Source organism: Schistocerca cancellata, chromosome 1 (assembly GCF_023864275.1).
Source record: "Schistocerca cancellata isolate TAMUIC-IGC-003103 chromosome 1, iqSchCanc2.1, whole genome shotgun sequence".
In the NCBI taxonomy this organism is placed as follows: Eukaryota; Metazoa; Arthropoda; class Insecta; order Orthoptera; family Acrididae; genus Schistocerca; species Schistocerca cancellata.
The window spans coordinates 102,541,166-102,613,254 of NC_064626.1; positions in this window are offsets into that span (position 1 = coordinate 102,541,166).

Below are 72,089 nucleotides of genomic sequence, written 5' to 3' on the forward strand. Positions count from 1 at the left end.
TTATTGTCATGGTTGCAATGCCAAAGATACGATGGTGGCAGCTAAAACTTCCAGCAATATCCACTGAATCATTTACACTCAAATCATTTAACCCACCTCTTTGCTATTTGAGATAATGGGAAGAATTGTTGTTGGTAAACCCATGTTTCAACTCTGTTTTCTCATTGTGGTCATTTTGCGAGACATATGTGGGACGAAGTCATATAAAAGTTGTTTCATAAACAAGCTGATTACTTACGTTTCGTTCTGAAGACACTGTCTTTGTGAACAGAGAGCGATCTGTTTCCAGTGTGTAAACCTCATGCTAGAAATAGGACTTTTATACTTTGCTTCCAAAGTAGAACGTTCTGATGTCCATAATAGACTAAATGACGAATTTTTTTACAGGAATGTGCATCTGAAGCAAATATGGTTACTGTACAGGTCTTGCTGTGAAGAAAAATGGTGATGGAATGTTTTTAAAGTCTGATTTCTGGGAAGACTCGCAACGACTAAGAAAAGCGTTATAAAAAATTATACGACTGATGGCAGATTCCTGCAGCGGCATCAGCTAATGTCATGAATTAAGGGCGTTTTCCGGGAAATCAGGGCACACACCCTCACGCATTTCTAGTGACAAGGTCAGCAGCACAGCGATGGTCCAGTGGCCGGTGTCCACCCTCAACATTCCGCACTGTGGTGGCAGCAGCGGCCCTGCTAGAGGCGCTTGTGACCATGGGACTCCTCCTCACGTTTTCGCTTGTTTTAAGTAAAGCCTGTGGCTGCCCTATTCACATCCCAGTGGTAATGGAAATTGTTTGAACGAGGGATATTAACAATATATTTTGTGTGATCTGAGTGGATGCATTTTACAGATTAACTATGTTAGAAATCAGTGTAATTTTTTCAATAATGCATTGTGATGATTGTTAAACATTTAATATCTCGTATTTATGTATCTCGTTCGATAGAAAAGTTGTAATACAAATATTGGGAGAAAATAAAAGAATTGTAACAATCACCCCCAAAACTGTAAATATGGAAATGGAAAGTGATCACACATTGTAAACAATGCCATTGGTCACCCATGATATCATTAAATTACAATAATTCAGCCGACAAGATAATACCCTACAGTACTGACGTCTTGTTCTTTTTTTATTCCTAGTAACTGATGTATGAGTGGTATAAATATGGAGGCAGCTATATTTTAATAGTGGGAATAAGTTACATTAAGTGATGTACATAGAACAATATGGTCTGCAGTAATTAAGGTAGTGGTGATTCGGCAATACTTTATAAGTGATTTGCGTTACTACGCCTCAGCCTGTAAGATGACAAACACCTGAATTTCTCGCCATGTTTTTCAATCAGTAGGGAAAGAGGGGTTAGATAGAGAGGACCGGGGAGTAAGGGAATCAGCAACTTAAAAGGGGATAAACAGCTGGGACTTAAATAAATAACAGGTAGGAGCATATGGTTGGTGGTCATTTGTTTACATAAGGAGTCCTGCCAAGTGACGAGTTTCGTTACATAAAGATCAAAGGATCTGAAGCGTATTCTTTACAAACATTCATTATTCATCTTTATTGTGGACTGTGATGCAAATCTCGCTTCCGCTGGAAAAAAGACTAATTAGGTGTCCTGATAGAACGGATGCATGGATTCTAGGGCAGCACACGAACAATGAAAGTAATACCAAATAGTGAATAGTAAAATATATTACTCAACTTTGGTACCACTGGTTACAGCAATTGTAGAACGCACAGTTAGCCCATCTGTCCTGCGTTGACTACAGTTCCATGAACACAAACTAAATAATGTTATCTAAACTAAAGTCAGAAGAAAACTAATCTTCTGTCTTGATTCACTTTTCGAAGAATAGTTCCAGACTAATAGTACTCAGTTGAATCTCTAGGCAGGCGGTCTCTGTCCATACACGATAATTTTATTGGCTGTTCTGTTTCTAGTGAAAACTAAACACTTTCTATCTATTGGCCACTGTTTCTATGTCATTTGACGACGTGAAGACATGAAGACACGACTGCAGGAACTCCCTAGCAAGACTCGGACTACTTAAAACTTGCAAATGACAACTTCCGCTCGTGCACGGTTGCTTAAGCGCGCCGCTGTCGTTCTGGTTGCTTGATTGGTCTCCGGACAGCGAAGTTTCTGCTGCGAACGGACCTCCACTGTACTTCTAGTACTAACTGTCGCAAACTCAAAGGAGGCTGGTGTTGACAGGTGTGAACAGACGTGGTTGCAAAATATTCAGGTATTTACAGAAGAATGGAAAAACTGATAGAAACCCATCTCGCGAGAGATCACTGTGGGTTTCACAGTAATGCAATAACATGAGTGGCGATACTGACTTGTCTTACAACATAGACTAAAAACGGCAAACGTTTTTACATTTGTAGATTTAGATCCCATCAATCGACAATGTTGACTGTAATGTACTGCGAGAAATTCTGAGAGTCTCAGAGATAAAATGCGGGGAGCAAAAATTACTTACAACTTTTACAGATATCAGATAGTAGTTATAAGGAACAAATGGCATGAAATGGAAGTAGTGGTTGAGGAGGTAGTGAGACATGATTGTAGTCTAACCCCAATGCTACTCATTCTATATTCTGAGCAAGCAATAAAGAAAGAGGTTATCAGATGAATCTCAATAAAATTAAAACAGGTTTAATGCAATGTATTCCAATTAAATCAAGCAATGCATATCAAGGGGAAGTAATTTAGGAGATGAGACACCAAAGGTAGTAGTTAAGTTTTCTTATCTTGGTAGCAAAATGACTGAAGGTGTTAGAGGTACGGCGGATATAAAAGTCAGATTGGCAACAGTAAGAGAAGTTTGCTTTCTGAAAAAAGAAGTATGATAACATCTAATTCAAATTTAGGTGTTAGAAATTCTTTCCTGTAGTGTATGCAGCCTCAAATGGAACTTAGAAGTTGAGAATAAGCAGTTCATATAAGAAGAGAAACTTTTGAAATGTGGTCCAATAGAAGAATGCTGAAGATTATTTGGGTACTTCACATAACTAAAGAGGACATACAGTCAGTTCCACAGGAAAGTTTACACCGTTATGTGTACGAAATAAACGACACTATTATAAATATGTGTTTATATGAAAATACTTGTTATTACTAATTGCACAATTACCTAATAGTTAATCCAATCGCCGCCATTATCGATTATAGCTCGGTAGCTTTTTGGCGTGCTTTCTGCATATTCTCTCGGTAACTATCTCGATATTGTCCTGATTTTATATGACAGCTGCTTCAAAGTATATATTGGCTTTCCTTTAAGCTTAATCTTAACATACGACCAAACATTGCGATAGGATTTGCATCCAGAGACATTGCAGGCCAATTCATAGTGGACACCACATTGTCTTGTTTCCGTGCTGTATAGAGACAACTACGATGTTTCACCTAAACCACAAGCAGGCAAACCATGCAACCAGAATCGCTTTCAGAAACCAAATGTTGAGATACAACCCCCAACCAAAATACCTGGGAGTAACGCTTGACCGCACTCTGACCTTCAGAGCCCACCTGGAGAAGACAGCCTGCAAAATAAAAACTAGAAATAACATAATCCAAAAACTGAAAGGAAATGGCTAGGGAACGAATGCGATAACCCTTAGGACAACGGCCCTTGCTCTTGTCTAATCAGTAGCAGAATACTGCAGCTCTACGTGGTTAAATGGCATCCATACAAGAACAGTAGATACTCAACTCAGTAATACTATAAGGCTGATTTCGGGAACCATCGAATCAACACCAGTCCAGTGGCTCCCTGTTCTGTCCAGCATCCACACTTACGAAGACATCTAGCACTGAAAAAAGAGTGGCAAAAATGCCTAGACAACCGTCATCTTCCTATCCACCACGACCTCATCTCCCAGTCTCGACTAAGGTCTCGTAAACAAGCATGGAATGTGGGAGAGGGTTTAGTAAGAGACAATTTTACCATTGATTATGTTTGGCGCCGAGAATAGTTTTCCTCCAACCCAGACTCAAATAATCTAATCAAAAATCCGAGCCAATGCCCTGTCGGATTTGAGCTACCAACGATATCCTGGATATCACTCAACCGGTTCCGAACAGGGCATGGAAATTGTCACTACTGGGGGCATAAATGGGATGTGGTTCATAGACCCGACTGCGACTGGGGACACAACAAACAGACACTACAGCACGTCGCCACTGAATGAAAATTACAAGGCACCTTTCAGGACCTTCATTTCCTTAAGGGAAAAGCTACCGCCAGGCTGATAGGACTGGACATCCATCCTTGAACAGTACAGTAATGCTAACTACATGGTCACCTTATGGAATTATACATCACTTATTACTTTATTCTATGTGTCTTGATATTATATACATTTGTCGTTATCAGTATTTTATCTTATAATCCGTATGTACTGTACATATATCTTTTATCTCAAAATATACCAGATGTAATCTGATGCTGCATTACTGATGTAAACTGATGCTGTATTTAAAGTCATACGAAATAAATAAATAAAATATGATGTTTCGTATCATTATCCTCTTCAAACCTTCAGTTTGCCTCTTTCGAACCAAATAGCTTCTTAACGGATCTCAGAAGGCATTTTTGATAAATATTGCACAATTTTCAGCACTCAATTTTTTGCACTCAGTTTAAAGTGCAACCGACAAAAAAAAACATTCAACTCTCACACTGTTTATCGACACTGAGCAAAAGCGCATAGAATACAGATTTGAGCTCACTACCAGAGATTCGATGGAGACGTTACATTTAAAATTTTAGCGTACACTTTCTTATGGAACAGACTGTACCTAATCTAACTGGGGAGAAAAAGAATTATGTGTCAATTATAAGGATAAAAGAAGGGATCAGTTAATAGTACACATCCTCAGGCACCAAGGAATCGTTGATTATGGAATGCAGGGAAGTGTGGAGAGGGGAGGGGGGTAAAATTGTGTGGGAGGACCAACGTTTGACTATAGTAAGCAGGTTCAAGTGGGTATAGGTTGGAGGTATGTATTGAGATATGAAAAGCCATGCACAGGATAGAGCAGTGTGTGTGTGTGTGTGTGTGTGTGTGTGTGTGGTTTGAGGTTTTCGGGCGCTAAACAGCGTGGTCATCAGCGCCCAAACGCATAGAAACAGGAACACATGCAGTGAAGGGACGAAGACGGACACCGAACAAGGAGAACGGCTAAAAGACACAGACCTGACGCAGTTCCAAATCCTCACATACAGAGGCAAAACAAGAGGAGAAGAAACGCACTAAAATAAGAAAGGAAACACAAGGAAAAGAGAACAGAAATCGAAGTGAAACAAGTAGGTAATCGTGGCTGGCCGACCTCTTACCTAAAGCCTGGGTGAGCCAGTCATCCAGCAGCACATTAAAATCCTCTCCCTAAAATCCGAGGCAACAAATTGGAGAGGACACAAAACCGTAAGACCTGAACCACAGTCGTTGCGTCGTCTTGCAAAATAGAGGGCAAATCCGGTGGCAAGGAAACCACCGCCCTCTGGTCAGAGAATAAAGGACAGTCAAGTAAAATGTGGCGGACCGTAATCTGGACGCCACAAGCACTGCAGATTGGAGGGTCCTCCCGGCGGAGTAAAAAAACCGTGCGTTAAGGGACTGTGCCCGATGCGGAGGCGAGTGAGGAGAACCTCATCCCGCCTGCATGACTGGTAGGACGTACGCCATGGCCGCGTGGTGGCCTTGACCAGACGCAGCTTATTTTCGCCGACTGCCAGCCACTCCTCTTCCCATTGACGCATAACACGAATACGCAAAAGGGAGGTAACAGCATGAAGGGGGACGGCACATTCAACAACGTGAGGGAGGGAACATGCATCTTTGGCACCCACATCCGCCAGTTCGTTTCCCCTAATACCCACGTGCCCCGGCACCCAGCAGAAAGAAACCTCCTTCCCTGCCGTTGGATGCTCTGGGCGACCGTATCCGCTGGGTACAAGTGTTGCATGGTCTGAAGGGCACTCAGGGAGTCAGAACAGATGAGAAACTTAAGACTGGGAACACATCTCATCTGCTCCAATGCCCGCAAGATCGCAAACAATTCGGCATCAAAGATGGTAAACGCTGCAGGAAGCCGTAACTTGACGACTCGATCAGGGAAAACAACAGCACAACCAACAGAGTCCCCCTGTTTAGAGCCATCCGTAAATACTGGTACATGGTCGGGATGCTCGTTTAAAATATTGTAAAATAAGGAGGTAAAAACAAACGCAGGAGTGCAGCTCCTCCGGTACTCTGACAAGTCTAAAAGGACGCTGGGCCTCTGGAGCAACCAGGATGGCAGACGGGTAAAACCCTGGAGTTGGGGTGCCACACGCTCAACACCAAGTGACTCAAGCAAATGCTTGGCACGAATCCCAAATGGTCTCGTTGCCCTTGGGCGACTGGAAAAGAAACGTTCCGTAGGCGGTCGGGCAACAGTAGGGTATGCAGGGGAGGTAGGACAGGCAAGGAGGCAGTGTGGAGAGCTGCTTCAAACGAGTCTTGCGAATGAAAAGCACTACCACTGCTCCACAAAAATCCAACCCGCGTGGAATGGAAATCTGTTTTTCTGAACTTTTTATAGTTTTGAAATACTTATCTAAAATATTACCTTCGGATATGGATTAAAATTGCTTACTCCATATAAAAATGTTTCGGATGATAATTGCCTCGTGTGAATGACGCAGTCAAATTTTACTTGATTCGTAATCAAGGACACAAGTTTCGCGAAAACTTTATTTCTCTCTCGATACATGTTGTCAGATAGTTCTCCCATGTAAGCCATTCTACATACTTCAGTCTTCGTTCCGTCTCCCTCACGCAAGAAGCTCCTGTCATTCGTTGTGAGAGACTCACTGTGATACCGTTTGTTGGGTTTGACAATGCAGCAGTTGTGCAGTTGTGAAAAGACCAAAAAGTACAGCGCGTGTACGCATTCAGAGACAAGAAACGCTCAGAAAGTGAGCATACAGTCAGCTAACAGAACTGCTCAATGCTTCCGTATTAGCGGAAGTATGGTAAGAGTAATTTCGAGAGAATATCATGAAACACAAAGTGCTGAGGCATCAAAACAGGGTTTTACAATAATTAATCCACAATTTCTATATAGAAAAGCGATTTCCAAAAATAGCGGGTTTACACTGATTGACTGTTCCGTCGGTTCTTGGTAGCATATTTCATACATTATGAATGACAACACACACAACACTGGTGTAACATTCTACAATATTTACTACTTGTTACCACCACAGATATAATAATACCTGCAAATTCCCAGCACCCAATGACCCATAAACACGCTGCTTTCATTCTATACACCGTCTAGTAACAATCCCCATGAGTGAAGACAACTTCCCAGTAGAATTAAATACAATCAAATGAATATCGCAAACAAAGGCTGTCTCCATACCTTAGCAGACTCTATAATGCACAAAAAGCAGAAACAACAGCTGAACTCCCTTCTTCACGCTGTCCGTGATGTATCACTTCAAGAACGCAATAAATGGTGCACAATTCCGTACTTAGGAAAAGTCTCATTGGATGCAGCCAGAAAACTCAAATCCAGACACGTAAAAACATCACTTTATGTGCTCAACTCTGTTGAACACATTTTGTCCAATAGTACAGACAGCACTCCAGCTTAGGAAAAGAGTGGAATACATAGAATCACTTGTAATTGCGGAAAATTCTATACAGGTCAGTCTGGGTGAGAAATATGTACCCGCTTGAAGGAACACCACAGAAGCTGAAAACTTCGAAAAGCGATTCTACTTTTGCAGACGATCTGCTTCAAGAATGCCACAGTACAAGAAACATGAAATTTACGTCACATCCATAAAGGAAGGAAGATGAACTATCTTGAAATAAGGAAATTAATAAACACATGTCCATCAACCCAAGCTTAGCACTGAATTACAGACACAGTTCCTCTACTCGCCACTTATAACTCACTACCCCACCCAGGCCACGTTGTAAATTTCTCCTCTTTGGATTGTAATACAAAATGCGTCTTAGTCACCAAACAGAAATGCATAGAACTACCAGAAAGCACCTGTGTAATAATAGAGTGGTGAAATCCACAAACCATCTATATGTGGAAAGATGGTTGTATTGTCCCACAACATGGGTTGTGCAACAACAGTTCTGTGGTAAATGGGGCAAAACTCTGTAAAGGGTACCATGCGGACATGGACGCAGCATACAGCAAATGGTTCACGTACTTGAAAAATTAGACAATAGTCCTAGCTTACACTCACTGATAACTCCATTGTTACCAAACCCATCTATAATTTGGATTATTGGATGGCTGCAGAACAATAAGAGTTTTTATCTAAGACAAAATTTTATGACGGACCCACGAAAGAAGATCTAGTGGAGCATCCGCAGCCTCATTTCCTTTGGTCTCAGCGACAAAGAAAAGGAAAATCTGTGGTTGCCGGGGGGGCACTTTGAATTAAACGAGATCGAAGTAATTTGAGCGTTTATGTAAAACAAGATGTCAAAAACGAGTGGGACTTTCGTTGTGACACTTTGCCGCTCTGTTAGTCCAGTCTATGAAAACTGAGAATTGAGATTACAGTGCTGACTTACTCGTAGATGAGGCCAGGAGGAACGAACGAAGTATGTGAATATTCCACAAACTCAAAAATCTTAATGTATTAAGAATCAGAGTCTTCACGTGACAACTTAATCATTGCCGATTCAAGCTGAAGACTTCGACAGTGATGAACGACACAGTAACAATAGCGTTACAGGTAGCTTTTTATCTTCGCATTCGTCACTCGGCCTCGCAAAATTTGTTTTGTCTCTGCATGCTACAGATTGTTTTCATTCACTGTTATAAATGCACAGCACACTTCATCATTCATTTTCTAAGCGCTGTTTGTATATATAGTATTCACGTGCTACAACCATTTAGCTGCTGCTCGATAGGTAGGTTTCTTGCTGTCTACACACGAAAGTTTCCGAATGCGGTAACGCTGCATTGAAGCTCGTGCACCGAGTTGCCACACTTTGCACGCGGAATAGGCGCTTATCGCGTCACTACAGCAACTGGGCGTTGCTATCACGACTACGCCCGACCGCAGCCCTGCATACATTGCCGCCTATTAGCAGTTCCCTTTACACCTCCTAACTCACAATTATGGCGATAATTCATATCTGCTGTTATCAACAAAGCAATACATCCGTATATTTTTTGCGCCATAGCAGAGACAACTACACCCTATCCGTATAGCTTAACGGACAGCACATTAACATACGAAACTGGGAGGTGAGCTACACCCAGGACCGAAGGATAGGTTATGACCATTTTATTATCATTATATTCCTTATGGGTGACAGCAGCGAAAAATGAGCAGTTTCATGTGTAGCTTCCTCTCCTACGTTTTTCAAGAGAAAGCCATCTGCAAAAACTGCAATGCCAATGACATAATTCAGAAACAAGAATTGGTTGGGCGGAAGATAATGATGATCAGACAGGTACTATGGAAACAGAGCTGGATTCTGAGGAAGATTTTTCATTGAAAAGCTGTAAAACGAAGTCTAAAAAATTACAAGAATAAAAAATAGAGGGGCGGAATTCGAAACTAGCAAATTTCCTCTAAGCTATCCTCTGTTTTGTATCGAGTAGCGTTGCACAGTGAAATACACATATAATGTAACTTCTGTGAATATAAATCAAATTCAGAGTGCACCAAAGATAACTGTGCTAAATAACTTCCTTCTCGTATGTCAGTCTAACCTAGTCACAGCTTTTTACAGGAAACTAACATCAAAAACTTTTATGTTTAGGAATAGAAGGAGATTTTAAATATAGCTCCTGCAAAACCATGTGGGATTACAAACTTCGCCAATGATGGGACTAAGGTGTAAAAGTACGTCTTTTAGAATCAGGGAGGGGAATTACCTGCAAAATTCTCAATGCCATATGTATAAATATTTATATTATCCTCGCCATGAGCCATGACCTTGCGGTTGGTGGAGAGGCTGGCGCCCTTCAGCGATGCAGATAGCTGTACCGTAGGTGCAACCACAACGGAGGGCTATCTGTTGAGAGGCCAGACAAATGTGTGGTTCCTGAAGAAGGGCAGCGGCCTTTTCAGTAGTTGCAGGGGCAACAGTCTGGGTAATTGACTGATATGGCCTTGTAACACTAACCAAAATGGCCTTGCTGTGATGGTACTGCGAATGGCTGAAAGCAATGGGAAACTACAGTGGTAATTTTTCTCGAGGGCATGCAGCTTTCTTTACTGTATGGTTAAATGATGATGACATCCTCTTAGGTACAATATTCCGGAGGTAAAATAGTCCCCCATTCGGATCTCTGGGTGGGAATACTCAAGAGGATGTCGTTATCAGGAGAAACAAAACTGGCGTTCTAAGGATCGGAGCGTAGAACGTCAGATCTCATAATCGGGAACGTAGCTTACAAAATTTAAAAAGCGTAACGGCTAGGTTGAAGTCAGATACAGTGGGAAAAGTTCGATGGCAGAGGGAACAGGGCATCTGGTCAGGTGAAAACAGGCTTATAAATACAAAATCAAATTCGAGGTAATGCAGTACTAGGTTTAATAATGAATACAACAACAGGAACGCGGGTAAGCTACTACGAACAGCATAGTGAATGCATTATTGTGGCCAAGAGAGACAAGAAGCCCACGCTATCGCAGTAGTACAAGTTTACATCTCAGCTAGCTCCACAGATGATGAAGAGATTGAAGAAAAGGTTGATGAGACAAAAGAAATTATTGAAGTAGTTAATGGAGACGAAATTTAATAATCATAGGGAGCTGCAATTCGACAGTAGGAAAAGGACGAGATGGAAAAGTAGTAGGTGAATATTGACTGCCGGCCGCTGTGGACGAGCGGTTCTAGGCGCTTCAGTCTGGAACCGCGCGACCGCTACGGTCGCAGGTTCGATTCCTGCCTCAGGCATGGATCTGTGTGATGTCCTTAGGTTACTTAGGTTTAAGTATTTCTAAGTTCTAGGGGACTGATGACCTCAGATGTAAAGTCCAATAGTGCTCAGAGCCATTTGAATATTGACTGTAAGAAATGAAAGAGGAATCCGCCTGGTAGAATTTTTCACGGAGTATAACTTAATCATCGCTAACACTTGGTTTAAGAATCGTGAAAGAAGGTTTATACGTGGAAGAGACCTGGAGACACAAGAAGCTTTCAGAGTGATTATACAATGGTAAGACAGAGATTTAGGAAACAGGTTTTAAATTGTAAGACATTTCCAGGGCAAATGTGGACTCTGACCACAATTTATTGGTTATGAACTGTAGAGTATGAGGGAACAGGAGAAAGGTAGGAATTTAAGGAGATGGGGCCTGGATAAACTGAAAGAGCTAGAGGTTGTAGAGAGTTTTAGAGTGAGCGTTATGGAACGATTGATAAGAACAGGGGAAAGGAATACAGTAGGACAAGAATGGATAGCTTTGAGAGATGAAATAGTGAAGGCAGCAGAGGATCAAGTGGGTAAAAAGACGAGGGCTAGTAGAAATCCTGGGCAGCACAAGAGATATTGAATTTAACTGATGAAAGCACAAAATATAAATATGCAGTAAATGAAGGAGGCGAAATGAACACAAACGTCTCAAAAATGAGATCGACAGGAAGTGCAACATGGCTAAGCGGTAATGGCTAAAGAACAAATGTAAGGATGTAGACGCATATGTGACTAGGGGTAAGATAGATTCTGCCTACAGAAAATTAAAGAGACGAAAATTCCTGGCAGAATAAAACTGTGTGTTGGACCGAGACTCGAACTCGGGACCTTTGCATTTTGTGGACAATTGCTCTACCGTCTAAGCTACCCAAGCACTACTCATGGCAAGCTCCTCACAGCTTCAGTTCTGCCAGTACCTCGTCTCCTACCTTCCAAGCTTCACAGAAGCTCTTCTGCGAACCTTGCCTGCGAAAGGCAAATGTCTCGAGTTCGAGTCTCGGTCCGCACACAGTTTTAATCTGCCAGGAAGTTTCCTCGACGCACACTCTGCTGCAGAATAAAAATTGCAATTCTACGAATTAAAGAGACCTTTGGAGAAAAGAGAACCACCTGTACGCATATCAAGAGCTGAGACAGTAAATCAGTTCTATGCAAAGAAGGGAAAGCCGAAAGGCGGAACGAGTATATAGAGGGTCTATACAAGGGCGGTGCACTTGAGGGCAATATTTTCTAAAGAGGACGTAGATGAAGATGAGATGGGGGATATGACACTTCGTGAAGAATTTGAGAGAGCACTGGAAGACCCAAGTAGTAACAAGGACCTAGGAGTAGACAACATCCGTTAGAATTACTGACAGCCTTGGCAGAGACAGCTACGGTAAAACTCTTCCATCTAGTGGGCAAGGTGTATGAGACAGGAGACATACACTCAGACGTCAAGAAGAATATAATAATTCCTGTGGTGTCACCGCCAGACACCACACTTGCTAGGTGGTAGCCTTTAAATCGGCCGCGGTCCGTTAGTATACGTCGGATCCGCGTGTCGCCACTCCCAGTGATTGCAGACCGAGCGCCGCCACACGGCAGGTCTAGAGAGACTTCCTAGCACTCGCCCCAGTTGTACAGCCGACTTTGCTAGCGATGGTTCACTGACAAATTACGCTCTCATTTGCCGAGACGATAGTTAGCATAGCCTTCAGCTACGTCATTTCCTACGACCTAGCAAGGTGCCATTATCATTTGCTATTTATCTTGTGATGCATGTACCGACAGACCGATGTTCCCCAATAATGGATTAAAGTCAAGTATTCCAACAGCTACGACCTTTTTTGCTAAAGTCTAACTTCCTTAAATCTTCCAGACCTCACGCCAGCCTGCGTGAGCTTAACGCGTGCCTTTCGGCTACCAATCATAGTGGCTTGGCTGTCTTGCCAACAGTTTGGCGACGAGAATTTTGCGTTCGTATTGATTTACATGTGTCATGGCTTCGACGCAATCTCCAGATGTACTGTCCGAATTTTATCGCTTACAGAACCAGCAGACGCAGGCCTTACTTGATGCCCTTGGACAGCTCGTCCAGGGTCAATGTGCACTGCAAAACGATGCGGCAGCCGCCGCTCCACCGCTCACGCAGCCACAACACGCAGTTGCACCACCTTTTCGTCCTTTTGATGCTGCACTGGAAAGCTGGACAGAGTGGTCACGCCAATTTGGATTCCATCTCGCCGCCTACAGAACTCAAGGTAACGAGTGGCAGCCTTTCTTATTATCGTGCGTCAGCGTGTCCACGTACCGTGTGATAGTAAAATTATTTCCTCGACGCAACGTAGCAACTCTGTCCTACGAAGAAATTTTGTCTGCATTAGATGCATATTTCAAAGAATCAGTCAATGTAGTTGCCAAACGGTATACCTTCTTTCGTACGAAACGTACGGCAGGTCAGACTTATAGGGAGTGGGTTGCAACCTTGCAAGGCCTTACTAGGGATTGTGCTTTGAGTGTCAATGTGGACTCCCTTATTCCGATACTATGGTGCGTGATGCAATTGCACAGAACGTTTCTGATGTTCGTATAAGGGAACAGATTTTGAAACTAGTCAATCCCTCCCTTCAACAAGTGATGGACATATTGGATCGGCAGGACACACTTGACTTTGCTCAGGAATCATTTGAAACTTCGCCACTCGTGTGTCAGGTTAACCGGCCCGCCGGGCGAGCTGCACGGAACAGTAAACAGTCCTCACGCCCGGCCACGCCGAAGCCGCCTGGCTCTCAGCCACGTAGGCCGTGCCAGCAAGCAAATGCAGTGAAATCATGCCCGCGGTGTGCTACTAGACATTCGCGTGAGAATTTCCCATCACGCCAAGCTATTTGTTTTTTCTGTAATAAAAAAGGACATGTTCTAAGTGTTTGCCAGAAAAAGCTCCCATCGGACACTCACAACCATTCCAGGCCCTTTGCTTCGCGCCGGAATCGGAATCGAACCAAGGCTGCTCAGGCTCGCGACACTTTGCCCATGGAAATTCATGTCGTACATGCCACTCCGTCCAGTGCTACTCTCTCTAACAGTGACTGTGTCCGTCCACAACTAGTGTGCATCGACATCGCCGGGAATCCCGTCAAGTCGCAAGTGATTCGGTACCAGTGTCAGTTCCGGTTGCACGAGACAGTTGCTCTTGTCGTCAGCAGGACAATAAACTTCTTGTTGATTTGGACTTTAACGGCAAAGTGATACCGTTCCAGCTCGATACCAGAGCTGCAGTTTCATTGATCAATCACGACACGTACAAACAGCTGGGCACACCTCCGTTGCGTGCCGTAAATGTTAAGCTAACTAGTTATTCCGGACAAGCGATCCTTGTGTTAGGACAGTGCAGCCTTCTTGCAACATATAAGGGACAAACAAAACTGGTGTCATTTTACTTCCTTCGTTCTTCTTCTGCAGTGAACTTGTTTGGTTTCGATTTATTTCAGTTGTTTAACTTGTCTATAGTAAATCAGGTCCTCCCAGTGAACCAGACTGTGCCTTCAGCCAGTGTTTCTCATCTATGTGAAGAATGTGCAGACATTTTTGCACCAGGCCTCGGTTGCGCTAAGAACTATAAAGCACATTTGGAACTGAAAGTAAACGCGCAACCGAAGTTTTTTAGAGCGCGCAATGTTCCCCATGCATTGCGTAATGAGGTCGCAAAAACATTACACGATTTGGAATCACAAGGTGTAATTGAACGTGTGCAGGCTTCTCTCTGGGCATCAACCTTAGTAATTTTGCCAAAACCTTCCGGAAAACTGAGACTTTGCGTGGATTTCAAGGCAACAGTGAATCCACAACTAGTGACTGCAACTTTTCCTTTACCCCGCCCGGAAGATCTTTTTGACAAACTGTGCCCGGGTAAATATTTTTCGAAGTTGGACCTAGCAGATGCGTACTTGCAAATACCGGTGGACGAAGAATCCCAGCGCGTTGTGGTGGTTAACACGCATCTTGGTTTGTATCGATTCAAACGACTGCCATTCGGGTGTGCATACGCCCCTGCATTGTTTCAGCAATATCTACAAACTGTTTGTGCGGCGGTCCCTACTGCAGCAAACTATCTGGACGATATTGTGTTCTCCGGAAAGACGGAAGAAGAACATTTAGCCAATCTCAGAAAATTATTTCAGGTCTTGCGACAAAATGGTCTTCGCTTGCGGATGGACAAATGTGTGTTTTTTGCTCGTGAATTGCCATATCTGGGACATGTACTCAATGCCCAAGGCATACATCCCAGTCCAGAGCACCTCCGTGCCATACAAGACTTGCCTTCGCCGCAGAATTTGAAGCAGCTACAGAGTGTGGTGGGAAAAATTAATTACTATCATCGCTATGTGAGCCACGCCTCTTCCATTTCAGCTCCGCTTCATCGCTTACGCCGTAAGGGTGTTCCGTTCGTCTGGACGACGGAATGCGAACGCGCCTTTCGCCAGTTGAAATCGGCGTTGCTTTCCAATACTTGCCTTACGCCCTTCGATCCCCGGAAGCCCCTTTTGTTGATGGTTGATGCATCGGATTTCGGGATCGGTGCTTTGCTTGCGCACAAAGATGGTTCGCACGATCGCCCTATTGCCTTTGCGTCCACATTGCTGTCGCCTGCGCAAAGAAATTATTCACAGATCGAGAAAGAAGCATTGGCTCTCGTATTTGGTGTTACAAAGTTTCTTGATTTCTTGTATGGTCGTCACTTTACCATCATCGCATACCACAAACCTTTGACGTCGCTTTTTCATCCGACCAAGCCTGTACCTCCACGTACAGCGCAGACATTCATTCGCTAGTCTATTTTCCTCTCGCAGTACCGCTACGATATCTTGTATTGGTCCACTGCTAAGCACGGAAACGCCAATGCGTTGTCCCGTTTGCCTGTTGCTGAGGATGGAGCATTCGATTCCTCCGAACTTGCTTGCATGTTCATTGATTCGGAAACCGATGACGTGGTAGAATCGTTTCCGATTGATTTTCGTCGTGTAGCTACAGCCACAGCTGCCGACCCTGTCCTTGCTACCGTTCTGCGTTTTGTTGCTACGCAATGGCCCTTGTCAAAGTCGCGGATCGGAGATCCGTTGGTTCGCCGCTTTTTTGCTCACAGGAAGAGACTTTTTGTACGACGTGGTGTTTTGCTGTTGCGTTCGGATAATGATCAGTCTAGGGTCGTGGTCCCACGTTCGTTACAGTCCTCTGTCTTACAGCTTCTCCACCAAAGACATTGGGGTATAGTGAGAACGAAACAACTTGCTCGCCAGCACTGTACTTGGTTCGAAATCGATGTGCTCTTCTTCCATGGTTTGTGCCGAACACCAATCACCACCACCGCGGAAATTCTTTCCAAGGCCAAAAGCCACTTCCCCTTGGCAACGCTTACACATCGATTTTGCTGGTCCCTTCTGGAATGCTCGATGGTTGGTTCTGGTCGATTCCTTCAGTAATTTTCCTTTTGTTATCCGGATGGCTTCCACGACATCATCTGCCACCATCCAAGCGTTATCCGCTATCTTTTGCATTGAAGGTCTTCCACAGACTATTGTTTCCGACTATGGCCCACAATTCGTGTCCGCAGAATTTCAGTCATTCTGCAAGGCCAATGGTATTCAACATCTGACGTCCGCGCCGTTTTCGCCACAGTCAAACGGTGCCGCTGAACGATTGCTTAGGACTTTCAAGTCACAGATGTTGAAGTTGAAAGAGCCGCATTCTCGGGAGGACGCGTTACTGCTCTTTTTGTCCTCGTATCGCTCTCAGCCCCGAGATGGTCGCTCGCCGGCTGAGTTGCTTCATGGTCGCCCTCATCGCACCTTGATGTCTTTGCTACATCCGCCGCATCCGGTTCCTGTGCAGCGGCAGACACCTGCTTTTGCCCCAGGCGACGTTGTCTCCTACCGCAACTATCGAGATTCACGGCGTTGGCTCGAAGGGCGCATTCTTCGCTGCCTCGGCCGCGCGATGTATTTGGTTTTGGGGGCCTCTGGTGAGGTGCGTCAGCATCTCCATCAGCTGCGCCTCTGTCGTCGCACGGGATCTGCCGCTCCCCGTCTGCTTTCAGCGACGGTGCCGTCCGGTCAGCGCCCTGGGGACCCATCTACTGGCTCGCCTCAGTCCCAGGTGTTACCGACGCTGCCTTCCATTTTGCCCCATGGCGACGCGCCGCCGCCGCCGCCGCCACCTGTTCTCCCGCCCGCCACGCCCGCGGTGGACGCGTCCCTGCAACCGCCGGGTGCCTCCCTGGGTCATGCGCCGCCGATCGCTTCCCGTGACCAGTTGTCCTCCGCCATGGAATTCTTGCCCGCTCCGGACCATCTGTCGTCTTCGCCCGTCGGGTGCCCCGGCTCGATGGAGGTCGACCCTTCGGCCCCTCCTAAGGGCGCATACATCGCATGTTGGCGTGCACCCTGGACTAGGTTTTCAGGCGTTTCCTAGCTCCCCTCGGACCGAATGGCAGGGTGCGGATGGCTCAGCCTCGCCTGCTGTTAGGCTCCCCACCTCGTCGCATACGTCAACATGGGGTCCTCCCCACGGCGGACGGAAGGCTTATAACACAACCGTACGCCGATTTGCGGGGGAGGAATGTGGTGTCACCGCTAGACACCACACTTGCTAGGTGGTAGCCTTTAAATCGGCCGCGGTCCGTTAGTATACGTCGGACCCGCGTGTCGCCACTGTCAGTGATTGCAGACCGAGCGCCGCCACACGGCAGGTCTAGAGAGACTTCCTAGCACTCGCCTCAGTTGTACAGCCGACTTTGCTAGCGATGGTTCACTGACAAATTACGCTCTCATTTTCCCAGACGATAGTTAGCATAGCCTTCAGCTACGTCATTTGCTACGACCTAACAAGGCGCCATTATCATTTGCTATTTATCTTGTGATGCATGTACCGACAGACCGATGTTCACCAATTATGGATTAAAGTCAAGTATTCCAACAGCTACGACCTTTTTTGCTAAAGTCTAACTTCCTTAACTGTTCCAGACCTCACGCCAGCCTGCGTGAGCTTAACGCGTGCCTTTCGGCTACCAATCATAGTGGCTTGGCTGTCTTGCCAAGTCACAACAATTCCAATTTCAAAAAAAATAAAAAATAAAATAAAATAAAAGCAGTGCTGACATGTGTGAAAAATACAGAACTATCAGCTTAATAAGTCATGGTTGCAAAATACTAACAAGAATTCTATACAGACGAATGGAAAAAGTGGTAGAAGCCGACCTCGGCGAAGATCAGTTTGGATTCCTTACAAATGTTGGAACACGAGGGGACAATACTGACCCTGCGACTTATCTTAGAAGCAAGGTTAATGAAAAGCAAATCTACGGTTATAGCATTTGTAGACTTAGCGAAAACTTTTGACAAAGTTGACTGGAATACTCTCTTTCAAATTCTGAAGGTGGTAGGAGTAAAATATAAGAAGCGAAAGTTTATTTACACTTTATAGAGAAACCAGTCAACCCGACGGGAGGCCCTAGTGATTTTTACAGAAACCAGATGGCAGTTATAAGAGTCGAGGGCACGAAAAGGAAACAACCGTCGAGAAGGGAGTGAGACAGGGTTGTGTGATGTTATTCAATCTGTATATTGAGTTAGCAGTAAAGGAAACCAAAGAAAAATTTGGATTAGGAATTAATCTCCAGAGAGAAGAAATAAAATCCTATAGATTTGCCGATGATATTGTAATTCTGTCAGAAACAGCAAAGGACTTGGAAAAGTAGCTGAACGGAATGGAAAGTGTCTTGAAAGGAGGATAGAAGATGAACATCAACAAAAGCAAAACGAGGTTAACGGAATGTAGTCGAATTAAATTAGATGATGCTGAGGGAATTAGATTAGGAAATCGGGCACTTAAAGTAGTAAATGAGTTTCGCTGTTTGGGAAGCAAAATAACTGATGATTGTCAAAGTGGGGAGGTTATAAAATGTAGACTGGTGATGGCAAGGAAAGCGTTGCTGAAGAAGAGAAATTTGTTTACATCGAGTATAGAATGAAGTGTCAGTAAGTCTTTTCTGAAAGTATTTGCATGCAGTGTAGCCATGTATGGATGTGAAACTTGGACGAGAAACAGTTTAGACAAGAAGAGAACAGAAGCTTTTGATATGTGGTGCTGCAGGATAATGCTGAAGATTAGATGGATGGATCACGTAATTCATGAGGAGAAGGTGCTGAATAGAATTGGGAAGAAGAGGAATTTTGCTACAACTTGACCAGAAGAAGGGATCGGTTGGTATGACACGTTCTGAGGTATCAAGGGATCAACGATTTAGTACTGGTTGGAAGGGTAGAGACTAAAAATCGTTGAGGGAGACCAAGGGACGAATACCCTAAGCAGATTCAGACGGACATAGGTTGCAGTAGCCAGTCGGAGATGAAGATCTTGCACAGCATAGAGCAGCATGGAGAGCTGTATCAAATCAGCCTTTGGACTGAAGACCACAACAACAACACTATCCACCTTCAGGGAATAATGCAAGAGAAGACAGAGCAAAGTTTTACAAAAGTGACACTTCATATCTTCCCAAAGAAAATCCTGCATAAATTTTTACAGTGATAAATTGGAATTATTTTTTAAATAGCAAGGATCAGCGACCAAATTTTAATGTCTCCCATGGAGTAGAGGCATTGGTTAAAAACATAAAATGGAAAGACACGTGGGAAGTAAAGGATACGACAGAAGTACAGATCCAATTTAGAATGTTGGACTTTGGCGTCAAAGAAAAAATTACGAGTAATATTTGTTCGTATATGGGAAAAAGAAAGCTAGATGGTCAAGAAACAGTATGGAATTCCATTACTCTCGCCTGAGAGACCTTTTTTAGCAACCAGTGTCTTAAGAAGTCTTTGGAAATCTAAATAAAAGTAATGTTAAAATGACAAGTATTAAGAGAAGCAGCTAGAAGGATTAGAAACAAAATTCCACCCCAGAACAACGGTGGAAGAAGAACATACTTCCATCCACCACTTAAGCAGGAGAAGGGCTTTTATTTATAACTTCAGAATCGAAGATAAACGAGTTCTGAAAGAACAAAAAGATGTTTTAAAAGAAATACATAAATTTTATCATCACCTATTTTCTGAAAATTATATTGATGAAAATTCAGCACCAGATTTCTTACAGACAGAAAAGGTATATAGAAATCTGACATCGGAGATTACAAATGAAGACGTTTTGGATATTATTGAATCTCCGCGTTACTAAAAGGCCCCAGACCCCGAAAACCTGCTACTGAATTTTGTAGTCTCTTTTGGCACATAGTACGCAAAGCATTCACAGAAATTGTTAATGAGATACTGAGAGGGGAGTTTGTACCCGCTGCTTTCAAAAGGGAAGGAACGTAGAAACAAAAGAGCTTAGCGAAATTAGGCCAATCAGTTTAATGAACACAGATTAAAAAATAATTGCACAGATAATTGAAGAAAGACTGAGATCCACTCAATAAAATATAATTGGGTGCCGCCAGACTTGTCTCCTTTGACGTAACATATTTAAGACAGTATGCGAATACAAGGACATCACAGCTATTTTGTCTGGAACCGCGTGACCGCTACGGTCGCAGGCTCGAATCCTGCCTCGGGCATGGATGTGTGTGATGTCCTTAGGTTAGTTAGGTTTAAGAAGTTCTAAGTTCTAGGGGACTGATGACCACAGATGTTAAGTCCCATAGTGCTCAGAGCCATTTGAACCATTTGAACAGCTATTTTGTCCACATCATCGACAAACAGAGGCCTTGGCTTAACAGAGTTTGTAAAGGCATTTGATAGGGTTAACCATGTATATATCTTCTAAACTTTGAGTCGTGGTTTTTATGAGAACAACTTGACCGTCATAGTGAACGTCTTAATATGAATAAACAAGGATTTCGTTAAATGGGCAGTATACAAACGACATAGTCCCACAGGACTACTTTTGCGAAAATTGAATCTACATCTACATCCATCTACATGTACGTGATTACTCTGCTATTCACAATCAAGTGCCAGGCAGAAGGTTCAATGGAACCACCTTCAACCTATCTCTCTACCGTTCCACTCTCGAACGGCGCGCGGGTAAAACGAGCACTTACATTTTTCGGTGCGAGCCCTGATTTATTCTATCGTGATGATCATTTCTCCCTATGTAGGTGGGTGCCAACAGAATGTTTTCGCAATAGGAGGACAAAACTGGTGATTGAAATTTCATGAGAAGATCCCGTCGCAACGAAAAACGCCTTTGTTTTAATGATTGCCACACCAATTCACGTATCATGTCTGTGACACTATCTTCCCTACTTCGCGATAGTATAAAACGAGGCACCCTCCTTTAAACTTTTTCAGTATCATCCGACAGTCACACCTGATACGGATCCCACACCGCACAGCAATTCTCCAGAATGCCACATCAGAGGACATAACAATATCTGGAAAGAAAAAAGTAAGAAACGCATACACTGTTGATGTTGACTTCATAGTAAGGAGCAATAAAAACACAATCCAGTTGGTGTAAAAATTACTGCAGTACTGTAACACAGCGGGAGGGAAAGTAAATGATACAAAAAGTTCATTTTTATATCTGAAGGGTCTCAGTAATGCGCAACTACTGTGGAAGAACCATGTGGAGCATCATACTGCCTTAGGTAAAAGCTCATACTGGCGCCTACTTAGAACAATAGCCTCCAATTGCAGACAGGTACTAGAGAAAATCAGATGCGTACTAATATTAAACCAAACAAGAGATCTGAATGTCAAACAAAGAATAAAACTGTATCATTCTTTCAAAAGCAACATATGTACGTCAGATATTACCTTTACCCAAAGAAAAGCGGACACTGTCATGAACACAACGTGTCAAGGTATTATTTTTAAAACGGCAGTGGGCACAACAACCTTGAAATGTGAGAAGGGAGACCTAGGACAGACAGACACTCTAAAAGAGAAAAAAAAAGAAATACTATAGCCCTCTTGACCAGAAGAGCCACCGGTGAATACCAGCAGAATAAATTACAAGCTGAAATACATACGGCATTTTTACTTAGAAACTACTTTATTCGTATTATACAGGACAAAACCAAGAGGAAATGTCAACATGTAGTGCAAAGTTTAAAATCAAACGAAAAGCGAAATAAGACGAAAGTAAAATACCCCAACAAAAATTGGAAAACAATATGGAAAGTTATAAATAAAAAAATACTGGGCGTCCAAAGCTAAAATTTCGATCTCTAAACGTTGTAGAAAGAGAACCACTGCTCACAATGACGTTGAATTTGAACAGCGTATTATTGAGACATGGGGAAGCGTGACACAAAGAACTAACATTATTAGACCAATAGATGTCGCTATTAGCGTCAGAATTCGCACACCAACAGACATGCAGCACATGGCTGTTCCTCACATTATGTCCGAGACGCTAAACGTGGCTGTCCCCATAAAGGATCGCAGGCTGCTGGTAAAACTCTTGTAAAAGAACCGTAACTGTGCGCCAGTATCCCTGCAGAAGTTCCGGACGCTCAGGGCTATGAAAAAAGGCATTGATCTGATGTCTGCTAAGGATCTGAAGCAAAAATTACAGAATTAGAAAAGACACTTTTTTTTGAACCGCAGTGTGGCAGAGGAAGGAAACCAGTTGATCAGGCGTCTGTCGAAGATGAGGCCGCAGCACTGGAGGAGGGGTCGAGTCATGGTGTGCAAACATACGGAGCAGGGGAACTGCTATAACACTGTACACGCCTGAGAACGCGCTGCATAAAATCCTATGAAACATCCTGCATTGCTATCCATACAACATCTCCTGTGTTCAGGAGTTGCTTCCTGCCGACCTGCCAGCAAGACAAACCTTCGCTCTGGAATTTCTTGCTCGCGAGGAAATGGACAATAAATGGACACGGAAAATTCTGTGGTCAGACGAAACCCATTTCCAAGGAATTGCAGAATACGGACATCGGAAAATCCACAAACCCAAAAACCGATACCACTCCATTCTGCAAAGGTGACGATATCGTTTACCGTAGGGCCGTATTTTTTCGGAGAGATGAGACTTGCGGGACATGTTACCTGTACTGTCACTGGCAAACGCTGTGAGAATGTTTTTAAACACCAACATCATTCCAACCCTCCAACAGCGTGGATGAGTGGGTAGGATCATTTTAATGCGTGACTGCTACAGTCGCAGGTTCGAATCCTGCCTTGGGCATGGATGTGCGTGATGTCCTTAGGTTAGTTAGGTTTAAGTAGTTCTAAGTTCTAGGGGACTGATGACCACAGATGTCCCATAGTGCTCAGAGCCATTTGAGCCATCATTTTTATGCAAGATGACGCTCCTCCGCACATTGCACAGCCAAGGAAGCGGCTGCAGCAGAGGCATTTCGGAAATTCGAGAATTATCAGCCGTCATTTATCTACAACCTGCCCGTCAAGAGCACCTGATCTTAATCCGTGTGGCTTCTGGCTGTGGGGTTATCTGAAAGATGTGTTCAGTGATCCAATTGCGGACATAGCTGAGTTGAATGGGCATTGCGCAGCGCATTCTAAACGTGACCAGCGAAGCACTCCGATCTGTTGCGGAACACACTGTTTTTCGAGTTCAGCTTGTGGCAGAAAATGGTGGACAGTATATCGAAAATATCTAGCGCCAGTCTCACAATTAGAAATCGACGCCATTTTGCTTTTTATGCTGTTTTTGGCCTCAGGACAATTACAAACCAATTTTTCCCTTACGTGTGGTACGATCTTAATGTGGTGCATAAGCTTAACTAACAGTGTCACAACTGTTGACTGTCGAACTTGTACAATCATGCACATTGAACAGTATGGATGGTGTAATGTGCATCTCAAACCATAGCTATAATACCGCCCTTCATCTGTCATTTGTAGCCGACCTCATTTAAGTTCAGACGTTTACAGCATCATCTAACGAAAAATTTTTTCATTTTTATTTTATTTATTTATTTTTTCATGGCGTTTCCCCTTCGTCAATAATCTACTATTCACATTTAACGTCATCGTAAGCAGTGGTTCTCTTTCTACAGCGTATTGAAACTGGAACTTTAATTATGGGCACCCTGTCATCTTGTACTAACAACACATGTGCAAGTGGCACGGTACAGAGTCATAAATAATATTGTTAGTTTCATTGAAAAAATTTTCTCAATATGACTCAATGCAATAATCTTTTCTCGTTAAATAATCCTTCCATTTCTGATGGATACAAAGATATATGGAAGGAATTTGCAATGCAGATCGGTTGCAGCAAACGGAGTGATGGAAGAAAAATAATACTGAATAATTTATTCTCTCCAGAAGAAGTTTCTTTCTCAACAAAAACAAATAATGTTATATTATGGATATTTGGAAATATATCAGTTATTTTATAAACAAAAAGAGAAATGATCATGTACAAGAATATAGAGAATATGTGAAATTAGAGTACTAAAAAATACACAAGGAAAAAGACCAAAAAAGAATTTCGACAATATGTTGAAAAGTCTATTTCAGGAACAAGGTGCAGTCTGGAGTTCAGGGACAGATTAGCTCCTAAGATATTTACTATACAATTTTTCAATAAGCAATGTTGTTGCATATTATCACTCCACTATACAGGGTGATTCACGAAAAAAAAATTATATTCAGGGAAGTAACAAAAAAGCTCATCACGTGTTAAAGTTTTATACGGATTATTTAAATTATTTTAATTTTTTATGAAATATTTTCAAAATTGATTTTGTTTCATGACCATTATTTTTTTCTCTACAGTCGAATGCTCTCTACCTTATCCATCTAGTGCGTTCTTTCCGGGTGTTCTGAATGATTTTGCTGCCATAAAACCTTATAGTTGAATTCTCAGTTCTCCATTTATTTTTAAATGTTCAAAAATGTTCAAATGTGTGTGAATTCCTAAGGGACCAAACTGCTGAGGTCATCGGTCCCTAGACTTACACACTACTTAAACTAACTTACCCTAGGGGCAACACACACACCCATACCCGAGGGAGGACTCGAACCCCCAGCGGGAGGAGCTGCGCACATTTGCTTTCCTCTCAACTACATATGTGGAAGTAACTGCATCAAGTAAGTTTTCCAAAACATATGTGGCGCTAAAATACCATGTGTTGTCAGTGAGGCAGAGTGTTCAAGTGTGGCGTGTGTTTGTGGCTTGTGAAATGACAGTGACCTTGCAGCTGTTGAAGTTCACAACCGACAGTTTCCAACACCAAATTCAGGACTGGTGCTCTTGTTTTTCAGATTTTTTGAACACATTTTGCGAAAATGGTAAGCAGCGCAGTGATGATCACGTTCCATCTGAGCGACGAGTTGAAAAGAAAGTGCGCGATCTGCAAAATAGCAAAAGAATGTGCACTGTTTGTGAGGTATTACTGATACCGTTCACTGTAAGAAGTCTACAACTAGCAGGTGACAACTTTCGATACGCCTCGATCTCTCACGAATATGTGAACAATGAACATTATGTGAGGGACGCTTTTAACATATCCATCCAAAATCTTCACTCCACCCATAGTATCTCTTCTTTGTTCTGCCACTGGTGAAATGCCTGCAAAATTAATTCTGTGCTTTCAGGTGTTCAATCGAGTGTTGTTTTCCTTTAATGCATTAAATGGAAACTTGGCTGACCACACCCCTAGTTAACCACGTCGAGTAAACTTGAGATATCACATCGATAGCAGTGTACCTTTATTAACACTATTTGCAGACGAAGTCTTTGCTTCGCCAGGGCTATGTAGCAGGTATGTCAGGCAGTCGCTTGTGGATGAAGTTCGCTTTCCTAGTTGCAGTTGTTTTCGCATTTCTGTTATGCAACACGATGCAGTGCACACCTTACCTCATTAATGAATCTTATTTCAAAATAATTCTTTCAGATTCATGATGTTTTTTGTGCTTTTCAGTTTAGACGGGTATCTATTTGCAGCATGTATAGTGTATTTTCTTATCCATTTAATATTTTTATTTTCTCATATGATATCTAGTATATTATGATTCGTGTTTTTGGCATTGTAACGTATTATTGTCATGTATTTTTACTTTGTCATGTATTATTGTCTTTGCCATGTCAAACAGATACATATACTGCTGAAGTCACATTCATATGCGAATAAAACATTTGCACTCGTATTATGTATTGATGATCTCGGGACAAGGGAAAGAGTACTGTGGAAACAAATTTCCAAGTTTTTTTAATCAGTTTACATTGCGGCAAAGTCGATTACATAACTTAGAGGAGGGTATTGTTTGACAAACATGCTTCAATGTGCACCACAGTAATAAATCCCTTCGGACCACCACCCCCCCCCCCACTCTCCTTTGCAATATTGTTGTTGTGGTCTTCAGTCCAGAGACTGGTTTGATGCAGCTCTCCGTGCTACTGTGTCCTGTGCAAGCTTCTTCATCTCCCAGTACCTACTGCAACCTACATCCTTCTGAATATGTTTAGTGTATTCATCTCTTGGTCTCCCTCTACGATTTTTACCCTCCACGCTGCCCAAAAAGGTGATCCCTTGATGCCTCAGAATATGCCCTACCAACCGATCCCTTCTTCTAGTCAAGTTGCGCCACAAATTTCTCTTCTCTCCAATTCTGTTCAATACCTCGTCATTAGTTATGTAATCTACCCATCTAATCTTCAGCTTTATTCTGTAGCACCATATTTCGAAAGCTTCTATTCACTTCTTGTCTAAACTGTTTATCGTCCACGTTTCACTCCCATACATGGCTACACTCCATACAAATACTTTCAGAAACGACTTCCTGACACTTAAATCTAAACACGGTGTTAACAAATTTATCTTATTCAAAACCACTTTCCTTGCCATTTCCAGTCTACATTTTATATCCTCTCTACTTCGACCATCATCAGTTATTTTGCTCCCCAAATAGCAAAACTCATTTACTACTTTAAGCGTCTCATTTCCTAATCTAATTCCTGCAGCATCACCCGACTTCATTCGACTACATTCCATTATCCTCGTTTTGCTTTTGTTGATGTTCATCTTATATCTTCCTTTCAAGACCCTGTCCATTCCGTTCAACTACTCTTCTATGTCCTTTGCTGTCTCTGACAGAATTGCAATATCATCGGTGAACCTCAAAGTTTTTATTTCTTCTCCATGGATTTTAATTCCTACTCCGAATTTTTCTTTTGTTTCCTTTACTGCTTGCTCAATATACAGATTGAATAACATCGGGGATAGGCTACAACCCTGTCTCACTGTCTTCCCAATGACTGCTTCCTTTTCATGTTCCTCGACTCTTATTGCCTTCTGGTTTCTGTACAAATTGTAAATAGCCTTTCGCTCCCTGTATTTTACCCCTGCCAAATTCAGAATTTGAAAAAGTATATTCCAGTCAACATTGTCAAAAGCTTTCTCTAAGTCTACAAATGCTAGTAACGTAGGTTAGCCTTTCCTTAATCAATTTTCTAAGATTAGTCGTAGGGTCAGTATTGCCTCCTTCGCAATACACACATATATTCTAACATTGGTATGAGACAAAATCTCACTTACATTTTCCCGGAATCAGTGGTTTGCTCGCGGTAATGTCATTATTTGGCCGACACATTCTCCGTTTAGAGGACTGTGGGAAGACAGAAGAGTGCATAAGAGAGGTAGACGCACCTGATGAGCTGCTAGGTCATATCCTACTACACTCATAAAGGATCGTAGCAAGACATGTTCACCTGAACGTACGATAGTCCATTGATGTTGATGGCAAGCATCACAGAAATTTATTGTGAACGCTTTACAGTTGACCGGGAGCTGATGGGAAACTTTCCTATTTGTCCTTATTATGCTTCAAACAGAATTTTCTCTACTTTTACGTGTCATGCAGGAAAAAGAAGTAAAAAAGTTATCAAATTCAGGTATCCTGTTTTTCCCCCCATACTTCTTTGAGAAACCTAAAACTACCATAATGCACAATTTTTAAATTCCCTCTCCAAAGCTTCATTTCTCCCTTGACGAAAACCAAAGGCAACAGCGTAGTCTTTCAGATGTACAGTACGCTACAGTTTCTAAATACGTTGTAGAGGATTCATTGCGATGAATTGCTGACCGAGTCTCTTTCTTTGGAGAAAGTATCTGACTTACCTACGTCTCTTTCTCCTCCAGTCAATTTCAGTTTCAGGCATCTCTTTACCTTTCCGAGGTACTTTATGTAAGACATCATCTATCACTTGTTTTACACATTTCTCTACATTTTCAGATAAACCGATTTCAAAGTCCACTGGTGAACGTTCTATCAAAACTCTTTGAAAAATTGCATCAATACCTAAAACTTTTCCAAAATTCCGATCAAAACCGAAACGTGATTGATTATTAGCATCATTTCCACCAGTTTCATTGTCTTCATCATCCCCTACATAACATCGTTATCATCTGTCAAATCTTTCAGAAGAGCTGAAAAAATTCCGTCATCTGTCAGCACTGGCAAAGCCCAAAATAAGACAGTTATCTGTAAAACAACGTTTACACTAACGAAAGCAGTGTTAACACTAAAAGAAACATGACGCTTATTCAGATCGACAAATATAGTGAAAATTTCAACGAAATCTACAAACCAAGCTTGTGTATCGATACACGGAAAATGAAAATAGGGCCAAACGATATTCTGAAGTACACACAGTTTTCGGTTTATTTCGTATATAAAAACTACAGGCTTAACAAAAGAGGTGCACAAGAAGAAAATAGGACCTGCTTTAATCGTATCTATGCTAGTATACATAAAAATTGCTAACGGTCGTACGACAGTAAACAAAACAAATACGGTCTCTCCAAAGCAAACTTTCAGCTGTCACCAAATATAATACACACATACTCATTGACTAGCAAGTGAGATTTAGAAGGCAGTGAAGAGTTTCCAAATCAACATAAATAAGTACTTAGACATATTATCAGCCCAGGACGTGGGAAATATGTGTGCAATCAGAATAAACAACGCTCGAAAGAGGCGGTACTTAAAATGTAGTAACAGGCAACAGAGGGTTAACTATCGATTGTCGCCTGTCAAAGATAAAAACTTACGTATCAGTTCTGCAGAATCGCTATATGATTATACGAAGACCCTGAAATGTGGCGGTGAACGGTCCTGTATAGACTTCGGCAACGGCGGCAGAGTAGAAAATTGGCTTCGGTGCAGTGGATATGACGCAGCAGTTTTGCTAACCACGCCCTTGTGAGGTAGAGAGACAGGGTTTAAGTGAGATAACCTTGACAGAATATCGGTCAAATCTGGAGGCATAATATGGTAATCTCACCATAAAACTACTCACAAGAGCCTGGATACTCGGAAACAAATTTAGTACTCTTACGGAAATAGCTGTACTAACACCATACGCCATGCTGTATACACCAAATGCACTTGGAGGAAAACATTTAAATGTGAAAGGAAGAGTTACTGTTACGAAGTGACATGCTTGCATTGAGCAACTATACAGATTCGTCACAGAGCCAAATAGAGTTAGACAGCAGCAGTGGCAAAAATAGATTGCAACAAACATTATCAACAATTTACAGTGATTTATCGATAGAAGATTTAAAGGGTGCAGATAATTTAAGCTCCAGTTTCAAAACGCTGTTGTAATGACGTCAAATTTGAACAGTATGTTATTGACGCAGGGGGGAAACGTCATGGAACAAAAAGAGATGTAACGAACATTTTAATAATACATGGCGCTGACAGCATCTTAAGTTAACTGGGGCTACAAATGACAGATGAATTGTAATACGACAGCTATAGTTTGAGTTGCACATTATACCATCCGCACCGTTCAATACGCATGACTGTACAAGTTCGACAGTCAACAGTTGTGACACTTTTAGTTATGTAACCCCATCCATCATGCCAGGATCGTACCATATCGGAAAGGAAAAATCGCTTTTTAATTCTCCTGGGGCCAAAGACCGCATAAAAAGTAAAGTTACATCGGTATCTAATTGTCATGAGACTGGTGCGGACATATTCAATATCCTGTCCACTGTTTTTTGCCACCGTTTACCACTACAGATCAGAGTGTTGTGGAAATACACACCATTATCCATCATACAATGTAAGCTTTCACGGCCGGTATTGTCTTCACTTAAAACTTCCGGGCTGATAGGCCGTGGTCGAAGTATAAAACACTCTCCTGACGTTTCGTCTCCAACTGCGGGAGACATCCTCGGAGGTAAAGCGGCGAACTGCGAAGAGAACTCGACGAAGCGCTGATTATATAGACTGCCTATATAATCAGCGCTTCGTCGAGTTCTCTTCGCAGTTCGCCGCTTTACCTCCGAGGATGTCTCCCGCAGTTGGAGACGAAACGTCAGGACAGTGTTTTATACTTCGACCACGGCCTATCAGCCCGGAAGTTTTAAGTGAAGACATTATCCATCATTTTTGCTTTAATTAGGCTACTACTTTCAACGCCTCAGTAGCGTCTTCTTCAGGCTCCAACACATCTAATGTCCGAAGTATTCCAGTCGCACGTGTGAATACCACAGGAACCACTATAGTAACCGTAGTCTGTAGAACTCTGACGAACACTGTGTGCTGTCTAAACAGGCAGCAGCTGATGTCGCAGGTGTGGAGACCACACACTGTTCGAAAGATTTCTACGGAGTCCAGTTACTACAATGGTTCTTGTATTACGCTTACATGCGCTGGGAATACTGCGGGCGTTAGATGTATCAGGGCCTGAAGAAGACGCCACTTAGTAGTTGAAACCAGTAGCCTAAATAAAGTGTTCAAAAATAATGACTGATGGGGCATACTTCTACAACATGTCTGCCGGACACTATCCCTCATTCCGTATTTTTGTTGTCTCGGTTGTCACACAATGCGTTGTGGAATGTGTGACTCCAACTGAGCTGCGTTCGTGGTCGGAACACTGGACGTAATAGTTTTCAGATTGTCCCATAGCCAGAACTCACACGGATTGAGATCAGTTGATCTGGACGTCCAAGCTGTAGGGAAATGACGGCCGATAATTCCAACATTTCCGAAATGCCTCTGCAGCAGCCGTATAACTGGCTGTGCAACGTGCAGAAGAGATCTGGGATAAAAATGCTCCTACCCACACATCCGTGCTGTTGATGGGTTAGAATAACGTTGACGCGCAAGAGACTCTGATAGAGTTCGTCAGTGACAGCACACGTAACAGGACCCGCAGGACTCATCCCCTCGAGAAAATACGGCCCTACGATAAACGATGCCGTCAAAAATGGTTCAAATGGCTCTAAGGGACTCATTATCTGAGGTCATCAGTCACCTAGAACTTAGAACTACTTAAACCTAACTAACCTAAGGACATCACACACGTACGTGCCCGAGGCAGGATTCGAACCTGCGACGATAGCAGTCGGGCGGTTCCGGACTGAAGCACCTAGAGCCGCTCGGCCACAGCGGCCGGCACGACACCGTCAACCTGCACAAGTCACCTTTGCAGAAAGAACTGATACCGGTTAATGTGTGTGCGGATTTTTCGGTGCGCATATTCCGCAATACTGCGCACTGACGTGTCCCGTTGAAAATGGGAATGGGCTTCAACTGTGCAAAGAATGTTTCATGGCCATTCATTATCCTTTTCCAGGCAAGCAAGCAATTCCAGAGCGAACTTCTGTCCTGCTGTGAGGTCAGCAGGAAGCAATTCCTAAATAGGAGTGATGTTGTATCGACAGCAAGCAGGATATTTCCAGAATGAGCGCACACTCCGCTGCAGAGTGAAATATCCCCGAGGCTGTGGCAAACCCGTGTCTCCGCAATATCCTGTTCTCCAGTAGTGCTAAGTCTGCAAGATTCGTAGGGGAGCGCCTGTGAAGTTTGGAAGGTAGGCGACGAGGTACTGGCGGAAGTAAAGCCGTCAGGACGGGTCTTGAGTCGTGCTTGGATAGCTCAGATGGTAGAGCACTTGCCTGCGAAAGGCAAAGGTCCCGAGTTCGAGTCTCGGCGCGACACACAGATTTAATCTGCCAGGAAGTTTCAGCAAGCAGGATGTTTCACAAGATTTTATGCTGCGTGCTCATAAGCACGTCCAACGTTCGGGCTATTCCACGTGCACTGCATGTCTGTCACCACCACTGGACCCCTCCTGCAGAGCTGTGGCCATATCTTCGACAGATACTGGATCAACTGCTTTCCTCTGTTTGCCATACTGCACTGCAGAAGAATCTGTCTTTTCGAATTTTGTATTCGTTTTCTCCTGACGCTTAGCACACATCGGACCATACCCTTGAGTCTCCGGAACTTCTGCAGGGCTACTGGCGCATAGTCATCGTTCTTGTAAAAGAGCTTTACCCGCAGCGTGCGGATGCTTCGTGGAGACACTCATGTTGGGCGTGTTGGACGCAGACTGAGGAACAACCTTCCACCACGCGACTGATGCTGTGCATATTCTGACGCTTTCATCGTCATCTATTGCTCAAATTTTGGTACAACTTTTTTGTTTCATGGGGTTTCGCCTGCGTCAACAATATACTGTTCAAATTTGACGTCATTCTGAGCAGCGGTTCTCTTTCTACAGCGTTTTCAAGCTGGAACTTTAATTATGGACATCCTGCACAACACTGACATGGATTATAAAAGGTTGTGCGTGGCAGTATAGTTAAATGTTCCCTTACACTGATCTGTCTTTAGACACTGTTGTAGTCCCGTCCTGTCTGGTTTTTCTTGGAGTCGGCTGCGTGGAGGAGGGCACTTTACGGGCCACTGTCATTACCTCCCTTCCCGTTTTTTTTTTTTTTTTTCCCAGTTGCGTATGGTTCGCTGGAAGAACGACTGCTGGAAAGGCTCCGTGGGTGCTCGAATCTCTCTAATTTTACATTCGTGATCTCCTCGGGAGGTATAAGTAGGGGGAAGCAATATATTCGATACCTCATCCAGAAACGCGCCCTCTCGAAACCTGGACAACAAGCTAAACCGCGATGCAGAGCTCCTCTCTTGCAGAGCCTGCCACTTGAGTTTGCTAAACATCTCCGTAACGCTATCATGCTTACCAAATATTCCAGTGATGAAACGTGCCGATCTTCTTTGGATCTTCTCTGTCTCCTCTGTCAACCCGACCCGGTACGGATCCCACACTGATGAGCAATACTCAAGTATAGGTCGAACGAGTGTTTTGTAAGCCACCTCCTTTGCTGATGGACTACATTTTCTAAGGACTCTCCCAATGAATCTCAACCTGGCACCCGCCTTACCAACAATTAATTTTATATGATCATTCCACTTCAAATCGTTCCACACGCATACTCCCAGATATTTTACAGAACTAACTGCTACCAGTGTTTGTTCCGCTATCATATAGTCATACAACAAAGGATTCGCAATACATTAAATTTTTTTAAAGATGAGCCACACAGGACCGTTCTCAACATGTCTGACTATTTTCCAACGGTTGTCTTGAGGTACTATCAGCTGAGTTGAGCCGTGTGTCTACTTACATTCAGGTACGTCCGATGAATAGCCACTTGGACTTACGTCACTTGCGTAACATAGTCCTTCCGGTGTGTGCCTTCTTCAGAGCTTCACTTTATCGAAATTATGCCTGAGTCGTAGGCAGCCCGGCGCTCCGCAGTCTGTGTCCCGTACCTTCTGTAGGACACAGCAGGCTCTGAACCTCCAAACGAAAAATGGATGACTTGAAACTTGAGGGGAATAAATCTAAAGGTATACGAAATTGTACAAGAGGTAAAGAACGGGAGGAGTGATGTGCTCATGAAAACATCGTTGAAATTGAAATGCTAAGGATCAGATAACAGGGAGAAATATATTCTAAAACTCCCCCAGTTGTTCGCCATCTTATTTATTTGTGTGTTTTGATTTTATACATCTCCACTGTAAAGTTTTGAGATATATGTACTAATGGTATCTATCAGTGCATTAATTACGCACTGGATTTTTTTTTTTAAATCGTTGTCTTAGAACATGTGTAAGTAGGCTGTTTATATTTTCTTATTGGCAACGTTACGTAGCGCTCTGTATGAAAATCACTGGCTGTGCTGTGTGCAGCCTGTGGCTAGTTTGCATTGTTGTCTGCCATTGTAGTGTTAGGCAGCGGTAGCTGGATGTGAACAGCGCGTAGCGTTGCGCAGTTGGAGGTGAGCCGCCAGCAGTGGTGGATGTGGGGAGAGAGATGGCGGAGTTTTGTAATTTGTCATGAACTGCTATATATATTATGACTATTAAGGTAAATACATTGTTTGTTCTCTATTAATATCTTTCATTTGCTAATTATCCCTATCAGTAGTTAGTGCCTTCCGTAGTTTGAATCTTTTATTTAGCTGGCAGTAGTGGCGCTCGCTGTATTGCAGTAGTTCGAGTAACGAAGATTTTTGTGAGGTAAGTGATTGCTGAAAGGTATAGTTTAATGTTACTCAGGGCCATTCTTTTGCAGGGATCTTTGATAGTCAGATTGCGTTGCGCTAAAAATATTGTGTGTCAGTTTAAGCACAGTCTTGTATAATTTTTCAAAGGGGACGTTTCATACATGGCCCTGTCACTCAATACACCCCTGGAGGATATCCTTAGAGCATGAATTATACGAAATATTAACTATTTCCCAATAAGAGTATCCTGAATGTCTCTTCGGATTTGCTGCTGGATCCTAAAACCAACTTGACTCGATATTTCGGCGATCCAACTGGTCGCCATCTTCAGGAGAATACTGCTTCTGCTGATGAGTCCCGAGTTCTCAGCGAGACTCATCGGCAGAAGCAACATTCTCCTGAAGATGGCGACCAGTTGGATCGCCGAAATATCGAGTCAAGTTGATTTTAGGATCCGGCAGCAAACCCGAAGAGACTTTCAAGGCTTATTACGTCGGGAAGGCCTACGTAATCACAAGAGCATCCTGCATCGTAAACTTATCCAAAGGATTGCTCCAATAAAAGTGACATTAATCAAATATTCAGTCTCCTGCTCTGCTGATACAGCTAAAATATTCCTCTGATCGATATTTAGTAAATAACCCACATGTGAATAAATTAAATGATGGAGGGCGAGCTACACTTCTACTAAAGGATAAATTCTAGTCTTGACATAACATTTATTTGGAGTAAAACACATATGATGTACATGAAAAGTTAAAGAACATGCAGCATACACATAAAACATGAAGTGACTGCAATAAACTAATATTGGCTATTTTCTGCTTAGGTCTGCGCAGTTGTGAATAACGCGATGCGAGACTTTCTACATGGAATGAGTGACTTCGCTTCCGTGCTGAAAAACTGGAAGGATCTACTCCAGTCATCTGACTTGAAACGTCAGTGGAGAAACCTTTACAAGTGATGCCAGAAATTTAAACTATCTGCTAAAAATCAAATAAAAACAGTCTCGATCGCGTCTTCAGATTTTTATTCGGCTATCAAACGGTTTCGTCCCTTCCAGACTGGAATCGCTTGCTAACGAATAAAAATCTGCAAAACGCGATCGGGACTCTTTTTATTTGATTTGTAGCATTTCATACCGATCACTGCTCTGCTCCAATTACAGAATGTTTTCTAAAATTTTAAACTATCTTCCCTGATTATCGGAGCGGGTATCTATTTCACCGCCTTAGAAAGCGTGGCGTGCAGTGACGATTCTCGAAGTATTGTGCGCTACGAGCAAGGCTGTGGCCCTGCAGTGTTTTCGGTGCTCAAACCTGAATCCTCGGCAGAGTACTAGCGAGAAAATGCTATGCCCAAGATCTATTAAAACAGTTTCATTGCCAACAACCAACGTAAGTCGTCAACTCCCAGCCAAAGAGGCGGAATTCAGAAAGGTCTTAATTGTAAGTGTATAACAGAGATAGAGCTCTCCAGAAAACGGAATGCGAGACACTAAATGAGGACTCCAGACAACAGGTGAAGTTCAGAATCGTCTTAAACGAACAGCAGAGTTCTCTATGCGAGCAACGCCTGCAGCAGTCCCATCCAGTACAAGGACTTTGACAGAAGTCTGCTCAGCTCGGTGGCTAAGACAGGTCTCCTGTTCCAAAACCTGCTGGCTCTCCAGCTGACCTCTGGTTACCTCTCCCCCAAGTGGGAGCGGGAGAATCAAAGCACGCTTTGTTAATACTCCCACTCTCCTCACTCTAAGGAAGCTCCGGCCAACCACAAATTCATGTTTGGTTTCTCCTGTCGAATCTTCTAGAAGAAAATTTTCTCTCCCGTCGCTTCATATAAATTTACCAATTGGAAACGGCCTCGTTAAAAATCGCGGGAAGCAGGCTGGCGGACGTGACTCTGCGCTAACAACGGCTGGTAGCGCAGGACCGCTGCCGACACACTCCAGGCGGCTTCTGCACTGTCTAGAAAATTTCCCGCCCATCATTGTACGCCGCCAGCCCTCGCATTCCGTTCCGGCCACATCCTCGTGGGAGCTGGCGCCATCGGCGTCTCTGGGATCAGCGACCACTCGCTTAACAATGGTCGTGCCGGTGTTGCATCCCTAGAGAGCCCTGGCGTGGCGTGCCGCTGTAGAAAGGATCTTTGTGATCCCAGCCGTCAGCTGTCTCCCCGCTGTGTTTCCTATTCGCCCTCTTCTGACTGCACTCTGGCCGTGGCGCTCTTGTACCGTTACTCCACCAAGAATTTCAAAGCAACACTACATTTAAGATCGATCACCCAACACGCTAGTGAGATTCAGTTATTAGTGCCAAACTGTACTTGTCGATGTCAGTCGTATTATACGAAGGGCAGCCGAAAAGTATCTACATCTACATCTACATCCATACTCCGCAAACCACCTGACGGTGTGTGGCGGAGGGTACCTTCAGTACCTCTATCGGTTCTCCCTTCTATTCCAGTCTCGTATTGTTCGTGGAAAGAAGGATTGTCGGTATGCCTCTGTGTGGGCTCTAATCTCTCTGATTTTATCCTAATGGTCTCTTCGCGAGATATGCGTAGCAGGGAGCAATATACTGCTTGACTCTTCGGTGAAGGTATGTTCTCGAAACTTTGACAAAAGCCCGTACCGAGCTACTGAGCGTCTCTCCTGCAGAGTCTTCCACTGCAGTTTATCTATCATCTCCATAACGCTTTCGCGATTACTAAATGATCCTGTAACGAAGCGCGCTGCTCTCCGTTGGATCTTCTCTATATCTTCTATCAACCCTATCTGGTACGGATCCCACACTGCTGAGCAGTATTCAACCAGTGGGCGAACAAGCGTACTGTAACCTACTTTCTTTGTTTTCGGATTGCATTTCCTTAGGATTCTTCCAATAAATCTCAGTCTGGCATCTGCTTTACCGACGATCAACATTATATGATCATTCCAGAAGTAAAGAGGCTTCTGACAAAAGGAATTATTTATTCTAATGATAGAAAACGGAAATATTCGTTATTTTTCTACGTAACCTCCGTGAACCTGTAACCAACTTTGCACGATATCAATGACCTCTGTATCGACAGCAAATCCCATTCCCCTGAGTACTTGCTTCAATGGTCCAAACATACGGAAATCGTTTGGAGCCAGGTGTGGATTGTCTGGCGGGTGTTCCAGCAATTCGAATCCCCAACTCTGTTATAATTTCTGCCGTCCGTTTGGCAGAATGTGGCCGAGCTTTATCTTGCTGCAGGATGACGCATTTTCGCTGTTTTCCGCGACGTTTCGATCTGATTGAAGGTTCCAGTTTAGTTCTCAACACAATTGTTCTCACTGTTCACAGTTTCGCATCTTGGGGTGAAATTAACGGCTGCCGCATCTTCCATGTCCTAGAATAGTGTTAGCAGCTGATCGTTGGTGAAGATGGATGTTTCCAAAACTATGCTCTCAGCCTTATTTATCGGTTCGTGATGATGCACCCACGTTTCGTCTACAGTGACGATTTGCTGTAAAAATCCAGGTCCCTCGCTATGATAACGGGCCAGATGTTTGCGAGAGATGTCTATCCTTCGCGCTTTATGCTACGCTGACAATTCTTTCGGTACCCACCTTGTATGCAGTTTCCGAAAATTTAGCCCGTCGTGTAAGATGGTACACGCTGAACCGAAAATGATATGTACTTCTAGCGATTTCATTCACTGTGATTCGTCTGTTGTCCATCACCATACCTTTAACGACTTTCAAATTGTCCTCAGTTCTTGACGTCGATGGCCTGCCAGATCTTTCGTCGTCAAATAGAGAAGTTCAACGCTATCTGCAGCGCTCTGTCCATTTGTAGATCATGCTTCACGATAAACAGTTGTCACCACATTGCGCTTGCGTTTGACGAATAATTTCCGCAGGTTTAACACCTTCTACATCTACATTTCCATCCATATTCCTTTAGCCACCTGAAGGTGTGTGGCGGAGGGTACCATAAGTATCTCTATCGGTTCTCCCTTCTATTCCAGTCTCGTATTGTTCGTGGAAAGAAAGATTGTCGGTATGCCTCTGCTGGGCTCTAATCTCTAATTTTATCCTCATGGTCTCTTCGCGACATATACGTAAGAGGGAGCAATATACTGCTTGACTCCTCGGTGAAGGTATGTTCTCGAAACTTCAACAAAAGCCGGTACCGAGCTACTGAGCGACTCTCTTGCAGAGTCTTCCACTGTAGTTTGTCTATCATCTCCGTAACGCTTTCGCGATTACTAAATGATCCTGTAACGAAGTGCGCTGCTCTCCGTTGGATCTTCTCTATCTCTTCTATCAACCCTGCCTTTTACGGATCCCACACCGGTGAGCAGCTTTCAAGCAGTGGGCGAACAAGTGTACTGTAACCTACTTCCTTTGTTTTCGGACTGCATTTCCTTAGGATCCTTCCAATGAATCTCAGTCTGGCTTCTGCATTACCGACGATTAATTTTATATGGTCATTCCATTTTAAATCACTCCTAATGCCTACTACCAGATAATTTATGGAATTAACTGCTTCCAATTGCTGATCTGCTATATTGTAGCTAAATGATAAAGGATCTTTCTTTCTGTGTATTCGCAGCACATTACACTTGTCTACATTGAGATTCAATTGCCATTCCCTGCACCATGCGTCAATTCGTTGCAGATCCTCCTGCATTGCAGTACAATTTTCCATCGTTACAACCTCTCGATGTACTATAGCATCATCCGCAAAAAGCGTCAGTGAACTTCCGATGTTATCCACAGGGTCATTTATATATATATTGTGAGTAGCAACGGTCCTACGACAGTCCCCTGCGGCACACCTGAAATCACTCTTACTTCGGAAGACTTCTCTCCATTGATAATGACATGTCACAAACGAAAAGCAAATAACTGCCCTGATTTCCTCATTGGTGCAGATCGACAATGGAGATGCCATGTTTCACGGTCTGCTACAGTACAATGACTAAGGCGACAATAAGAGTGACACTTTGTTGCTCACGACAATACTTCAGCCCCGGATACTGGTAATGGTACCAAACCCCTCGGCAAGAATTGCCAAAGTCCCTTTACTTTTTGTCTGCCCATCGTATATTCATAATAAAACGGCTCTGCTCCTATCAAATGATACAAAAATCCAATCTATTTCGATGTCATAGTGTGCTTCGAAGGCATTCTAAGGCGCAAAATGTTGCCACCTTACAGTATATTTTTGCACTCCAGATTAAAAACAAGTGTGAGAGCCTTGTATTAACAAGAAATAAATTCAGAATAACTAGTTATATGTGGGATAATAAATGTCCCATTGCTATAAAGTTGAATTCTGGTAGATCTCACTACTGTATAATCTGCATCTATGCGCCTGTCGAAAGACATACTCGAGAAACGGCTTCTACTCACTCTGTCAAGAATTTGTTGACAGGGTAGCAGAAAAAGATTATCTTTATTACTAAACGGCTAAAATGGTTACCAGGTAACCGACTGCCAGTTGCAGGTTGCCTATCTAAAGGCTTCCAGGGGCAACCAACATTTCATTTCCAATAGTACAGGTAATCATGGACCGTATTTAAAAATGTAAAATGCTGTCATAGTCTACTCATTCAGAGGTATGCTCTTACGTTAAAAAATTATCACAAAATTTCAAGTATCAAATCAGAAATTTTGTATGCGTCTTGAGGCAAGACAACTCGCGACGCACAAACTGTCAAAGTTATATGCATCCAGTGTTTGATAATAAACCTGTTTTATTCGAGGCAGTTAGATTCTTTAAAGGCTCAGGGGTGGGAGTAACTGGTTTGGCGATAACCGGTGACCTAAATCTGGCATCGGTAATACAGCTATCCTGAAATTATTAGTGCCATGTGGCAATGAAACATCATACGCAAATGAGAAGTTGTCGAAGGATTTTTGCTCACGTAATAAATTAAGAATTAATAGCTTCTAGGCGAGAAAGTGGAGAGAAATCTATAATAGAACGTTTCATAGTCAGTTATGCCTCCTGGTCTTGTACAGCGGATACTAGGATACACTAATCACGCTGTAGAATAATATCACAAAAAATCTGAAAAACAAATAACGAACCTGAAGAACTGAGGTGTAAAATACAGCTATTATAATAACCAAGTATTAATGATGCTGGTTTAAACAATAAATCAAGAGAGGCTTTTGAAACACAAGAAGGAGAAAGTGGCATAAAATAAAATTGGGAAATGAGAATCTAATAAAACTAACAATGAAGATGCGTACCTAAGATGACTAAATAGTAAAAGCTGTGAGAATCACATTGAGTACAAAAGGAAACGTGCGATAATGTGTAATATACCAATAAAAAATTACAGAAACTGCTTGGAGGCTTTTGTCCAAAGAATGAATGAGACCAAAGGTTTTACAAAGATATAGTTTTATGGAACTCTAAAACCTAAGCTTCGAGCTGAGAGATAAAGAAGGGCTCCAGCCTCTTACAACTGAAGGATAGATAAACCGTTATAGAGAACTGTAGACCAGTCAGAAAGACCCATAAACAGCAAGTATAGTTAACACTAACCAGTGGGATAGAATTTCCAGTGCTGCATTAGAAGCAGCACATAAAGCAATAAGAAACGGTATGAATGTGTAACATTTCAGATATCGACTCCAGAAATAAAATTGGATTTACAGTTCGGTGAGATATGGGATCCATGGAAGACTCCAGAGGACTCAGACATGGACATTAAGGCAACAAGACAAGTGACGGACAAACATAAACGAAACAGTGACGAAGTTAAATGTTAATCATGAGACTGACGAAGAACACAATTACTGAAAGCAATACACTACGAATGACCCGAGGCCGTCTCCCGCAGCAAGCATACTTTCATGAACCCAGTACAGCTGTTTGCCGGGCCGTCATATTCGCCTGATACGTCAGCCATCGAACACGTCGGTAGCTTGTTCGTCACGAGCAACCACTGTTAAAGGTCTGTAGACGCCTCAAGCCCATATCGGTTGCACAACCTTTTGAAGTTCTATTTGCAACATTATATTTACAACAGGGGAGGTTTTTCCAACACACGTATTTCACGTATCTAATCCGGCTTACAAGGTTTATTTCACTCAGGTGTATTCTTCTTAGTGCTACAGTTTTCGCGAACATTACTGCAACTAAATACCAACCGACAAGATGAAACTGAGAAGTTGATTTCACTTTGTCATGTTTTATAAACGTTCTAGAGAAAATACATAAACTGAAAATTAATACTCTTGTTCACTTTTTGATGTACTTGGGCAGATAAGTGGTTTCGACTTTACAGCCATCATCAGATCTAAATAGAGCAGCAACGCACAGGACGCGTACTCAATTAAAACTCCAAAAAAATGTTCAAATGTGTGTCAAATCTTATGGGACTTAACTGCTAAGGTCACCAGTCCCTAAGCTTACACACTACTTAACCTAAATTATCGTAAGGACAAACACACATGCCCGAGGGAGGACTCGAACCTCTGCCGGAACCAGCCGCACAGTCCATGACTGCAGCGCCCTAGATCGCTGGGCTGATCCAGCGCGGCCTAAACTCCACTTGATCACACCTCAAGAAGATAAGTGTTGTGTACATACACTCCTGGAAATTGAAATAAGAACACCGTGAATTCATTGTCCCAGGAAGGGGAAACTTTATTGACACATTCCTGGGGTCAGATACATCACATGATCACACTGACAGAACCACAGGCACATAGACACAGGCAACAGAGCATGCACAATGTCGGCACTAGTACAGTGTATATCCACCTTTCGCAGCAATGCAGGCTGCTATTCTCCCATGGAGACGATCGTAGAGATGCTGGATGTAGTCCTGTGGAACGGCTTGCCATGCCATTTCCACCTGGCGCCTCAGTTGGACCAGCGTTCGTGCTGGACGTGCAGACCGCGTGAGACGACGCTTCATCCAGTCCCAAACATGCTCAATGGGGGACAGATCCAGAGATCTTGCTGGCCAGGGTAGTTGACTTACACCTTCTAGAGCACGTTGGGTGGCACGGGATACATGCGGACGTGCATTGTCCTGTTGGAACAGCAAGTTCCCTTGCCGGTCTAGGAATGGTAGAACGATGGGTTCGATGACGGTTTGGATGTACCGTGCACTATTCAGTGTCCCCTCGACGATCACCAGTGGTGTACGGCCAGTGTAGGAGATCGCTCCCCACACCATGATGCCGGGTGTTGGCCCTGTGTGCCTCGGTCGTATGCAGTCCTGATTGTGGCGCTCACCTGCACGGCGCCAAACACGCATACGACCATCATTGGCACCAAGGCAGAAGCGACTCTCATCGCTGAAGACGACACGTCTCCATTCGTCCCTCCATTCACGCCTGTCGCGACACCACTGGAGGCGGGCTGCACGATGTTGGGGCGTGAGCGGAAGACGGCCTAACGGCGTGCGGGACCGTAGCCCAGCTTCATGGAGACGGTTGCGAATGGTCCTCGCCGATACCCCAGGAGCAACAGTGTCCCTAATTTGCTGGGAAGTGGCGGTGCGGTCCCCTACGGCACTGCGTAGGATCCTACGGTCTTGGCGTGCATCCGTGCGTCGCTGCGGTCCGGTCCCAGGTCGACGGGCACGTGCACCTTCCGCCGACCACTGGCGACAACATCGATGTACTGTGGAGACCTCACGCCCCACGTGTTGAGCAATTCGGCGGTACGTCCACCCGGCCTCCCGCATGCCCACTATACGCCCTCGCTCAAAGTCCGTCAACTGCACATACGGTACACGTCCACGCTGTCGCGGCATGCTACCAGTGTTAAAGACTGCGATGGAGCTCCGTATGCCACGGCAAACTGGCTGACACTGACGGCGGCGGTGCACAAATGCTGCGCAGCTAGCGCCATTCGACGGCCAACACCGCAGTTCCTGGTGTGTCCGCTGTGCCGTGCGTGTGATCATTGCTTGTACAGCCCTCTCGCAGTGTCCGGAGCAAGTATGGTGGGTGTCAATGTGTTCTTTTTTCCATTTCCAGGAGTGTAGTTCCGCGTAGTCAGCGCGTACACAACTTTCCCAATAGAGCGCCCCGCTAAGCACAACAGCGCAGGCGCAGCGCTCGTCCGTCTCCGCACTACGAGATGGCACTGTCTTAGAGACGGACCAAATTCTGCTTCCGCCAATCCGCGTATTAATATGTAACGCAGCCAATGAGATTGCTGCTAACGTAGAACCTTTTCTCCTCGCAGATCACACTCGCGCAGTGATACCTGAGCGGTCGAGGTATTATAACGAGTGTACAGACTTCCGATTAGTCAGTCTGCCTCAGTCTGCATTAGTCGGTATCAGTCTGCATCAGTCTGTAGTCAAGTTTCAGCCTGCGCCTAATAAGATTATCACATTCCTGTACATAGCCATGAAGATAAATGTATAGACACTTTGTCAAGTATCAGAGATATGTGAGAATAAGATTAACGTACCATGACCAAAGGAACTTTAGATTGTCAATTGTAAATGACATCCAGAATCAAGTTAAGTAATTTTATGTTGTTATTATTTTAATAAATGTGTGTAAAAATTAATCAAATTCTGTTGAAAGTTGGTCACCGTCAATCTGCTACTCTAAGCGTGCAAGTGGCATTTCTATCGTCTGACCTAACGGCAGAAGATAAACACGCCACGATAAGACCACGAGAGATATTGCTGACACTCGCCTACTTCGTTAGAGCGACAAGTCAAATAGTCTGATGGTGTGTGTACCGAAGATCTTACAGTACGCACACCACAATAAGACTTGCCATTCCTTCCTTCTCTGTGGTCTGCTTGAAAACTGTTTATTGGGGGAAAAAACCTGAGACACATAACGGTAGTTAAAATGGATTAGAGCTGCCAAAATAAATTCGAGGTAGTTCAACAGGTTCCTCAAGGAGGAAATAATTTCTCAGACACAACGTTCTGTCTCGCAGCATTTTTGTGACGGAGGTCGCTTTCAAACAAAGGAGTTGTTTCCTGCATCCAGTCGTCCTCTGATACTCATTCCGGTGTACATTTATGTTCTTAGCATTCGGTGTGTCTAATATTAACAGGCCTGTCAACGGCTGTCCACGTCGGTGTTAGTTCAGTTGCTTCCTTTTTAGGCGTTAACCGGAGCGCGTGGGCCGGTCTGGCGTGACGAAGAGGTGCATTTGAATTCAGGTTGCTTGTCGGATGCCGCGACGGCGAGGTTCTCCTGTTGAGGCCGTGACTTGTGGGACACGGGCGGGGCCGAAGGTCGCAGCTCGGGTGGGAGGGGCTGCCTCGGCGTCGCGTGGCAGCCGTCCAGCTGCCCCACTACCGCTGCGGGCGGCGAGCACGCCGTTAAAATACACCGCCGTGGAAAAAAATAGTATATTTTAGAGACCTCCAAATCACTCAGGATTTATTGTTGCAACAGTGCCTACTGAGTACAAGAAACGATTACATTAGCAAATCAGTAGCACAAGCGGTTCTGAGGTACAGGTATCAAATGGTTCAAATGGCTCTAAGCACTATGGGACTTACCATCTGAGGTCATCGTTCCCCTAGACTTAGAACTACTTAAACCTAACTAACCTAAGGATATCAAATGGTTCAAATGGCTCTGAGCACTATGGGACTGAACTTCTGAGGTCATCAGTCCCCTAGAACTTAGAACTACTTAAACCTGGCTAACCTAAGGACAACGCACACATCCATATATATATATATATATATATATATATATATATATACTAAATGGTATCTGTTCTTTCGGACATGTCCGAAAGAACAGATACCATCGGTGACCACGCAGCTCGTTAGAATGAAATTACAATGAAATGAACACCCTTAGCTGCTTACAGTGTGTAAGTAGGCTGTTTAGGTTCTTTTATTGGTAACGCCGCCGCCACGTAGCGCTCTCTGTATGAAAATCACTGGCTGTGCTGTGTGCAGTCTGTGGCTAGTTTGCATTGTTGTCTGCCATTGTAGTGTTGGGCAGCGGCAGCTGGATGTGAACAGCGCGTAGCGTTGCGCAGTTGGAGGTGAGCCGCCAGCAGTGGTGGATGTGGGGAGAGAAATGGCGGAGATTTGAAATTTGTAAGACTGGATGGCATATATATTATGATTATTAAGGTAAATACATTGTTTTTTCTCTATTAAAATCTTTCATTTGCTAACTATGCCTACTAGTAGTTAGTGCCTTCAGTAGTTTGAATCTTTTATTTAGCTGGCAGTAGTCGCGCTCGCCGTATTGCAGTAGTTCGAGTAATGAAGATTTTTGTGAAGTAAGTGATTTGTAAAAGGTATAGTTTAATGTTAGTCAGCGCCATTCCTTTGTAGGGATTTTTGAAAGTCAGATTGCGTTGCGCTAAAAAATATTGTGTGTCAGTTTAAGCACAGTCATGTATAATTTTTCTAAGGGGACGTTTCAAGTGCCCGAACTCTTACGGGAATCGGCAACGTACCGCGAGTAATGAGTATAATGGGCGGGGGCACTACAAATGTAGTGCGTGACAATACGTTGAGAATGTGGGTTTCGCGGGAGGCGTGCCAGAGACAAATCCCTGCAGTCGCGCTATCCTCCGTGTCCTCGGTGGCTGAGATGGATAGAACGTCTGTCATGTAAGCTGGAGATCCCGGGTTCAAGTCCTGGACGGGGCACACATTTTCATCTGTCCCCGTTGACATATGTCAACGCCTGTAAGCAGTGAAGGGTGTTCATTTCATTGTAATTACACACATCCATGCCCGAGGCAGGATTCGAATCTGCGACCGTAGCAGCAGCGCGGTTCCAGACTGAAGCGCCTAGAACCGGTCGGCCAGAGCGGCCGGCGGTACAGGTATCGACCCGTGCTGAAACACACATATTAGTACGTGGTGTACTCTCGCCTGGAGGCAGTTTAGGCCCTGAATTTAGCATCCAGTCGATCGTACAGATGGCGGATACTGTCCTGCTCAATCTGTTCATGTAATTCTGTAAGAGTTATTAGTTGAAGAAAGGGACGAGTCACTTCTCTTTCCATCATATTCAACATGTGTTCAGCTGGAGACAAGTCCGGATATAGTGTTCGCCAGGGAAGTTGCTGCTCGTCTGTAAGTAGGCTGTTTAGATTTTTGTGTTGGTAACGCCACGTACTGCTCTGTATGAAAATCGCTGACTGTGCTGTGTGCAGTCTGTGGCTGGTTGGACTCATTGTTGGAATATTCTCTAGTGTAGCGTTGGGCAGCTGGCTGTGAACAGCGCGTAGGGTTGGGCAGTTGGAGGTGAGCCGCCAGCAGTGGTGGATGTGGGGAGAGAGATGCCAGTGTTTGAGAGGTTACTGTGAGCGGACGATCTGTGTCCGTCATAAAAAGGAAATTTGTAAGACTGGATGTCATTAACTGATATATATGACTTTTGAAGACTATTAATGTAAATACATTGTTTGCTCTCTATCAAAATCTTTCATTTGCTAACTATACCTAACAGTAGATAATGCCTTCAGTAGCTAGAATCTTTTATTTATCTGGCAGTATTGACGGTCGCTGTATTGCAGTAGTTCGAGTAACGAAGATTTTTGTGAGGTAAGTGATTCATGAAAGGCATAGGTTAGTGTTAGTAAGGGCCATTGTTTTGTAGGGATTATTGAAAGTCAGATTGCGTTGCGCTAAAAATATTGTGTGTCACTTTAGTGATGGTCAGAATAAATAAAGACAGAACTGTCTGAGTACGTTCAGTTTTGCTCAGCTGTTTGAAAATCAAATAACGTAAGACTTTTTTCCAGCACTGTCATTCTTTACATACAAAGGGGAAGTTTCACGTCTTGAAGAGCACGTTGAGTTTCGCAGGCAGTATGTGCGAAAGCATTATCCTGTTGGAACAACATCTCACTTTCCTGTTCAAAGAACAGCAAAATAACGGGTCTGACAGCATTCTGCATGTACCGAGCGCTGGTTAGCGTCTCTTCTACAAACACCAAAGGTGAATAAGAGTTGTAGCTATCTGCACTCCAAACAGTAAGTCCTGGGGTGGGTCCATTGTGTGCTGCACGAATACACTCGATGAGACAGAACTCTACATCGTACACGCAAATGACCATCACTTGCGTGCAGGTAGAACCTACATCTACATCTACATCTACATTTATACTCCGCAAGCCACCCAACGGTGTGTGGCGGAGGGCACTTTACGTGCCACTGTCATTATCTCCCTTTCCTGTTCCAGTCGCGTATGGTTCGCGGGAAGAACGACTGTCTGAAAGCCTCTGTGCGCGCTCTAATCTCTCTAATTTTACATTCGTGATCTCCTCGGGAGGTATAAGTAGGGGGAAGCAATATATTCGATACCTCATCCAGAAACGCACCCTCTCGAAACCTGGCGAGCAAGCTACACCGCGATGCAGAGCGCCTCTCTTGCAGGGTCTGCCACTTGAGTTTGTTAAACATCTCCGTAACGCTATCACGGTTACCAAATAACCCTGTGACGAAACGCGCCGCTCTTCTTTGGATCTTCTCTATCTCCTCCGTCAACCCGATCTGGTACGGATCCCACACTGATGAGCAATACTCAAGTATAGGTCGAACGAGTGTTTTGTAAGCCACCTCCTTTGTTGATGGACTACATTTTCTAAGGACTCTCCCAATGAATCTCAACCTGGTACCCGCCTTACCAACAATTAATTTTATATGATCATTCCACTTCAAATCGTTCCGCACGCATACTCCCAGATATTTTACAGAAGTAACTGCTACCAGTGTTTGTTCCGCTATCATATAATCATACAATAAAGGATCCTTCTTTCTATGTATTCGCAATACATTACATTTGTCTATGTTAAGGGTCAGTTGCCACTCCCTGCACCAAGTGCCTATCCGCTGCAGATCTTCCTGCATTTCGCTACAATTTTCTAATGCTGCAACTTCTCTGTATACTAGAGCATCATCCGCGAAAAGCCGCATGGAACTTCCGACACTATCTACTAGGTCATTTATATATATTGTGAAAAGCAATGGTCCCATAACACTCCCCTGTGGCATGCCAGAGGTTACTTTAACGTCTGTAGACGTCTCTCCGTTGATAACAACATGCTGTGTTCTGTTTGCTAAAAACTCTTCAATCCAGCCACACAGCTGGTCTGATATTCCGTAGGCTCTTACTTTGTTTATCAGGCGACAGTGCGGAACTGTATCGAACGCCTTCCGGAAGTCGAGAATAATAGCATCTACCTGGGAGCCCGTATCTAATATTTTCTGGGTCTCATGAACAAATAAAGCGAGTTGGGTTTCACACGATCGCTGTTTCCGGAATCCATGTTGATTCCTACATAGTAGATTCTGAGTTTCCAAAAACGACATGATACTCGAGCAAAAGACATGTTCCAAAATTCTACAACAGATCGACGTCAGAGAGATAGGTCTATAGTTTTGCGCATCTGCTCGACGACCCTTCTTGAAGACTGGGACTACCTGTGCTCTTTTCCAATCATTTGGAACCTTCTGTTCCTCTAGAGACTTGCGGTACACGGCTGTTAGAAGGGGGGCAAGTTCTTTCGCGTACTCTGTGTAGAATCGAATTGGTATCCCGTCAGGTCCAGTGGACTTTCCTCTGTTGAGTGATTCCAGTTGCTTTTCTATTCCTTGGACACTTATTTCAATGTCAGCCATTTTTTCGTTGGTGCGAGGATTTAGAGAAGGAACTCCATCGCTGAAAACCACGCCGCGCCTTTCCATCTTCCAAGTGATCCTCTGGCGTCACCAGTCAAGCTGTGCACGTAGATTCTATATCGTGAGTGGAATACGAGATATACGTAGTGCTAATAATTGTGTTGTGTTGGCACGTCTGGGCTCAGAAGTCCTTTTATCTGTGCAGCAGTATCTGCACGATCTGCCACTGCTGCCACTGCTGCCGCTACAATACGACGATGCTGGCGGGCTTCTGTACTGATTGGACGCCCAGAACCTCGTGTACAGGCATGAGAATACTCACGTGACCACTACTACTGTCGGGTAGACCGTTCGCCGGGTGCAAGTCTTTCGATTTGACGCAACTTGCGCGTCGATGGGGGTGAGATGATGATGACTAGGACAGGACAACACCCAGTCCCTGAGCGGAGAAAATCTCCGACCTAGCCGGGAATCGAACCCGGGCTCTTAGGATTGACATTCCGTCGTTCTGACCACTCAGTTACCGTGGGCTGACACGTGACAACTGATACCAGCATTGTTGCACAACTGACCCAGTACGTCCTACCTGTGTGGCAGTTGTCCGAAAGGACCATCCCGTCACTCGATGGTCACAACCTGACCCTCAGTTGACTGTACCAAATACGAGTGCGTCTCTGTGGTATCGTTGTCAGCTTGCTTCGCATACTGTGGCTTCTGGCTGTGAGCGTATCCTATTAAACGGTAAACAGATGGTACTCTGGTAGCTATGCCACCACGCTGATAGCGGACGACGTTGAAATCATTCGCTACACATCTACCAGCCCCAGGTGGCGTACGCCGTCATCGCCGTTTTACCAGGTGTACTAAACTTTTTCCGACAGTGTATTTCCTCCAGAAGTGGTGATTTACAATATATGGTAGCCTCGTACTTTGAGTCCTTTAGCCATACTCCACGAAAATACTCCCCCATCGATGCTGTAGTCTGTTATGTGTCCCTCTGAAAACAAAATTTTATTGGAAATCCATCAGATACTAGTCTTTCTGGCCAACTACTGCCAACTCGCAGGAGACGTCACGCCAGTGTCACACTGTCTCCGGCCTTGATAATGAGCACAGTTCGGCGAGGGGGAGACCCCATAAGTTTCTGCAGGTATTCCATATCCAGCTGAAGGTGCTCACTGATGAAGCGATCCCCTACAGGTACCAAACTGCTGAGATGTTAATTTGATTGCTACGCTTCACCCGCTATTCGAAATACTCTCAGTCTCAGACATTTCGCATGGGATTGAGAAGAGCGATTCAGCCTGTCAGTCAGGGTGCTATACAATGTGATAAAAGTCATTAGATACCTCCTAATGTCGTGTCGGGCATCATTTTTCCCGGCATAGTGCAGCACCTCCACGTGATATGGACTCAACAAGTCGTTAGAAGTCCCCTGAGCCATCTGCCTATATGGCCGTCATAATTGCGGAAGTGTTGCCGGCGCAGGATTTTGTGTACGAACTGACCTCTCGATTGTGTCCCTCAAATGTTGGGTGGGATTTATGTCGGGCGATTTGGGTGGCCAAATCAGTCGAATTGTCCAGAATGTTCTTCAAACTAGTCGTGAACAATTGTGGCCCAGTGCCATGGCATAGTGCCATCCATAAAAATTCCATCGTTGTTCGGGAACATGAAATTCATCAATGGCTGCAAATGGAATCCAAGTAGCCGAAAATAACCATTTCCAGACAGTAATCGGTTCAGTTGGACCAGAGGACCCAGTCCATTCCAGGTAAAGACAACCCACACCTTTATGGAGCAACCACCAGCTTGCACAGCGCCTTGTTGAAAGCTCCAACGGTACCGTCACCACTTACCACCTGAAATCTGGACTCATCTGACGACGCCACGGTTTTACAGTCGTCTAGGAGCCAACCGACATGGTCACGAGCCCAGGAGAGGCGCTGCAGGCGACGTTGTGCTGTTACCAAAGGCACTAGCGAAGGTCGCCTGCTGACCAAGCCCTTTTTTTTTTTTTTTTTTTTTTTTTTGAGCACTGTGGGACTCAACTTCTGAGGTCATCAGTCCCCTAGAACTTAGAACTACTTAAACCTAACTAACCTAAGGACAACACACACATCCATGCCCGAGGCAGGATTCTAACCTGCGACCGTAGCGGTCTCGCGGGTCCAAGCTGTAGCGCCTAGAACCGCACGGCCACTCCGGCCGGCTAGCCCATTAGCACCAGATTTAGCAGCACTTTCTTAACAGATACGTTCGTCGTTACGTCCGACATTGATTTCTGCAGTTATTTCACGCAGTGTTGCTTGTCTGTTAACTCTACGCACATACTATTGCTCTCGGCTGTTGGGTGAGGGCCGTCGGCCATTGCGTTGTCCTTTGACGAGAGGTAATGCCTGAAATTTGGTATTCTCGACACATTTTTAACACTGTGGATCGCGGAATACTAAATTGCCTAACAATTTCCGAAACAGAATATCCCATGCGTCTAGCTCCAATTACGGCAAGACGGCAGTCACATCGTTCACATGACTCGCAGCGGCCACACTTTGGCGGCACGAGTAGCACACAGGAAAGGACAAGATCACTGCCACCGGCGAACACAGCCTTGCGATCGAATGGTACATCTCCACCTGGTATATCAACTGCACGTGTTTACTAAATTACCAATAATATTAAGGTTAGACGAGGTTCTTCATTTCTTAACCAACGTTGCTACGCAATAGTAGTGTTTTCACACTTTTGGAAGTATTTTCACGAAAAATGTGTTTAATTTATTTGTTGTTGTTGTTGTTGTTGTGGTCTTCAGTCCTGAGACTGGTTTGATGCAGCTCTCCATGCTACTCTATCCTGTGCAAGCTTCTTCATCTCACAGTACCTACTGCAACCTACATCCTTCTGAATCTGCTTAGTGTATTCATCTCTTGGTCTCCCCCTACGATTTTTACCCTCCACGCTGCCCTCCAATACTAAATTGGTGATCCCTTGATGCCTCAGAACATGCCCTACCAACCGATCCCTTCTTCTGGTCAAGTTGTGCCACAAACTTCTCTTCTCCCCAATCCTATTCAATACTTCCTCATTAGGTATGTGGTCTACCCATCTAATCTTCAGCATTCTTCTGTAGCACCACATTTCGAAAGCTTCTATTCTCGTCTTGTCCAAATTATTTACCGTCCATGTTTCACTTCCATACATGGCTACACTCCATACAAATAATTTCAGAAATGACTTCCTGACAGTTAAGTCAATACTCGATGTTAACAAATTTCTCTTCTTTAGAAACGCTTTCCTTGCCATTGCCAGTCTACATTTTATATCATCTCTACTTCGACCATCATCAGTTATTTTGCTCCCCAAATAGCAATACTCCTTTACTACTTTAAGTGTCTCATTTCCGAATCTAATACCCTCAACATCACCTGACGTAATTCGACTACATTCCATTATCCTCGTTTTGGTTTTGTTGATGTTCATCTTATATCCTCTCTTCAAGACACCATCCATTCCGTTCAACTGCTCTTCCAAGTCCTTTGCTGTCTCTGACAGAATTACAATGTATCGCCGAACCTCAAAGATTTTATTTCTTCTCCATGGATTTTAATACCTACTCCGATTTTTTTTTTTTTTTTGTTTCCTTTACTGCTTGCTCAATATACAAATTGAATAACATCGGGGAGAGGCTACAACCCTGTCTTACTCCCTTCCCAACCACTGCTTCCCTTTCATGTCCCTCGACTCTTATAACTGCCATCTGGTTTCTGTACAAATTGTAAACAGCCTTTCACTCCCTGTATTTTACCCCTGCCATATTTAGAATTTGAAAGAGAGTATTCCAGTCAACATTGTCAAAAGCTTTCTCTAAGTCTACAAATGCTAGAAACGTAGGTTTGGCTCAAATGGCTCTGAGCACTATGGGACTCAACTGCTGAGGTCATTAGTAGGTTTGCCTTTCCTTAATCTTTCTTCTAAGATAAGTCGTAAGGTCAGTATTGCCTCACGCGTTCCAGTATTTCTACGGAATCCAAACTGATCTTCCCCGAGGTCGGCTTCTGCTAGTTTTTCCATTTGTCTGTTAAGAATTCGTGTTAGTATTTTGCAGCTGTGGCTTATTAAACTGATTGTTCGGTAATTTTCGCATCTGTCAACACCTGCTTTCTTTAGGATTGGAATTATTATATTCTTCTTGAAGTCTGAGGGTATTTCGCCTGTTTCATACATCTTGCTCACCAGATAGTAGAGTTTTGTCAGGACTGGCTCTCCCAAGACCGTCAGTAGTTCCAATGGAATGTTGTCTACTACAGCTTAATTTATTTACAGCTGACAATTTACTATTAATTGATAGGTACAACAATCTGTCATATGTATGTTAATATGCTGACAACTCCTATTATTAAGTGGTGAAATATCGACGACGTGTACTAGTTATGCCTTTTATAAATACAGGCAGATTTTTTTCCATCGTCTAGGTATTGACCGTTGAAAGGATACGGAATAAAACGTGTCTAATCAACTTATTTCCAGAAATGCATGGTTTCCAAGATGGAGACCATTTATTCAATCATACGTTGTTAAGGAGACTGCGCTCTAATATGTGCTGTACCATACAGCCGTAGTTATAGTGTGTGTTGCAAATGGTTTCCATGTGCCTCAACGCATGCATGTACGCGCCGTAGTGTCTTCTGTCTCAGATGTTCATCCGAACGGGTCAAAGGCAGCATGAATACGTTGCTCCAGTGTCTCCACATCTGGAAAGGGCTCTGCATTAGCGATGCTTTTGTGATGGCCCCACAGCCAGAAATTGCACGGGTTGAGATCCGGTGAACGAGCAGGCCATGCAACTGGTCTCCCTCGTCCCATCCATCGACCAGGGAATTGAGATGCGTCCGGACATTAACGGCGAAGTGGACTGGAGCATCATCAGGTAGCAGTCACATAACCCTTCCAATCATCAATGGAACTTCATCTGGCAGGGGAGGCAAAGTTATCCGCAAGAGACGCCGATAGTTTCGGCGTGTTAGGTGACGTGGAAGGAAGACTGATCTCAAAATACGGTCGCCAATTATCCCGACCCACACATTCCGGCTGAACCGATGCTGATGATTCGCTGTCACCATACGATTGGGGTTCTGCATGCTATCCCACAGATGATTGTTATGGAAGCTGAAGATGCCGCTGCGCACAAAGACGATCTCATTAGTGCATAGGATGGGTGACACATAACCCGGAATCGTTGTTTCCTGGTGAAGAAATCAGTGACAAAACTGCTCCCGATATGGAAAGTCTGTAGCAAGTACGCCCTGCACACGCTGTAAGTGATAAAGGTAGTAACAATTCTCAAGGAGAATGTTCCATTCGATCGCCTGGCTTAACCTGTACTGGTGGGTCAACTGCCTGGTACTGACACGGCAGTCGCCTTCCACAGTGTCAATCACATTTTCCTCCAAATCTGGTGTCCTGCATGATTTCCTGCTTCCTGAAGCAACACTGTCTCAGACAAACAGAAACGGCGAAACACTGTTGTAAACATTGAATGCTGCGGTTGTTGTCGGCGGGAAGAGGTCTCCTGATGCTTTCTGCCCGACGCTCGTTGTCATTTGCCTACAAGGTGAGTCAGAAAGTGAAGTGAATCGGACACAAAATTGCCACTTACTATGACAGGGGAAGGAGCTAGCGCATGACGTGTGAGAAACAGTAAAGCCCTCCAGGAGTTAACCATGCATATTGTAACTGCGGCTGCGCGTATTACACCGTAGGCTTTGTACAAAGTATGATTAAAGAAACGGTTTCCGTGCTGGAAACCGTACATTTCCAGATATCAGTTCATTACATCTTCTTTTTCCGTATCCTCTCATCGATCAGTCCCTAGTGTTTGTACATGGTGAAAAAAAATCACTCTATATATTCAAACAAGAAAACCATGTTGATAACATTAGACTAGGCGAGATGTGAGTAGAAAGTCTGAGAGGCTTTTGAAATTTTTTGGACTCAATTTGGCTTTGTGGCTCACTGTTACTTCCTGAATGAATTGGATAGCAGCGCTACGAACAGATATAATTCCCAGAAGTTTTGAACAAAATACAGTCCTTAACTTGTGGAATGAAAACTGTTACACATGAACCACTGATAGAGCCAGGCGAATTTCTGCTTCCAGAGCTACATATAAAGTTGAAACCAATATGGCTGGTTATTAAAGCTTTAAATTTAAATAGCTTTACATACAGTTGTTAAAATTACGCAATGTCAGTTTGTAAAAAAGTGAAAGCATGTTTGTTTATCAGTCCGCAGATCACAGATCTGTTTACCTCCAGTAAAAATTAGTGCTTAAATAAAAGGAAAAAAAACCTGGCAATACTTTAATGAAGTTTCGAATAGTTTTCTGGGGAACGTCAAAGCAGCAAATTTAAAATAACTTATAAATGATTTGATGCAGTCGCACTAATAGCTGGATTGTTGCAAGTCTATGCGAACCAGAGAGGGTTGTTTTGTATACCCAGTGGCATCTAATACCATCACGCCAGGTCCTAAGCCCTTACTACTACGACGAATGTAAACTGGCCACATTCATTCTCCTGGTAGAATCCACGCACGGATTTACGCGTCGGGACGCTGCATGCAGAACCACAGCCCGTCTAAAAAGACGACGTGGTGCCTCACCTGTGGCCAATGTTGCCACTGGTCGTAGCTGTCTTTCTATGCTGCCGTCGTAAGGAAAGTCGCAATAATGGCCGCTGTTGAGCTCCAGACGTCGCACTGTCCGTCTATATACTCGACTTGCCGTAAATAGGACCAAGTCCTGTTTCAAGGCACATAATGTTGCTCTACAATCCTGCATCGCCCAGTGAACAATCTACATCTACAACTACATCTACATCCATACTCCGCAAGCCACCTGACGGTGTGTGGCGGAGGGTACCTTCAGTACCTCTATCGGTTCTCCCTTCTATTCCAGTCTCGTATTGTTCGTGGAAAGAAGGATTGTCGGTATGCCTCTGTGTGGGCTCTAATCTCTCTGATTTTATCCTCATGGTCTCTTCGCGACATATACGTAGGAGGGAGAAATATACTGCTTGACTCTTCGGTGAAGGTATGTTCTCGAAACTTTGACAAAAGCCCGTACCGAGCTACTGAGCGTCTCTCCTGCAGAGTCTTCCACTGGAGTTTATCTATCATCTCCGTAACGCTTTCGCGATTACTAAATGATCCTGTAACGAAGCGCGCTGCTCTCCGTTGGATCTTCTCTATGTCTTGTATCAACCCTATCTGGTACGGATCCCACACTGCTGAGCAGTATTCAAGCAGTGGGCGAACAAGCGTACTGTAACCTACTTCCTTTGTTTTCGGATTGCATTTCCTTAGGATTCTTCCAATGAATCTCAGTCTGGTATCTGCTTTACCGACAATCAACATTATATGATCATTCCATTTTAAATCACTCCTAATGCGTACTCCCAGATAATTTATGGTATTAACTGCTTCCAGTTGCTGACCTGCTATTTTGTAGCTAAATGATAAGGATCTATCTTTCTGTGTATTCGCAGCACATTACACTTGTCTACATTGAGATTCAGTTGCCATTCCCTGCACCATGCGTCAATTCGCTGCAGATCCTCCTGCATTTCAGTACAATTTTCCATTGTTACAACCTCTCGATACACCACAGCATCATCTGCAAAAAGCCTCAGTGAACTTCCGATGTCATCCACCAGGTCATTTATGTATATTGTGAATAGCAACGGTCCTATGACACTCCCCTGCGGCACACCTGAAATTACTCTTACTTCGGAAGACTTCCCTCCATTGAGAATAACATGCTGCGTCCTGTTATCTAGGAACTCCTCAATCCAATCACACAATTGGTCTGATAGTCCATATGCTCTTACTTTGTTCAATAAACGACTGTGGGGAACTGTATCGAACGCCTTGCGGAAGTCAAGAAACACGGCATCTACCTGTGAACCCGTGTCTATGGCCCTCTGAGTCTCGTGGACGAATAGTGCGAGCTGGGTTTCACATGACCGTCTTTTTCGAAACCCATGCTGATTCCTACAGAGTAGATTTCTAGTCTCCAGAAAAGTCATTATACTCGAACACAATACGTGTTCCAAAATTCTACAACTGATCGACGTTAGAGATATAGGTCTATAGTTCTGCACATCTGTTCGACGTCCCTTCTTGAAAACGGGGATGACCTGTGCCCTTTTCCAATCCTTTGGAACGCTACGCTCTTCTAGAGACCTACGGTACACCGCTGCAAGAAGGGGGGCAAGTTCCTTCGCGTACTCTGTGTAAAATTGAACTGGTATCCCATCAGGTCCAGAGGCCTTTCCTCTTTTGAGCGATTTTAATTGTTTCTCTATCCCTCTGTCGTCTATTTCGATATCTACCATTTTGTCATCTGTGCGACAATCTAGAGAAGGAACTACAGTGCAATCTTCCTCTGTGAAACAACTTTGGAAAAAGACATTTAGTATTTCGGCCTTTAGTCTGTCATCATCTGTTTCAGTACCATTTTGGTCACAGAGTGTCTAGACATTTTGTTTTGATCCACCTACCGCTTTGACATAAGACCAAAATTTCTTAGGATTTTCTGCCAAGTCAGTACATAGAACTTTACTTTCAAATTCATTGAACGCCTCTCGCATAGCTCTCTTCACACTACATTTCGCTTCGCGTAATTTTTGTTTGTCTGCAAGGCTTTGGCTATGTTTATGTTTGCTGTGAAGTTCCCTTTGCTTCCGCAGCAGTTTTCTAACTCGGGTGTTGAACCACGGTGGCTCTTTTCCATCTCTTACGATCTTGCTTGGCACATACTCATCTAACGCATGTTGTACGATGGTTTTGAACTTTGTCCAATGATCCTCAACACTATCAGTACTTGAGACAAAACTTTTATGTTGAGCCAACAGGTACTCTGAAATCTTCTTTTTGTCACTTTTTCTAAACAGAAAAATCTTCCTACCCTTTTTAATATTCCTATTTACGGCTGAAATCATCGATGCCGTAACCGCTTTATGATCGCTGATTCCCTGTTCTGCGTTAACTTTTTCAAATAGTTCGGGTCTGTTTGTCACCAGGAGGTCTAATATGTTATCGCCACGAGTCGGTTCTCTGTTTAACTGCTCAAGGTAGTTTTCAGATAAAGCACTTAAAAAAATTTCACTGGATTCTTTGTCCCTGCCACCCGTTATGAACGTCTGAGTCTCCCAGTCTATATCCGGCAAATTAAAATCTCCACCCAGAACTATAACATGGTGGGGAAATCTACTCGAAATATTTTCCAAATTATCCTTCAGGTGCTCAGCCACAACAGCTGCTGAGCCAGGGGGCCTATAGAGACATCCAATTACCATGTCTGAGCCTGCTTTAACTGCGACCTTCACCCAAATCATTTCACATTTCGGATCTCCATCAATTTCCTTCGATACTATTGCACTTCTTACCGTTATAAACACGCCTCCCCCTTCACTGTTCAGCCTGTCTCTGCGGTATACATTCCAATCTGAGTTTAGGATTTCGTTACTGTTTACGTCTGGTTTCAGCCAACTTTCTGTCCCTAGTACTATATGGGCGTTGTGATCGTTTATTAATGAGAGCAGTTCTGGGACCTTTCTATAGACGCTCCTGCAGTTTACTATTAGCACATTAATATTGTTATTCCCTGTTGCATTTTGCCTACTCCTATCTTGCCGCGTCTCAGGAGGCGTCTTGTCGGGCCTAGGGAGGGGATTCTCTAACCTAAAAAACCCCCATGTGCACTCCACACGTACTCCGCTACCCTTGTAGCCGCTTCCGGCGTGTAGTGCACGCCTGACCTATTCAGGGGGACCCTACATTTCTTCACCCGATAGCGGAGGTCGAGAAATTTGCACCCCAGATCTCCGCAGAATCGTCTGAGCCTCTGGTTTAAGCCTTCCACTCGGCTCCAAACCAGAGGACCGCGATCGGTTCTGGGAACGATACTACAAATAGTTAGCTCTGATTCCACCCCGCGAGCGAGGCTTTCCGCCTTCACCAATTCCGCCAACCGCCTGTACGAACTGAGGATGACCTCTGAACCCAGACGGCAGGAGTCATTGGTGCCGACATGAGCAACAATTTGCAGTCGGGTGCACCCAGTGCTCTCTATCGCCGCCGGTAGGGCCTCCTCCACATCTCGGATGAGACCCCCCGGCAAGCAGACAGAGTGAACACTGGCCTTCTTCCCCGACCTTCTCGCTATTTCCCTAAGGGGCTCCATCACCCGCCTAACGTTGGAGCTCCCAATAACTAATAAACCCCTCCCCCCGTGTGCCTGCTCGGACCTTGCTGAAGGAGCAGCCACATGTCCCCTCACAGGCAGAGCGGGCGATGCCACACGGCCATCTCCACATTGACCTTCCGCCTCGTGCGCCGCGAACGCCGCTGAACCCGCCACTCCCCTTGGGGAGAGGGTGGCCCAACCGCGCCCGGTACCCGCGAAGATGTCTCGACAGCAGGGACAGTGGGTGAAGCATGTAACACCTGGGGTGTACCTTGCGACGCACCAGACTCCCCACTGCCGCTACACTCCGAGGCAGCAGCCTGAAGACGGCTGTCCGCGGCCATCAACACGCTCAGCTGTTCGCGAACAGTGGCCAGCTCCTCCTGCGTCCGTACACAGCAGTCACACATCCTATCCATCCTAAGGAAACAATTTACTGAAGAGAGTTAATCAACCTTTAACTAGACTGCTAATTCACTAAAGGCGGCTGCTTATTCACTAAACTGTGGTTGCTAGCCACTTCTTGTAGAAAACAATGAAAATAGCACTACCTGTCTCTGGACTGTATTGAAAACAAACTCTAGCACTACTGGCACTATGGTTGACTACAGGGACTCTCTCTGACTGTATTCAAAACAAACACGAAATCTATGGAACACTATTAAGAGCACTCGAAAAATAAAGCTTCCTAAAAGCAAATACACACGGAAGAAGAAGTGACAAGTAAGAAAAATACAGTTAATACTTAAATTAAGGTAGCTCGCTGCACATCAGACGTGAAGCAGACGGCAGTTACGACGACACTGACACTGACTATGGCTGACTAAAGGGACTCTCTCTGACTGTATTCAAAACAAACACGAAATCTATGGAACACTATTAAGAGCACTCGAAAATTAAAGCTTCCTAAAAGCAAATACAATATGTCTTTCCTCTCGGGCGCTAGACGCATGGTGCCGTAGAGGTCCTGCAAGGCGTTTAGTATGGCCAGCATGAACCCATCGATTCGATATTGGCATGATAGTCACAGCATTCCTCCCAAGACGAGCAGCAATATCGCGGTACAATAAACTTCAGTACCATTAAGCCACGATCCTGCCACAGTCAAATTTTCACACATACTAATAGACTTGTGTTCTCCTTGCAGGGGGCATAACACGATCACCTCACTGTCAATCATAACTGAAATTCGATTTCTAAACATGTAAACCTGCTAGGTAACCTTTCCTTATAAACAGAACGGCGACAGCGTTACTGCTATTTACTTTATTGGGTTGTAATGAGACTCCAATCATTTCTATATTCAAGATAGTATATGTCAATAGCACGGCTGTTTACATTTTTTCAGGTTTTACACCACTTAAAATCAATCAGCATTTTTCGGTAGTATACAGGGTGAATCAACTAAAACTCGCACCTCAAACATTGCGAGAATGGAAAATCCTGTTGCTCTGCCGCCTTCACAAAATGGTTCGGTAGTCAGGCGCTCTTATTGTTAGCCAATCAACAGATTGTAATAAGATTGTAATAATACTTAGAAAACGTATTTCTTGTGGAAACATCCACCTTTTTAAATGGAACAATGCCCATTGACACAGTAAAAGTAGGGTAAATTAGAATGCTAGTGGTGTTTAGTGCAGGCTTCTAGTGCAAGTCGTTTGCGGGATATCGTATTTTGAAAAGTTCCCACAGCGACACTTGTACAATACCTGTTGCAGCACACTAAAGAACAGCACAAGTGCACAGACTAGTTACGTGGATTCTAACCGGCAACGAGATCGTCACATGTTCAAAATGATCACCGACCGAGGCACTAAACATTTCCAGTCTGGTATCGCCCGACTGCTGAACACGTGCTAGCATTTCAGGGGAGATGTCCGAGCAGGCTACAGCAGTATGTCGTTGCGTATCACCAGGTATAGTTGGTATGTCGTTGTCGACAGCGTCTTTCGGCATTCCCCAGAGAAAAATGTCTACAGGCATCAAATCCGGGGAAAAGTCCGGCCAAGGTACATTCCTATGTGTCCACTCAACGATTTGGAAACAATTCGTGAGGAGATGCTGTAGTACTTCATGAACTATGGGCTGGACAGTCATCATATTGGTAACACAGGTATCTCGTTGTTTCCAAAGGAAAGTCTTACAGCAGCTGTGGAAGATCGTCTGTTATGGAACTGCGATACTTGTGTATGCTCAGTGTTCCGTTTATGAAGCACGAGCCTATGAGCTGATGGTTCACTATCCCACACAACACGTTTACATTCCATGGACGCTGACGTTCCACCTGACCAAGGCAAAGAGGATTGTCAACAGACCAATGATGCGTGTTTCGGTAGTTTACCTGGACATCGTCATTAAACAAGATACATGATACATCTGGAGTATTCTACCTTAACCCCCACGTACAGAAGTTAACACGATTCTCCTAACCGTTCCCGTGCAGCTCTTGATGGAGAGGGATGTCATAGGGGTGAAACCTAAGTCGATGAAGAAAGCTCAGGACACTTTCCTGACTCATGCCACTTCCTCGTTCCCTTGCAGGGGAGCTAACGTGTGGATCAATTGCAACAACAGCAATAACATTAATTTCTCTTTCTGTCGTCTATTCACACCTTCTGTTACGTTATCTAGGTGTTACACTGTTACACGACCACTTACAAATACCTGGTTGCCGAAGTGGTTGACGTCTCTTGAGATATCTTGCCGCATACACTATATAAAAACGAACCAATATTCAAGGAAGGAAATCGGAGTAACCCAATGAATTACAGACCCGTATCACTGACCTCAGTTTGCAGTAGGAATTTGGAGCATATTCTGTACTCGAAAATTATGAATCACCTTGAAGAAAATGACTTATTGATACATAACCAACACGGATTCAGAAAATATCGTTCTTGTGCAACACAGCTAGCTCTTTATTCCCTGCCGCGCGGGATTAGCCGAGCGGTCTCAGGCGCCGCAGTCATGGACTGTGGCGCTGGTCCCGGCGGAGGTTCGAGTCCTCCCTCGGGCATGGGTGTGCGTGTTTGTCCTTAATTTAGTTTAAATAGTGTGTAAGCTTAGGGACTGGTGACCTTAGCAGTTAAGTCCCATAAGATTTCACACACATTTGAACATTTTTCTTTATTCCCGTGAAGTATTGAGTGCTGTCGACAAGGTATCTCAGATTGATTCCATATTCCTAGATTTCCAGAAGGCTTTTGATACTGTTCCTCACAAGCGACTCTTAATCAAATTGCGTGCATATGGAGTATCGTCTCAGTTGTGTGACTGGATTCGTGATTTTCACTCAGAAAGGTCACAGTTCGTAGTGATAGACAGTAAATCATCGAGTAGAAAAGAAGTGATATCTAGCATTCTGCAAAGTAGTGTCATAGGCCCTCTGCTGTTCCTGATTTATATAAATGATCTAGGTGACTCGAGCAGCCCCCTTAGGTTGTTTGCAGATGACGCTGTAATTTACCGTATAGTAAAATCATCAGACGATCAATTCCAATTAAAAAATGATCTAGAGAGAATTTCTGTATGGTGCGAAAATTGGCAATTGGCATTAAACATAGAAAAGTGCGAAGTCATCCACATGGGTACTAAAAGAAATTCGATAAATTTTGGGTATACGATAAATCGCACAACTCTAAGGGCTGTCATTTGGACTAAATACCTAGGAATTACAATTACCAGCAACTTAAATTGGAAAGACCACACAGATAATATTGTGGCGAAGGCGAAGCAAAGACTGCGCTTTGTTGGCAGAACAGAAGATGCGACAAATCCATTAAAGAGACAGTCTACATTACACTTGTCCATCCTCTGCTGGAATATTGCTGCACGGTGTGGGATTCTTGGCAGGTAGTATTGACGGACGACATCGAAAAAGGGCGAAGAAGGGCACCTCGTTTCGTGTTCTCGCGCAATAAGGGTGAGAGTGTCACTGATATGACACGCGAGTTGGGGTGGCAGTCACTGAAACAAAGGCGGTTTTCATTACGGCGAGATCTGTCTACGGCCGGCCGAAGTGGCCGTGCGGTTAAAGGCGCTGCAGCATGGAACCGCAAGACCGCTACGGTCGCAGGTTCGAATCCTGCCTCGGGCATGGATGTTTGTGATGTCCTTAGGTTAGTTAGGTTTAACTAGTTCTAAGTTCTAGGGGACTAATGACCTCAGCAGTTGAGTCCCATAGTGCTCAGAACCATTTGAACCATTTTTTTTTTTTTTTTTTTTTTGAGATCTGTCTACGAAATTTCAATCACCAACTTTCTCTTCCGAATGCGTAAGTATTTTGTTGACACCCACCTACGTAGGGAGAAATTATGATCATAATAAAATAAGGGGAAGGAGACCAGACAGCGAGGTCATCGGTCTCATCGGATTAGGGAAGGACGGGGAAAGAAAATCGGCCGTGCCCTTTCGAAGGAACCGTCCCGGCATTTGCCTGGAGCGATTTAGGGAAATCACGGAAAACCTAAATCAGGATGGCCGGACGCGGGATTGAACCGTCGTCCTCCCGAATGCGAGTCCACTGTGCTAGCCACTGCGCCACCTCGCTCGGTATATACACTCCTGGAAATTGAAATAAGAACACCGTGAATTCATTGTCCCAGGAAGGGGAAACTTTATTGACACATTCCTGGGGTCAGATACATCACATGATCACACTGACAGAACCACAGGCACATAGACACAGGCAACAGAGCATGCACAATGTCGGCACTAGTACAGTGTATATCCACCTTTCGCAGCAATGCAGGCTGCTATTCTCCCATGGAGACGATCGTACAGATGCTGGATGTAGTCCTGTGGAACGGCTTGCCATGCCATTTCCACCTGGCGCCTCAGTTGGACCAGCGTTCGTGCTGCACGTGCAGACCGCGTGAGACGACGCTTCATCCAGTCCCAAACATGCTCAATGGGGGACAGATCCGGAGATCTTGCTGGCCAGGGTAGTTGACTTACACCTTCTAGAGCACGTTGGGTGGCACGGGATACATGCGGACGTGCATTGTCCTGTTGGAACAGCAAGTTCCCTTGCCGATCTAGGAATGGTAGAACGATGGGTTCGATGATGGTTTGGATGTACCGTGCACTATTCAGTGTCCCCTCGACGATCACCAGTGGTGTACGGCCAGTGTAGGAGATCGCTCCCCACACCATGATGCCGGATGTTTGCCCTGTGTGCCTCGGTCGTATGCAGTCCTGATTGTGGCGCTCACCTGCACGGCGCCAAACACGCATACGACCATCATTGGCACCAAGGCAGAAGCGACTCTCATCGCTGAAGACGACACGTCTCCATTCGTCCCTCCATTCACGCCTGTCGCGACACCACTGGAGGCGGGCTGCACGATGTTGGGGCGTGAGCGGAAGACGGCCTAACGGTGTGCGGGACCGTAGCCCAGCTTCATGGAGACGGTTGCGAATGGTCCTCGCCGATACCCCAGGAGCAACAGTGTCCCTAATTTGCTGGGAAGTGGCGGTGCGGTCCCCTACGGCACTGCGTAGGATCCTACGGTCTTGGCGTGCGTCCGTGCGTCGCTGCGGTCCGGTCCCAGGTCGACGGGCACGTGCACCTTCCGCCGATCACTGGCGACAACATCGATGTACTGTGGAGACCTCACGCCCCACGTGTTGAGCAATTCGGCGGTACGTCCACCCGGCCTCCCGCATGCCCACTATACGCCCTCGCTCAAAGTCCGTCAACTGCACATACGGTTCACGTCCACGGTGTCGTGGCATGCTACCAGTGTTAAAGACTGCGATGGAGCTCCGTATGCCACGGCAAACTGGATGACACTGACGGCGGCGGTGCACAAATGCTGCGCAGCTAGCGCCATTAGACGGCCAACACCGCGGTTCCTGGTGTGTCCGCTGTGCCGTGCGTGTGATCATTGCTTGTACAGCCCTCTCGCAGTGTCCGGAGCAAGTATGGTGGGTCTGACACACCGGTGTCAATGTGTTCTTTTTTCCATTTCCAGGAGTGTATACCATGAGCATATCGGCTTTTTCTGCATTTGTAAATCCCATCGTCCACTCACGACCCATTGCTTGGATTGTCACACACTAACTGATTAGCAACTCAAATGTACTCAAGGAACACGCAAGTACACAGTAAACAAACATAACAACATCGTACCTAGCAACAACGCAGACTGAATGTCACAAACAAGTGTCACCGTGGTAGTTTTTCAAAATGCGATGCCTCGTAAACTACTCGCACTAGACTCCTGCAACGAACACCACTGGCAGTATAATTTACCCTTCTTTTGCTGACGCGAATAGGCATTTTCCATAGGAAAAAGTGTATATTTACAAATAAATACACTTTCTGAGTATTGTTACAGTCTGTGTATTGGCTAACAATACGAGCTCCGACTACCAACCCAATCTGTGAAAACCGCACATCAATAGAACATTCCGTTTTCGCAGTGTTTGCGGTGCAGGTTTCGTCTTTCATTAACCCAACCAACTTTTTATTCACCAAAGGAATATCGCGCTTCTCGTTTGCTGACGATATATTAAAAAGACAGAGATGGAATTTACTGATGATTGGGCAGTAGACTATTTGACATGAAATACAGTGCTGATAAGCCAGTACAGTATTTCGATAAAGAAATTTGTGACACAGTGTGTGTGTTGGTGTGGGTGGATGGGCGGGTGGCAGGGTGGGTGTGTTTGGCAAATGTGTTTGCCAGTTTGGATGAACTTCTCAGTTTTGTTCACCATTTTAATACTCTGCTGTGAATTGCTAGATTTGGGAGGGGACAGAGCTCGGCTTGATTTTTAATCAGCTGTTCAAAAAAGGTTCAAATGGCTCTGAGCACTATGGGACTTAACTTCTGAGGTCATCAGTCCCCTAGAACTTAGAACTACTTAAACCTAACTAACCTAACGACATCACACATCCATGCCCGAGCCAGGATTCGACCAGCGCCGTAGCGGTCGCGCGGTTCCAGACTGTAGCGCCTAGAACCGCTCGGCCACTATGGCCGGCTTGATCAGCTGTTTTATTTAGTGATTGTGTGGAGGTGCGTGAAGAAGGGGAGAGAAGGAGGAGTGGGAGGGTGAGTAGAAGAGGCTTGATGCCGTCGTGCGTGAATATTTCAAGGTCACTGATGACGTCATCAATGACCATGTTCATGTGACGATCATGTGATCATTTTGGAGGTCAAGCAAAGATGAAATTGCGCCAGGATCCCTAGAGTCATACTTCTTATTCAGCTTGAGGCCTTCATGGTTGTAGTTTTTTCATTCTAACATTTTGCAAGAATATCCAAAACACCATCACCTGTCTAAGTCTCATTTTATTTAATTGTACTACCAGTTACAGCGTTATATTACGTCGTCTTCACGCACAATACCGACGTCCCACCTCTTGCACAATCGAAATAGGGACCGACATACAGTCACTGGTATCCGTGAACTTCTTAACACAATGATCCCTTCGATCATCACTTGCAGGGTCATTTTGTTAAGAAGACGTCTACAGACACCAGTAGCTGTATTACGATTTAGAAGAACTGGGATTATTTCTTCAAGTCGGTCGGCGGACCTGAAAATGGCATAATGTTACGCTGAAACTGGTTCTTGTTTTTGTGGTCTTCAGTTCTGAGACTGGTTTGATGCGGCTCTCCATGCTACTCTATCCTGTGCAAGCTTCTTCATCTCCCAGTACCTACTGCAACCTACATCCTTCTGAATCTACTTAACGTATTCATCTCTTGGTCTCCCTATACGATTTTTACCCTCCACGCTGCCCTCCAATGCTAAATTGGTGATCCCTTGATGCCTCAGAACATGTCCTACCAACCGATCCCTTCTTCTAGTCAAGTTGTGCACAAACTCCTCTTTTCCCCAATTCTATTCAATACCTCCTCATTAGTTATGTGATCTACCCATCTAATATTCAGCATTCTTCTGTAACACCACATTTCGAAAGCTTCTATTCTCTTCTTGTCCAAACTATTTATCGTCCATGCTTCACTTCCATACATGGCTACACTCCATAAAAATACTTTCAGAAACGACTTCCTGAGACTGAAATCTATACTCGATGTTAACAAATTTCTCTTCTTCAGAAACACTTTCCTTGCCATTGCCAGTCTACATTTTATATCCTCTCTACTTCGACCACATGAGTTATTTTGCTCCCCAAATTGCAAAACTCATCTACTACTTTAAGTTTCTCATTTCCTAATCTAATTCCCCCAGCACCACCCGATTTAATTCGACTACATTCCATTATCCTCGTTTTGCTTTTGTTGGTGTTCATCTTATATACTCCTTTCAAGACACTGTCCATTCCGTTCAGCTGCTCTTCCAGCTCCTTTGCTGTCTCTGACAGAATTACAATGTCATCGGCGAACCTCAAAGTTTTAATTTCTTCTCAATGGATTTTAATTCCTACTCCGAATTTTTCTGTAACTGGTAGGACAAACAAAATAAAGCAGGAAATTTAGACTGCTGAATTTGTTTTAATTTGACATTTTATATTGAACAGCCGAGGTTCCGCAACCATCTTTTATAAAAATGGTCTTATGGAGGTAGGTATTGTGAGGTAAGTATTGTGAGGTAACGGGTGAGTTGCGGCGCCCTGGAAATATTCCAAGTTCAGAGTTGGCGGCCACCGCTCCGGCCGCGCGGCTGGGCCTAGCTCGTTAGCAGACACGTGGTGGCGAACGTTAGCCTGACGAGAGGGGTAGCCACAGTGCGTGGTCCAGCCGCGTGGCTCGGGATTCCGGTGTGACGAGGACGGTGCTTTGTGTCGATGAAGGAGATGTCTATGCCGGGAGTGCCAAAGATGGGACTCTGTGAAACCTTAATGGCGGACATTTCACAGTTCCTATAGATATTAATAGTAGCCAGATGAATCATGATACTTCAAAAAGAAACATGTACATTACTCTTATTTGCACGACGATTGCTATGGTGTAATCAGATTTTCAATATATTTAATAGTTTAAAGTTTAATATCTGGGAGTAAATTATACAAGCAACGAATTTTCAGAATATAAACGCTTCATCCGATTTTGTCGATCGCCGAGTCTTTAGAAAGCTATTAGTGTAAACCTAAATTGGTATGATTTACAGGCATGTAACTTGAATAGTACAAGAGTTATTGGAGGTCAAAATTGGCCGTTTACTATCGATCGCGTCAGGCCATAAGTACTCCACAGTTACACCATCATCATCATCATCATCATCATTTAAGACTGATTATGCCTTTCAGCGTTCAGTCTGGAGTATAGCCCGCCTTATACAGTTCCTCCATGATCCCTTATTCAGCGCTAACTTTGGTGCCTCTTCTGATGTTAAGCCTATTACTTCAAAATCATTCTTAACCGAATCCAGGTACCTTCTCCTCGGTCTGCCCCGACTCCTCCTACCCTCTACTGCTGAATCCATGAGTCTCTTGGGTAATTTTGCTTCTCCCATGCGTGTAACATGACCCCACCATCTAAGCCTGTCCGCCCTGACTGCTACATCTATAGAGTTCATTCCCAGTTTTTCTTTGATTTCCTAATTGTGGACACCCTCCTGCCATTGTTCCCATCTACTAGTACCTGCAATCATCCTAGCTACTTTCATATCCGTAACCTCAACCTTGTTGATAAGGTAGCCTGAATTCACCCAGCTTTCGCTCCCATACAACAAAGTTGGTCGAAAGATTGAACGGTGCACAGATAACTTAGTCTTGATACTGACTTCCTTCTTGCAGAAGAGAGTAGATCGTAGCTGAGCGCTCACTGCATTAGCTTTGCTACACCTCGCTTCCAGTTCTTTGACTATGTTGCCATCCTGTGAGAATATGCATCCTAAGTACTTGAAACCGTCCACCTATTCTAACTTTGTTCCTCCTATTTGGCACTCAATCCGTTTATATTTCTTTCCCACTGACATTACTTTCGTTTTGGAGATGCTAATCTTCATACCATAGTCCTTACATTTCTGATCTAGCTCTGAAATATTACTTTGCAAACTTTCAATCGAATCTGCCATCACAACTAAGTCATCCGCATATGCAAGACTGCTTATTTTGTGTTCACATATCTTAATCTCACCCAGCCAGTTACACGAAAAAAAAACAGTAGCATCGTGCTTATAAATATATTTATTCATCTATGTCTTTGTTTATATGCGATGTGTGCTATTCATGAAGAAACTGGTCAATTATTTGCTGTGTTTTAGAACCTACCTTCTTTTCTTTTGATATCTGTTTATTTAATTGTTTATGTATTTAATAATGTATGTTAGAGTGTGTTTATGGTCCAGCCGTAGGAATATTTATTTAATTTCAAGTATTTAAACGTAAATCCAGTATTTAGTGTGTGCTTAAATATGTTTGTGAGTGTACGTTCGCTTGGAGACATGGCGGGAGCGCTCTAGCCAGTCACAGCGCTCGTGAGTGGGGAGACTGGATGGAAGGGCAGTTCTGGACACGACGGCACAGGACAGGGCGGGAGCGAGTGCTGGACGCGGACAGTACAGCGCGAAGGTCGCCCAGTCGCGGGAGAGAGACTAGGAGAGTGTGAAGCGGTTTTGCGCGTGGTCGCGGCAGAAAGAAGTACACTCCTAGCCATTAAAATTGCTACACCAAGAAGAAATGCAGATGATAAACAGGTATTCATTGGACAAACATATATTACTAGAACTGACATGTGATTGCTTTTTCACGCAATTTGGGTGCATAGATCCTGAGAAATCAGTACCCAGAACAACCACCTCTGGCCGTAATAATGGCCTCGATACACCTGGGAATTGAGTCAAACAGAGCTTGGATGGCGTGTACAGGTACAGCTGCCCATGCAGCTTCGACACGATACCACAGTTCATCAAGAGTAGTGACTGGCGTATTGTGACGAGCCAGTTGCTCGGCCACCATTGACCAGACGTTTTCAATTGGTGAGAGATCTGGAGAATGTGCTGGCCAGGGGTGCAGTCCAACATTTTCTGTATCCACAAAAGCCCGTACAGGACGTGCAACATGCGATCGTGCATTATCCTGCTGAAATGCAGGGTTTCGCAGGGATCGAATAAAGGGTAGAGCCACAGGTCGTAACACATCTGGAATATAACGTCCACTGTTCAACGTGGCGTCAATGCGAACAAGAGGTGACCGAGACGTGTAACCAATGGCACCCCATACCATCACGCCGGGTGATACGCCAGCATGACGATGACGAATACACGCTTCCAATGAGCGTTCACCGCGATGTCGCCAAACACGGATGCGACAATCATGATGCTGTAAACAGAACCTGGATTCATCCGAAGAAATGACGTTTTGCCACTCGTGTACCCAGCTTCGTCGTTGAGTACACCATCGCAGGCGCTCCTGTCTGTGACGCATTGTCAAGGGTAACCGCAGCCATGATCTCCGAGCTGATAGTCCATGCTGCTGCGGTCTAACTGCTCGTGCAGATGGTTGGTCTCTTGCAAACGTCCCCATCCGTTGACTCAGGGATCGAGACGTGGCTGCACGATCCGTTACTGCCATGCTGATAAGATGCCTGTCATCTCGACTGCTAGTGATACGAGGCCGTTGGGATCCAGCACGGCGTTCCGTATTACCCTCCTGAACCCACCGATTCCATATTCTGTCATTGGATCTCGACCAACGCGAGCAGCAATGTCGCAATACGATAAACCGCAATCGCGATAGGCTTCAATCCGACCTTTATCAAAGTCGGAAACGTCACAACAACGTTTCACCAGGCAACGCCGGTCAACTGCTATTTGTGTATGAGAAATCGGTTGCAAACTTTCCCCATGTCAGCACGTTGTAGGTGTTACCACCGGCGCCAACCTTCTGTGAATGCTCTGAAAAGCTAATCACTTGCATATCAAACATCTTCTTCCTGTCGGTTAAATTTGGCGTCTGTAGCACGTCATCTTCGTGGTGTAGCAATTTTAATGGCCAGTAGTGTACTTTGGAGAGCCGAATTGTGCACTTGTGAGATTTCCGTGGCTTTAACAGTGAAGACGTAGTGTGTGTTTAGAAGTGAATATCTCGCGAGCTGCGTTGTTGTTCATAACTAATTACGTGCTGTAGGAATCTATTGTTTCCCTGTTATTCAACTTATATTTTATTTAATTGCTTGACCATCGACACCAATAAGTGTTTTGCAGAAATATACCGCACTCTCAAAAGTACCTCTACTATCGTACTCATCATTAAACTCGTTAAGATGGTACCTGCAAATTTTATTTAATTGCAATCTTTCTTTTATAAACTACTATGTTGCATTAAAAATTCGCAATTTCTGAGTGATAGGAACCTTCGATCATTCGATTCATGTGTACATTCATATTGTGTAATGTAGACTCAGCAGTATTTGGCCTGTAATGCGGCAACTACGTATCCCAGCCCCTAGACAACGAAACGAGCAAGAACTTTTGATATTTTAACGTTGAGTCTGAGGGAGCATGGTTGAGGGCTACACATCATTTCATTTCATTTATTGTTTGAAAGCCCGCAGTATGCTACACTGGGCAAACTGCATCGTCGTTAAGCTAACACTCATCATTAGTATCAGCAGTGAAACACGTTGGTTATGGTTCGTACACGTAAATCTCATTTACTTTGGCAGTCATTGCCTAGCAATGCATTTTTCTATACGTTGCTGGCAGCTGGTGATACCATCATCGCTACATTACAAAAACTATCTCTCCTCGAAAGTTTTTGTTGTCGTATAGGAAAGCCGTTCCAGTAACTTTTCAGAAAGTTAGTACGGATAAACGGTCCGAGGAATATGTCGGCGGGGTGCAGTGGGGAAAGTTGGCAGTGGGGACCGTTACTCGGCGCGTCCCCGCCGCCACCATCGGTCGCTCGGGCTCGGCGCTCCCACCTGCAAAGTCTGCCGGAGCTTAAAGAGCTTTCCTCGGCGCCGTGGACCAATATTTGCTCGCGCCAGAGTTGTCCTTCCGCTTACACACAGCGAAAAGCTATTTCCTGAGCACGATAATAATAGATTGTAACGAGCTAGCATACCT